Genomic DNA, 72089 nt, shown 5'->3' on the forward strand with positions numbered 1-72089 from the left:
TTGATTGTTTGGTTGTTAATCACACTTCTAGTGTGAACATTGATTTTGAGGAGAACTTTGGTTACTTGAACTTTGGGTATTCTCACATCAGATCTAGTTTTTGAACCTTTCATTCATTCTCCTCCATCTACTATTTCTTCTAAGGATACTTATGTTCATTCATTCATGGCTACTTGTGATTCAATACATCAGGATATACATCATCTTCTAGATCCAGTTCATTGGGATGACTACTTGACAGACAGTACAAGTTTATTTGTGGAGTCTCATATTTCAGACTTGGGAGACATTTTTCATGATATTCATCTTCTCTTTGATGAAGTTGATTCTTTTGCAATTGTTTCAGAGGAACCTTTGGATCCTCTAGTTCATTCTCCACATGATCATTCATCACATTTTTAAATAAGTGTGGATAATTTTTATGAACATCTGAAGGGGTCTTTATCTTTAGATGAGATACTAGAGTCTTTGGACCTTGTTCAACATACATCTATACTAGGTTATAAATTGTCATCTTCATTTGTGTGGCCTAGAATACCTGATTTGAATGTGAAAACTTTCAACATCGACATGGAGATACATGAGCAATATTTAGAGACTTCATACATTTTGCACTTTCTTCCTTCATAATCCTTTTAGGAATGGGATGACAGTCTATGCACACCTTTGGTTTTGTTTCTTCCTAAGAGGAGGAATATTATTTGACAATTGTGGTCCATCTTCTACATATAATTTTGAGCATCAACCATTTGCACAATTGACTACTTGGAGGAAGGCTACATAGTCTTTCTTATGCATTCTATTTCGGAGGGGTTGTTTTCCTTGCATGGGATTATTTCTTGTGTTGGAAAAATTATTTTATTTTCTCTCTTTTGGGGAAGAGTTTTGTCCCACTGGGTTTTCTCCCTTTCTCCATTTGTGAGATCTTTTTTTGTATATGGGTACCTAACATGGCCTTGCAACTGGGACCCATCTTTGTGTCTTTTCACCAACGTAAGCTATGCTTAGTGAGGGTGCTTTTTATTTTCTCTAATGTTAGGGAATATTAATTTTTCCTACACATCATTAAGATTGTTTAGGTTATATTATAATGGTTAGTATGAGGACATGTGGCATAATCCTACAATCGCATGTGTTATTCACACCCACATTTGGGTATTTAAATGTCACACCCTCTTTTGGATTTATTTGCCACCTTCCATAACCATATGTTTGTCTTTACTTGAGTTCGCATAACCATGTATTTGGCATTTGCCAATTAGGTAAAAAAACCCTCCTATTTTGGGCTATTAGGCATTATTATTCCTCTTAGATTTTTCTATATAAATAGTCCTCACCTCTCCCTATGTTGAAGAAGATCACTGGCTCAGTTGATTATGAGTCTAGTTCAGTTCTAAGGGAGTGTTGGATTTTGTTCATTTTTGGATTCTTGTCTTGTTTTCCTTGGGTCATTTTGATTTTGGGTGGCTTCATAGCTAAATCCAATAGTTTTATGTTTAGTTGTAGCATGGGTTAACATCAAAAGTTATCTTGGGGTAGAATATAACTTATCCAACAACTTTCCCCAATTCAAACGAAAGTTGACAAACTATTTCTTTATTACTTTTGTGGATGAATCCCTCACTTAATAAATTTACATTAAAACAAATTAAACAATCGTGATGAAAATGTAGTGTCATAAATTGTATCATCAATATAAATTCATACTCACTTTGGCATTTTTGCCCTCTATGCCCTGCTTATGCCTGATTGTGCTCACACTAGTACCAAATCTGTGATATTCATACACTGCTTTGACTCATAGACTTTGTTTCAACCTAGATGTACTAGACTATGACACTAGCCACCATAGTCTAGGATAAAAGAGCCAAAATTTGAACCCTCTAATAGTCCAAAAAAGTTGAGAAGGGAATGATTTTTGATGCCAACCTTGTTTGTAATTTTCAACATGTTTCATGAGGATAAGCATAAAGGCAAGTCTTATCCCCTCATTTAACACATCTCACATAAAATAAATTCACTTCATATTTAGCATTAACGTGGGCAAGAAATCAAGCATCATTAGAATGGTGAAGGAGAGATCAAGTATTCAGATTCCAGGCATTCAAGATAGCATCCATGATCAAGTTCTTATGAATACATCCATGAGTTCTTGCATAGCGATATCAACCTTTTAATAAAGGCTTAAAGGAAAAAGGAGATTCATAAAGAAGGTATATTATTTCAATTTATAATTCATTTTTTGATCTACCCTCTACCCTACAAGGGTAAGCTCACTTTTTCATTTCATTCATCATAGGTTTAATTCCAAACCCAAGGTTTGACCTAGGAAAACCCTATCAATCCAACAACATTTTTCTTCTTTTATGTTTGAAGGTTATAGGTTCAAAAGATAAGGAATATGGATACAAAAAGTAAAAACTAAGACAAATTGAACCAAATTTTGAAGAACGAGAAATCCTTGGATAGCGACAATCACTAAATAGTGTTCGACACTTTTATGACAAAATTTTAGGGAAATATTTTGAATGGAATTCTAATCTTGAAACTTTTTTGGGTAGCCACATCTGACGCCTTTAGGACTAGGTCACCTAGCCACATAGTCTAACACTTTCAAGCTCAAATTTTAGACACAATTTCCTCATTGACTCCCATTTCTAGATTTGTACTTATACTCTACATATATGTTATGAAACTTTGTGTTTGTGTTAATTACTCTCCATTTTGTCATCATTAGCCCTAGTTATTACATTCAATCATTCTATCTTATCTGATTCCAATAATTCAACAAAACATTGAGTGAATCCCATTTGTGCCCAGCTCTTTACAATAGGACTGAAGTTCTATTGGATTTATTTACCTTAATATGAGGTTATTGTGAATAGGTTTGATTCTTAGTTTGCATGTTTAAACTAGTGAACCCTATTCCACCACTTTACAAAAAATACCTCTCATTCATTATTTCTTAACAACTAACTCTCACACCCATTAGTATGTAGTTTTCAACTCAACACACTTCTATTAATAGTTCCTTGATATTTTTAATTGTTGTTCTTTTTCCTTGAGGATTATGCATTGCATGGATGCATTTTAATTATTGCTACATCATTCTAATCTACCATTTACTGAAGATAAAGGATACAATAGTCAAGTGCACCAAGTTATATCTTTTTGAGGGGATTTTTAAAAGTGAGAACAACTAAATTTCCTTTTTGATGTCCTTATACTAAATTTAGGCTACATGTATTGTGTAGCAATGCAACTAGAAGTATTTTACATGTGGCATACTTGTGTTATTTGTAGGTCTACCTAAAGAGTGAGATTAAAATCCACAATGAGATGGAAATTTATTTTCAAGAAGTCTTCAAGTTTACTTCAGCCAACTATGTTAAACATGTTGGCATTATGGGTGAATTGATTATGTGTGGCATTGATGTTTTGTCATTGATGTCAACACTAGCTGTTACTGACAGACAGATTTACATTGGCTGATATGGATGGTGTAGTCACATAAATCTGTCCATTTTAATTAAATGAATATTTCGTATTTATTTGATTAAAAATCCACTAACCATCAATTAATTAAATTAATATTTAATTAATTCATCTCCAAACATTCTTCTATTAATTAAATAAATTACTCAATTTATTTTAATTAATTCATTAAATCCAATTCAAATCAATTAAATAAATAAAATCAATTTATTTAATTAAATCCCCTTTTCCTCTTTTAAATAAATTAAATAAAACATTTATTTAAATCATTATCCCCACCCCACTTGCATTTTCCTACAAATGCAACTTGCACACATTTATTGAAATAAATGAATTTTTATTTTAATAAAATCCTATTTTCCCTCACCCACCAAATCCACTTGCAAACCTAATCCCCTTCTAGATTCTTCTAACCCCTTCCTAATTAGTCTAATCCATCCCCTAATTATTGTCACATTCCTAAGCAAAATGGAGTCACTTCTCAAAGACTCCAAAGTCTTTGAAAAGCATTTAATGCTTTGTGTGTTCAACAAATTAACCTCCAAAGTCTTCCAAGACCACTAATGGCTCTTACATGACCATTTATGGCTCTTACATAACCATTTATGGTTATTTCAATCTTGTCTCCCCAAACATTTATTGTTTTGACCATATTCATCCATTTCACATTTGCACAAGAGTTTATCTATTGGATAAAAGCTTTATTCTTTGAATAAAGAGTTTATTCATTCAACCAACCTTGACTCAAAATCCCAAGGTCATATCAGGCATTTAATGCTTATTCCCTCTCCTCTCAACCTATCTCACATTGACACTTGTCATCCTGGGATTGGGTTGAAAGCCCTCACATGGATTTGAAATCATTCAATCCTGACCCTTGTTGAGATTACTCAATCTCAACCATCCATTGCTCCATTTTTCCTATAAATAGAGCCCATTCCTTCATAATCCAGATCCTGAAAACTTGTATGCATCTAAGCTATAGACATTTTAGAGAGCATTTTAGCATAAGCAATTTAACATCTTGTCTTTTTGGTTAAAATACATCATTTTAGCATAAAATAGCTTTTCATTTCATGTTTGGAGCTATACTACAATCTCAATCCTCCATAAGCATCCATAGTGCAAAAAGCTGCTGAGAGCTACACTATTTTGGAACTTGGAGAGGAGAGGAACAAGGGAGAAAGAACTAATATCATGTTAAGAGATAGTTGGAGATATCTCATTGTCTTACTTCTTTAGTTAGATTCATTAGCATGTTTTTAGTGTCTCCTTTGGAATGCCTTCATGTGTTTGATTTTTGATTGACTAACTCTAACGTCTTGTGTGTTTTGTGTTGTTTGATCAAGAACTAACATTTTGCCATTTAGGAGGCCATCATTTGGTGAACCCGACGTGAATCGAACACGCAACCTTCTGATTATTTTTTTTGAAATTAACATTTTGCTTGTTGAAATTGTCACACAGGTCGCGCTTCGGCGCTATTGAACGCGTTTTAGCGCTGTTGCAAAATTTCTTTTAGCGCTATTGACCTTAAGATAGCGCTATTGAAAAGGTTTTAGCGCTATTGACAACATTCCAACGCTATTGTCACCGTTTCAGCGCTATTGACACACTTCCAGCGCGTTTGTCTTCTCGGGTTTTGTTTTCTTTCAGCGCTACGGTTTTAATTAGCGCTTCTGCTCACGCAGACTAGCGCTATTGTATGAATAAGCGCTTCTGCAAAAACACAGAATAGCGCTATTGCGACAGAGTGTCGCCCAAATTGACTTGTAACCAAAAAATCAAAATTTAGGCTTGTGGAAGCCCCCCCTTTGAGCATTGATTTTATTAACTTGTTTTCTTGGTGCAGGTTAACAACCCAACAAAAATCACAAAAATTTTCATTTAAGTGCTTAAAAAGAACTTAAAAACACAAAAACAGTTTTTCATTGTTTTCTAGTTAGGCCTCATTTTCTTTGGTGCTTAAAATTAACAAACACAAAATTTGATTTCATTGCATCAATTGGGACCTAAAATTTACAATCCACACTTCAATTTTTGGTGCAGTAAAAAGAACAATCCACTTGTCTTGATCTTTGGCAAACAAATTTTCCTTCATGCAAACGTGTTTTTCATTAAGTTGACCAGGATTTCCAAATTCTAGATTACAGAACACATTGCCTTTGAAGTTAAAATGAACACCATGACTGTTGGAGCAACATCTCCAAATAGTTAGATCATCTTTGCAAATGTTGGATTAAAAAGAACAAGTGAATTTCGTGTTTGGCACGCTTGTGCACAAAAGTCAGTCGAGTGGTCCTACCTCTAACACACACTATCCTCTCCCTTGGCTCTCGTGGTCCTAGGTGCAAGAGAAAAGTGTTAGTAACACTCAAAATTTTATTTTTTAAGAGAGGCCTGCCAAGGGATCGATACTCTTGGGAACGACCTCGAGCGGTAAATCCTTCGAGCCGCTATAGAAATCAGGTGAGAGCGAAAGTTGTAGCCTTGGGTATAGCTGTTCCTACAGTGTAACTGGCCGAAAGGACAAATGAGCCCCACCACCAGTTACAAGGCTCTTAAGTGAGTCACTGCAGAATGAACTTATGTCCAAAGCCATCGAACATGACTAAACACCTTTAAGTAGTAGCCCACCTGTTCTATTGATTGAGGATATTTGAGATACAATTTAGTGCAAGAGCATAGATGGTTTTGCTCCCAAGATACTCACCATACATATTTCCTTGAGTAGAAACATAGCTTTTTGAAAAGTCACTTGTGGCTTGATAAAAGTGGTGACTCCCCCATCATAGGGATCATCTATTTGTTATGCTCGTGCAAGACTTAGTATATCACATCCTTACTTGCCACGGCGGGATTCATAAGGTATGTAGTACCAAAGTCGAAGAAATATCAAGATGTGGGCTAAATTTATCACAACTGGCCATTTGACCTTAGGGATAAAAAGTGTTTGAAGTGTGTTCGTTTTACAGACCTAGTGCGAATTGAGCCGACTTCAGGCTTCGGAACTACACCTTAAAATACATCTAAAGGAAGGGTCAGAAACAAGTCCAAGGATTGGGTTGATCTAGACCCATACTCATTTGTGCCTTTGAGGCTACAATCTTGTGTTTGTGTGCTTGCTTTGTTTTCTTGTCAAGGAAAAATCAGAAAATCAATCCCAAAAACATAGTATTCATCCAACATTTCTCAAAAACAACCAAAAATACCAAAAACAAAGGGCAAACAACACAGAGTCACAACTTTTATGACCATTCTTCACATCTTGCGAAAGAAGAAGTGTCATCAGAATATCAACTTGAAAAAGAGACCATTGAGCTCAAAGGCTTTAATCAAAAGGAGGAAATTCTTCTATATCAATCGACAAATCTTTGTCTCCCATAGAGTCTTTCTACATCGCATGCGTCTATACCTTCAAGGTAAAACAAACAAGTTTGATTCAGAATCATTGAACCACAGAGCTTTTATGCAATATAGAGCTCTGAGTTATCACAAAAATCAAGGAGGAAAGATTAATCCCAATTTCTTCCCAAACACCTGTATCACCTACAACACAGCTCGAGAAGTGCCACCAACGCCTGAAAGGGAAGAAGAAGAGTTTGTTCCATTTGTGACACAAAGTTTTTATTAAAAGTTGAAAAACAAAACATCCATCATCTTATTCATACATCATCACTTCATCATCAATCCGTCCCAACTCTCAAAACATTAAGAGGTTCTTGTCCCAAGATTCCTTTTTAGATATTGCTTGAAATCAAACACATCACATCACTTTTTAGATTGTTTCTACATCTAGGATAAGCTCATCCTAAGAGACACATCTACGCAGGTTAAAACTAGTTCATGAGTGAATCCTCTCATTACTAGGTAGTTAAATCTGTAACACATCTCAGATTTCTCTGCACCTTATCACATCCAAACTGATCAAACAAACAAGCAATTCAAAGAAGGGATTTCGGTTACATCTACCTTAAAGTGCTAGAGATCCACAACACAAATCACCAATCATCAATCTTTCATTTCATCACCAACTCATCATCATCTTCAAATCAACTTCAACACAAACTTGCAAACAAAATGGCTCAAACCCGATCACGATCAAGGCAACGAGAAATAGAAATTGAGGAAGAAGAGGACAACCTCAATGAATTTCAAGAGGCACTTGGAGGAAATGGGAATGATGAAAACCCAAGTACACCCACTCCTTCAACAATCGAAAGGGTTCAGCATAACCCTCATTTTAACAGATTATTTGATGAAATACTAAGGAGCAACGCAGATGCTCACTTCTTAAAACTCGCTCAAGAAGGAGCCAAACTCCCCTCAGAATTTGATCTTGCCCAATTAAGACAAGCATCAGAAAGACAAAGTCGCCATGAGGAGGAAAGGCGTAGAGATCCCATCAGATATAACATCCCTCGAGGTAACCCACCACCTCCTCCTCCTAATGAAATGGAGATGTTGCGGCAACAAGTTGAGAATCTCGCCCAACAACTTCATAGTGGTGTTAAGACCAATCAATTCTCACTTAACGACATCTGTCCCTATCCGTTTGATAGGAATCTTTATATGCCACCCTTTCCACGCGGGTTCGAAACACCAAAATTCAAAAAATATAGAGGAAAGGGAGATCCCCGTGATCATGTCCGAGAATTTCATTCCGCTTGTCTTGAAGTGGCTTATGAGGACACATACCTAATGCGCCTTTTTCCCCAAATCTTGGGAGGAACAACCACATCATGGTTTTCCCGACTTCCAGGTGGCATTAGAACATTTGAGGACCTCATCCAGAAGTTCCTATCTCATTACTCTTATAATATTGAACACGACATCACCATGGCTGATCTGTGCAACACCAAACAAAAACCAGGTGAATTATTCTCAGTATTCCTGCAACGATGGCGCCAAATGTCTAGCAGACGTTCTCTTCAGTTACCTGAACGAGAACTAGTGGAAATTTTCATTTCCAACTTAAACGAAGAAATGGAATTTCACCTGGATGTCAAAGACACCGATTCTTTTAACGATATGATCACCAAGGGTATAAAATGTGAAAGGGCACTCATCAAAAAAGGACTCATCAAAATCTTTAATGAACCAAAAGATGGTCCTCGCCCGCACTTCAACAACGATAAACCAAACTTCTGGAATAAGAATAAGAATATCGTCAACGATGGAGTTGTGGATGCTCGGACTGTCCAAAATGCACAACCTGTGGTTTGGTTTGCAGGACAAAATCCTCCACCTCAAAATAACACAAATGTTCCTCCTGATCAAGGTCGCATCACGTCTCATGATGAACCAAGACCTCGTCAGCAAAAACAAAAACGCACATACACTCCCTTAGGGGAACCCATTGAAACAGTGATGCGACAACTCATTTCTCAGAATTTGATCACTCTACCTAAGTTATCGAATTATGAGCCTCAAGTCAAACCAGCATGGTGGAGAGATACTGAACACTGTGAGTTCCATCAAGGAAGAGGACACAAGACAAGTAATTGTCACCGATTGAAAGATCTCATTCAAGATCTTATTGATCGAGGAGAAATTGAAATTGAAGGGCATGACCCAAAAACAACCAATAATGATCATCAGATGTTCAAGAATCCACTTCCATCACAAGATCAAAGGGGTCCTTCCACGTCCAGACGAGGTCCTGATACCACTGATTATACGCAAGCTGCGTATAAATACACTGTCAATCACCTGTATGATGCCAGTGAACAAATTGCAACTATCACCTTCAAAAATCCCACCTCAAATTGCAATGTTGTTACACGTCGTGGCAAGGTCACCATAAAGGCAGCTCCACAAGGCACCACCTCCATCCCAAAGTAGTACAATCTTGTGGAACAATTAGAAAAAACCCCTACACTTATATCCATTTTGGAGCTTTTGCGTCTGTCACCCTCTCATAAAACAATCTTGGATCAAGCACTCCAAGAAGCGTCAGTCCCCGCAAATTTGAATACGGACCAATTTCAAGCCATGGTTGGAAATTTAAAGTCATCACCTTGTCTCACTTTTTTTGAAAGTGACAACTCTTCTTTCCAACAACCTCATAATGCTTCGCTACACATTGAAGGCTTTATCAACCAACACAGGATCAAGCGAGTCTTGATCGATAATGGAGCAGGCCTAAACATTTGCACACTACAGTTGGTCACAGCATTGGGATATGCAATAGAATCAGTGGATCCTCGCAAGAAGATCACCATCAAGGCCTATGATGATGTAGAGCGTTCATCCAAAGGAGCTGTGGTACTACCAATCCGAGTCGGTCCTGTGGTAAAGCACATAATTTGTCAGGTTCTGGACCTTCCTCTGCCATATAATCTATTATTAGGGAGACCTTGGATACATGCCATGCAAGCTGTTCCATCTACCTACCATCAATGTATCAAGTTCCCACATAATGGTGTAGAGATCACAATCCTGGGCGATGCAAATCCCTTTGCATTTTGCCATAATATCAGCCATCAACCAGAAATTACTGTTCCTAATAATAGAGAAGCCATTTCCTCCAAATCATATATAAATCCTGCCTCTCTTGCCAGTTCTAACACCCCTATACCCAAGCAAGAAAAGCTAAAGATGAAAGTAGCAGAGGAAGGTCCTGGAGAATACAACTTGAGTCAGCTCTTTTGTGTGGGACAAATGCCCACTTCTCCTAGAACACATGGTAAACCACAGCAGTTACTCCAGCAACCACTAAACACACCAGCATGTGCCTTGACGCCTTTCATCCTTGGAAAGAGTCAAGAGGAAGAGACGCAAGATGAGGACCTAGCGGAATGGATCTATAAGGATCCCATCACCACTGATAAACCGCAAGTTACACTTCCTACAGAACAGTATGGCAAAGGCCTCCTCATTATGCAAAGAATGGGATATGATGGTCAGAGTGCTTTGGGATACTGCAAACAAGGACGACATGAACCTCTGCTACCAGAATTCAAGCCCAAAGGTAATACGGGCCTAGGTTTTGAAAGAGAGATCCTTCCTAAACTCAGATTCAAAGGAAAACCTAGCAAACCATTTTGCCCACCTACTGCAAAGAGGACACCTTTCATAATCAAAGCCCCATCAAACACTATCCCCACTGCCCCATCGAGGCTCACAAACCCACCGCAACCGTCATCAATATCATTCATCCCACCAAGCGAATCAGTAATCTCATCAATAACACCAATAGCAGCAGCAATTGTATCAGAACCCGTAGCAGTATCTATGGCACCAGCAGTTCCAGCAGAAACCACTGAGTCAATATTACCGATACTCCCCGTATCAGATTCCTTGATCCCCATCAAACTTCCTGCAGCACCGATCACTACAAAGGTACATCAACCAATCACACCTGCAGTATTTAACTCCAAAGACATCCCAGTATGGTATAGTAATCGGATGCTGGAAAGTGATTCAGAGACCGACTCACATGAGTGGGAATTTGATTCTGTACAGCTTAACACTTCAGATGAGGAAGACACATCACCACCTCTGCCCCGCAAAGACATCCCTGTTTACGGAGAAGCACAGATAAAGACCACTTGGGTACCTGAGCTGGAAACATCTTCCACAGACCCTACGTCTCATCCTACGCCTGATTCTGACAGGGAGAGTACCATCAACGACCTTCACCACACTATCTTAACCCTCACTGATACCTCTAATGAACTTAACCTAATCGATGAAGTAATGCCCATTATCCACCCTGAACTCATCGAATGGAACCAATCAAATCCCCCATGTCTTGACCTCTTCCAGAACGATGAGGCTATCATTGACTTTTTGGAATTAAGGGATAATCTACCCAGCGGGGATCACAAAGCTGGATTCGCCATTGAACTTAATAGCGCAGCATACTTCGGGGCGGATGCCAAACCTTTCAGCTGCAAAAATATAACATTAAAAAATGGATCTTCCAGTGAAAACCACACTGTGGCACTATTTGATCCAACAAAAGTAAAAAGAAAGAGCGTATCCAATGGTGAAAACCTCTCTGAGGCGCCTGAGGATGAAGGGTTTGACATCCTCCCTGCTAGTACACAATAGGAACGATCAACGATTCTTATCAAGGAAACCAAAGAATACAATGTGGGGACTCCTGAAAACCCTCATATCATACATCTGGCATCTCTTCTCACTCCAGAGGAACAACCTCAATTCATAGAGTTCTTCCAGAAGCGTCAGATCAACTTCGCATGGTCATATGCAGACATGCCTGGGCTTGATCCTGATTTAGTCATGCATCACCTCACCGTAGCAGAAGGAGCCAAACCTGTCAAGCAGAAGCTTCGTAAGATGCATCCCCAGATTGCAGTGCTAGTCAAAACAAAACTCAAGAAACTCCTGGATGTTGGTTTCATTAGACCAATTGATTATGCAGAATGGATCTCCAACATCGTGCCAGTTGGCAAACCAAAAGGGGGTATCCGCATTTGTACCGACTTCAGAGATCTAAATAAAGCTTGTCCTAAGGATGATTTCCCCCTACCAAATATCGACATCATAGTGGATTTGACAGCAGGACATGCCATGCTTTCACTCATGGATGGCTTTTCAGGATACAATCAAATAAAGATCGCACCAGAGGACCAACATAAGACAGCCTTCACATGTCCATGGAGCACATATTGCTGGAATGTAATGCCTTTTGGTCTAAAGAATGCAGGAGCGACCTATCAAAGAGCAATGACCACCATCTTCCATGACATGATGCATACTATGATGGAAGATTATGTGGATGACTTACTAGCAAAATCACTTACTAGAGAAGGACATCTCCACATCTTAGATCAAATCTTTGATAGACTGGAACAATATCATGTTCGACTCAACCCAAAGAAATGTGTCTTTGGAGTGACCTCCGGGAAGCTTCTAGGATACATTGTCTCAAGCAAAGGCATTGAGGTCGATCCAGCAAAGGTTAAGGCAATAATGGACATGCCACCTCCAAAGAATATCAGTCAGCTAAGGACATTACAAGGGCGGCTTCAATCCATCCGAAGATTCATTGCACAATTGGCTGATAAGTGTCACCCATTTACACATCTGCTACACAAGAACATCCGCTTTCAGTGGGATGCCAGATGCCAACAAGCATTTCAGACGCTTAAAGACTATCTCATGAATCCACCATTGTTGATGCCACCAGATCCAAGTAGACCATTATTACTCTATATCTCGACAACAAGTACAACATTGGGTGTACTACTGGCACAACATAATGCAGAAGGCAAAGAATGTGCTATATACTACATCTCTCGCACACTGGTTGGCTATGAACTCAATTACACACCTATTGAGCGAGCTTGCCTAGCAGTAATCTTAGCAGCCACTAAACTGAGGCACTATCTGTTAACACATAAGGTACAACTCATTGCAAAGATTGATCCACTCAAGTACTTACTCAGCAAAGCAGCATTGACAGGTCACTTAGCCAAATGGGTGATGATTCTAAGTGAATTTGACATTGAGTATGTGGACCGTAAAGCTATCAAAGGTCAGGTTATTGCAGATCAGTTGGCCGATGCACCACTCATAGGCGATCATCCTCTCATTTCCAATTTTCCAGATGAAGAGATATTCATGATCACAACAACACAACCATGGAAGCTATATTTTGATGGTTCATACACTAGGCACGGCTCGGGGGCAGGCATTCTGTTTATCACACCTCAAGGTGATAGCATCCCGAAGTCTTACAGGCTCACATTTCCATGCACAAACAATATAGCAGAGTATGAGGCTTTGATCACAGGACTCAGATTAGCCATACAATGGAAATTACAAGAACTGCAAGTATATGGCGACTCACAACTAGTCATTCGACAAGCAACTAATGAATATCAGACCAAAGATGATAAACTCATGCCATATAAGCAAATGGTGGACACTCTAAAGACATCATTTACTACTATCACTTTTGAGCAGATACCAAGAGATTAGAATCGAGCTGCTGACGCTATGGCTACCATCGCATCTCTACTAGATCTTCCACAGAATTCAACACGTTACGAGTTCTTGGTCGAATAGCTTTGGATCCCTGCTTATGATATCCCCGAATCTGAAATGATATGTCGCCTTGTTGGTTCCGAATCACCATGGTACGGTGAGTTCTACACCTATCTTCGCGATCACACCCTTCCTCCCAACCAATCAAATAACCAACGTAAAACCTTCATTCGCCAAACTGCTCGATATACCATTATTGCCAAAATCCTATACCGACGTAGTCTTGATGGTACTCTCCTTCGATGTCTGGAACAAGATGAGATAACAAAGGTTTTGGAAGAGGTACATGAAGGAATTTGCGGGACTCACTCAAGTGGTCCATCACTAGCCAAGAAGATCATGCGAGCTGGATACTATTGGCCATCTATGGAAAAGGATTCCTACTACTTTGTCAGGAAATGCAAGAAATGTCAAGTTCACGGTGACCTGATACATGCACCAGCACAGGAACTGCAACCAATCACAACACCATGGCCTTTTTGTCAATGGGGCCTCGACCTTGTGGGTAAGATTCATCCATCTTCATCCAATGGCCATAAATTCATTATTACCGCTACCGAATATTTCACAAAGTGGATCGAAGCTGTTCCACTTACCCAAGTCACCGGCAAGCAGATCGCCTCATTCATCCTCAACTACATCATCTGCCGGTATGGTGTACCCATGTCCATCGTCACAGATAACGGTCTTCCTTTCAAAAATCAGGATGTCCGTGAACTTTGTGAGAAATTTCATATCCAACACCGCTTTTCCACTCCCTATTACCCACAAGGCAATGGTCAGGCCGAAGCATCCAATAAAAACATATTAAGGATCCTCAAGAAAACAGTCAATGATGCTGGTCGTGATTGGCATGTTCAATTGAATCTAGCGCTATGGGCATATCGAACTAGCATTCGAACCCCTACAGGTGCAACTCCTTATTCATTGGTCTATGGTGCAGAAGCTATCTTACCTATTGAGGTTGAGATACCATCATTACGAGTTTCCTTGCATAATCTCATCGATGATGAAGCATACAGAGTCTCACGCCTTCAGGACTTAGAGTTACTTGATGAGAAGCGACAAGCTGCATACAATCACCTCAAAGCCTATCAGCAGTGCATGAGTAGAAGCTACAATCACCGAGTTAGATCTCGTACATTTGAGGTAGGTGATCTTGTTCTTCGAGAGAATCCTCGCAACCAACCAAACAGAGAACATCAAGGCAAGTTTGAATCAAATTGGCTTGGCCCATATGTTGTCACTACTGTATTCGGGTCCGGGGCATATTAGTTGGCTACATCAGACGGAGAACCGCTCGCAGATCCAATCAATAGCATGCACCTCAAACGGTTTTATACCTAAGATGTACAGAGCATCAGGCTCCCCTACATATCAGAAAAATACCAAAAACATTCAGAAAATGTCCTGAAGAAAATACAAAAACATTCAAAAAAGTGAAGAAAAATCATGCATCCAAATGGTGAACAAACACTCCGGTGGCACCTTGGGTAAGTACGATGGTGAAAACCTGGCAAACAGGTGCCACTCGTAAAGGCTATGGCTCCATTATCTTTCAGGCTCGTTGCGATCACATTCATGCACACACACATCCATCCATCCCAACCATGGCTTATTATTCGATCTGCAATTAAGAAAGTAGTCCATATGTCTAGCATCCCACCTTTTCATAGTCAGATCTACAAACTGGGGGCAATACCCTTACCCTCATGATGGAAGTGGATTCTGCATTGTCTTATATATCATTACGCTCTTCATTCAGGCAATCATCAGAAAATATCAAAAACATTCAAAAATGACTCTCAAAAATACCAAAAACATTCAAAAATGATTCACAAAATCCAAAAAAAACATCGACAAAACCCATTGAAAATAAACAAAAACATGGCAACACCTTGTACATACCCATCTATGCAGATACCAAACAAGCATTGACAAAATACTCACACAAATGACCACTTATCACTCGACCAAAACAATCAACATCAACAATCAAACTGTCTTCTCAACAAGGATGCATCCTTCCTTACCAAAACAAAGACAAGATGACATTTTTTCTTTGACAAGAAAATTCTGTTAGGCTATCAAATATTTGGTTGATTTGTGAGTGCAATCATTTGTGTATCTGTATCAGCATCTTTTAGCATTGTTTTGTATCGTTTGCGCATTATTTCCGATGAAGTTCTGGGGCATGTACTAATGGTGTCTACGTGGGAAGTTCACTAGGCTATGTGATCATAGACAAAAATGCAGTCATAGATCACTACGGCTTGCTGACTATAGCATATATCTCGACCATATGGACATGAACCATTACCAAGGATCCTTATTCTTTATTCTTTATGTATATATACTGTTCGGTTGCAGGTACAATGCTCATTCTTTGGTTCCTCTTCCTCCAAATTGGATAAAGGTTTTATTTTCTTAGTACGGTATGAGCTTGTCTCAGGATCTGATCAGCCTAAAGATCAAGGAGGACGATCCAAGTCATGCACGAAAGGAGATAATCCTTGTCTATTCCGCAAGCAATACTCTGGTCGACTTGACCCTTATATCAAGTCGTTTGTATTAACTTGCTATATTAAAATCCATGAAAGAAATACTCAGGTCATCTTGAATCATTGTGTCAAGATGCTTGTATTCTCTTCCAACATTTTAAAGCTCAATGATGAAAATAGAGCACTATGGATCGTCATTTCACCTCATCTGTTTATACATTTACATTCCGTTGCATATCACCCCTCCATTCATTCATTCATATGTAGGCTTTTACATGCAAAAATGACCAATAAAGCTGGTCTTGGATACAAATCACGACCGGGTACTCTGATACATCATCAATGCATCATGCAAAGTCTTAAAAAAAACCTTGCATTCCTCATGGTCATATCATCATTGCATTTAGGTGCATCTTGCATTACGATTAGTTTTCATTAACAAAATCATTTTCATCATTGCATCAATCATAAATAATTAGATTTGTTCATGAGATCAAATTGTCTTTGGTTGTTTTAAATCATTTTACTAAGCATTTCATCCAGTGTAAATTATCTATTATTATTTTATTAAAAACTTTTCATCATTTATCATTTACATTCATTTCTCTATCGTATCACATTGCATAATATCTTCTTATAAAGCTCATTTTAGGATTCATTTCACATTACATTTAAGGTACAGTTATTATATCCATTAGTTATAGTATCATCCCATTTATCATTTGTACTTACAAACATATTTAACACATTATAGATTCATAAGACCATTTATTTACAAAACATTGATTCATTTACCACATCATCATATAAACATTTGTACTTTACATTTGTTTATCCATTTACATTCATTTATCACATTATCATATAAACATTTGTACTTTACACTTGTTTATCCATTTGCATTCATTTAGGCATCATCATATAAACATTTGTACTTTACATTTGTTTATCCATTTACATTCATTTACCACATTCATCTAAACACATCTAGATGCATATCCATACATAAAATCATTCATCTAACCATTGCATTAACATCGTCACATAAATCATCTTATCATTGCATCGCAATAAGAAATACCATACACCCTATTCATGCATCAAGCATAAGCATATGTCCTCATCATGGCATTCCATACATAAAGCATTACATCAAAAATCAAAAATACATCATACATATATAAACCTGCATTCATATGTCAGCATCCAACATCATACATCATCATAAAAACATGCAGAAAAGAAACATCTCATCAAATGCATACATGTACACATATACATCCAAGCAATAAATCATCATCATGCATAAACATCCATACATCATCATATGCATAATCATCACAAATATAGGATCTCCTCATATATATCAACTCATATATCAGAGTACAATGAAGTCTACAAAATCGGCTACCAAGAGCCATCCAAGATACAGTCCACAAAATAACTGATACAAATACATATAGGCATGAATGCTCTCTCAAATGCTGCTCTGGCCAGATGCTGTACCACCACCACCCCTACCTGCTCCACCGCTGGTACCTGCCCCACCTGATCCATCTCTCCGTGGAGGCCTCATCGAACCCCCACTCCCTCCTGCATCTCCTGATCTCTCCCGCCTCAAAGGACCCATCACTCCCCCACTGCTCTGCATCCTCTGTGATCGCTCTGATCTCGTATGCCGCATCTGGGTATAATTGAGAGCTCGCTGACTGAATGGCACAACCTGCTCATATAAACCTCGCCAATACTCTATCTCAGCCTGTGCTCGCCCAAACTGCCTCATAACATCCCCTGAAGGCCCCTGTGCTCCTACTCCAGCTCGGACTCTCTCCTGCAGCTCCGCCAATCTCTCCACTGCAGTATCTCTCTCCCACAGCACCACCGTCAGCTCTGACTCACGTGCAAATAGCTGCACATCCCTAGGTGCTAACTCCTCCTCTAATCTCTCTATCTGGGTCTGCAAATAACCTATCATATGCTCCCGCAGATCCCCAATAGCTCCCTCTCCCATGTCCATCGCTACCGCACCTGTGTCACCCCCTCCACTAGGTCCCTCCCCTGCACCACCCTCCCCTGCACCTGTATCCATCGGGATCTCTCTCTCCATCCCCCTCCCACTCAGCTGCACTCCTCCCTGCATCAAAGGTCCCTGTGATATCTGCAGAGGTAGTCCACCTCTCCCTCTCCGCTACCTCGGCATCCCCAAACCTCCTCCACCTCCTCCTCCATCTCCTCCACCACCTCCATCTCCTCCTCGACCTCCTGCTCTCCGTCCTCGTCCCCGTCCCCTCTCATCCTCAAAAGCTGGGATCGGCTCAGCTGGGTCTGATATCCGTAGAATCAGGTGCGTCACCCGATACTATGTATACTCTGCTGTAACCCCTGCATCCACGACCCTTGGTCGTAAGTCCCATGGCCTCGCCTGCAGTGTTCGGAACTCTGCCAGTGCCTGATCATACGGTAGCATTGGACCCCATGCATACCGCTCTCGGATCACTCGTGCATACTCCCCTGATCTGCTAGGCAGTCCCTGCTGCCGCCCAAACTGCCTCATCACCCGTCCTGGCACCTGTCTCTCCACATGATAAGCGGTCCTCCCAATGAGGAATCGGGTCATGAAGCAATACGGTAGTGCCTCTACATCATCCTCCCATGGTTCACACTCTAAGTATGGCCGCCAGATCACTGCATCTAGGTCATCCAATGCCCGCCGCCACCACTCTAACTTCCCCAAGTGGGGCTGACTCATCATGCCACTGTACATAAACATGTATGGCTGGTCCATGGCTCGGAATCTGAGACTCACTGGTCGAGCCACTGGTAAGTGCTCCCATGCCCACACATGTAACAACGTCATGCCCACTGCTAGAGAGCCTCTCCCCCGGTACACTACCTCGTGTAACTCCTGATACATGTGCGCTAACACGCACGGCCCCCAGGCATATCGGGTCCCCTCAGTCACCATCATCTCTATCACCTGTCCCCATCCCACCGCCAATCCATGTGACCGCCTGTCGGGACACAGAAGTCCTCCGACGATCCCTGACAACACTGCTGGAAGGGGCTCATATAGTGCCGCTATATCCTCCCATGCGATCGAGCCATCATCGATGTATACATCCTCATCAAATATCCGTTGACAAGACACTGTCCCCCAGGATCTATCATATGTCACCAGCTGCCCCCGAATCGAAATCCGAAGGATACGCCACACATCCTCTAAAGTCACCGTCATCTCGCCCTGAGCTAGATGGAACGTGCACGTCTCACTGTGCCATCGCTCTGCTAATGCTGTGATCAGGCCATGATTCATCCGAATCATGGGCATATGCATCACCTCGTAGAGGCCAGTAGCTGCAATACAGTCTATCTCTATCTGTGTCAACCGATCTCGCAATCCCTGTGTCGCGGGGTGGCGCTCACGTAACTGCAACACGCGCAGATCCTCCTGCACATAGACATTCATCTAACCACCATCAGTTGTTTTGTTATCAAACTTTCTTAAGTTTAAACCTAGACTATCATCAGATACTTTGATCAAGTATCTTCGGGTCTCAACAGGTAAGCAATCATGGCCGCCTAGACTTCAACAGGCATTTATCCTAACAAATGACCTAAGTCTCATCGGGCTGCTATGGTTCAAAACAACTCCCACTTCACCTCGCCATCCATCAATCGTTCGGCATCAGGAGATTTATTTTGTCCGACACTAGGGCATCTCGTTATCTTAAGGCAAAAGCACTATTTTATCTACAATAGCGCTAGTTCAACATCAATAGCGCTACAACAACATCAATAGCGCTCAAAAAGCTCTACAATAGCGCTACAAAAACAAAAGCGCTCAATCCCCTATACAGTAGCGCTATTAGGGGTCAATAGCGCTCAATTAACCCTACGATAGCACTGATTTGTCAAAAGCGCTCAAACTTGTATACATTAGCGCTAATGCATGCAAAAGCGCTCAAACTAGCCTCCAATAGCGCTATTGCGGTACAATAGTGCTAATTCATGGAGCAAAAGTGCTAAAACCATTATTCCAGCACTTTTGCTCCGACTTGACTTTGACTCAGCTAAAAACATATTAAAAATGCCTGAAAAGTGAGTTTTCGAATTTGCGTACCACTGGTCCGTAGTCGGCTGGGCGCTGGAACCGTCGGACTCGCTCGAATCGGTGCTCGGTGATCGGAAACGGCATCGTAGCTCCTCCTTGCTCCTCCTTGCTCCTCCAAATGTCACTGTTAGAGCTCTCGTTTTCAACTGGTCACGGTCACAAATGATCCTTTTTTCACCCCTTTCACCCCATTTATACCCCCCGCCGTCACCGTAACTTTGCCCCGCTCATCGTCATGGTCCCCGTGAACTTCCCGAGCCCCCCATTTATCCATGTTTCCCCCGATTTCTTCTATTTTCCACTAGTATACCTAACTTCTTCTCTTCTACCACCCTGCCAATTTTCCTTCTTTTTCGAGAGATCGCCCGATTTTTCGAAATTTTTCGGCCCATCTCTCGAGGGGGCATACCACCCATTAAATTTACATTTTATGGGGCATTTCTTCACACCAGTTTTTCTTTGAAACGATGCGATAAACTGCACCGTCTCAAAGAGGGGCAAATGTAGTCACATAAATCTGTCCATTTTAATTAAATGAATATTTCGTATTTATTTGATTAAAAATCCACTAACCATCAATTAATTAAATTAATATTTGATTAATTCATCTCCAAACATTCTTCTATTAATTAAATAAATTACTCAATTTATTTTAATTAATTCATTAAATCCAATTCAAATCAATTAAATAAATAAAATCAATTTATTTAATTAAATCCCCTTTTCCTCTTTTAAATAAATTAAATAAAACATTTATTTAAATCATTATCCCCACCCCACTTGCATTTTCCTACAAATGCAACTTGCACACATTTATTGAAATAAATGAATTTTTATTTTAATAAAATCCTATTTTCCCTCACCCACCAAATCCACTTGCAAACCTAATCCCCTTCTAGATTCTTCTAACCCCTTCCTAATTAGTCTAATCCATCCCCTAATTATTGTCACATTCCTAAGCAAAATGGAGTCACTTCTCAAAGACTCCAAAGTCTTTGAAAAGCATTTAATGCTTTGTGTGTTCAACAAATTAACCTCCAAAGTCTTCCAAGACCACTAATGGCTCTTACATGACCATTTATGGCTCTTACATAACCATTTATGGTTATTTCAATCTTGTCTCCCCAAACATTTATTGTTTTGACCATATTCATCCATTTCACATTTGCACAAGAGTTTATCTATTGGATAAAAGCTTTATTCTTTGAATAAAGAGTTTATTCATTCAACCAACCTTGACTCAAAATTTCAAGGTCATATCAGGCATTTAATGCTTATTCCCTCTCCTCTCAACCTATCTCACATTGACACTTGTCATCCTGGGATTGGGTTGAAAGCCCTCACATGGATTTGAAATCATTCAATCCTGACCCTTGTTGAGATTACTCAATCTCAACCATCCATTGCTCCATTTTTCCTATAAATAGAGCCCATTCCTTCATAATCCAGATCCTGAAAACTTGTATGCATCTAAGCTATAGACATTTTAGAGAGCATTTTAGCATAAGCAATCTAACATCTTGTCTTTTTGGTTAAAATACATCATTTTAGCATAAAATAGCTTTTCATTTCATGTTTGGAGCTATACTACAATCTCAATCCTCCATAAGCATCCATAGTGCAAAAAGCTGCTGAGAGCTACACTATTTTGGAACTTGGAGAGGAGAGGAACAAGGGAGAAAGAACTAATATCATGTTAAGAGATAGTTGGAGATATCTCATTGTCTTACTTCTTTAGTTAGATTCATTAGCATGTTTTTAGTGTCTCCTTTGGAATGCCTTCATGTGTTTGATTTTTGATTGACTAACTCTAACGTCTTGTGTGTTTTGTGTTGTTTGATCAAGAACTAACATTTTGCCATTTAGGAGGCCATCAGATGGTTACCGGTAGACAAGTTACCGATATAAGTTCTAGTGTTACCGACAGAAGAGATTATCTGTTGGACACTTCCGACATGTTTGGATCAGTAAAGTATATTGGATTTCATGAGTTATATGCTCCATGAGCATGTTTTGGATAGTTGGTATTGGCTTGATAATTCAATGTTATCATACACTCTAGTAACCCCTTACCGACAGTGATTTATGGCTTAACCGACAGAGATTTCATTGAGAAATCATGATGGGATGCACCATTGGTGTTGGTGTAGATTCTTCGAGGATTTCAAGATTCTTAAGATGTTCGTTGATCGTTCTTTAATTGCTTGAAGATATTTCTTTGGCGTGGTGGACCCAGAATAGGTCTTGTACCTATGTAGGTTATGGAACGATATCATGCTAGCGTGTACTCTGCACGTTACCTGGATGATTCAAGATGTTTTATGGATTTGGTATTATTGTTTTGATCTTAAGCCGACATGGCATATCATTGTAATAAGGAATTATGTAATTGTAATATCTTTAGGTGTCCGACCTAACTGATGTAGAGGTATGGTCTACACAAGTTGGAAAAACCCAAATTGCTCACTTGCTCAATAGGCAACACTACCCCTTTGGGAAAAGAGGTTCTCCCAACCAGACCTCACACCTTACAAGAACAAATATAACATCTCAACACATATTTTTCCTTCCCCATAACCCCCCATTGAGACATTTCACAAAAGTCACCATTAATGGATTAACAACCCCACAGGCAAAATGCTCAAAAAGTGCTCAAATGGCTCACTCCCCTCCAAGTAAGGTTTATATGTTTCCCAAAGCCTTGTACAGGTTTGATAGGTCTAATGGATCATAAAATATCCAAATCCACCCTCTGGTTTTCTCCTCCAAGTCCCCAAGGTATCCAAGCCCAATTTGGCTCTCTAGGCCCACTAGTCTCCAAAAACAACTTTTTGGCTTACAACACAAAATCTCCAAAGGACACCTAGATTTTATTGCACACATCAAATACACTCCCCTGGGCAGCACTTTTTCCAAAAGGAAAGGGCTTGAAGGCTTCAACAAACCACATTTCTACCAAACCCTCAATGATGACAACAAGGACTAATTCAAGCACTTAATGAAGGGAGTACCATTTTTACACACCATATCAGAAAAGTATGACTTTGAGAATTTATGGGAATCCAAAATAATGCCAATTCCAAGGTTTTATACACTGGTTTACAATTCACCAATAGTTATGGGGTTTTTTTGTGTCTTTTTACTACTTTTGCATTGCCAGCCACATAGAGATGTCTGGCTTCTTTTAATTTCTGTTCTTTCCAAACACTTCCTCCAGGTTTGAAACAAAGAAAATCTTAAAATACAGTCCCAAATCTTCCATCCAACCGATTTTTAGATTTTTTTCATGGTTAAAATGGAAGAAAAGGGAAAAGAAATGTGAAACCCTAGGTTTATGCCCTTTCACGGGCTGTCTTCACTAAAACTTTGATATCTCGCTTATTTCTCCACTTCAAATGCTCTAGTTGGACTCAAATGAAAGGTATTTCACCCCTCTAACTCATCATGGAAGAATTTTTCAGTTTTCAGATCGTACAAGCCCGTACCAACCAAAATAGCAGCAAATTTGCAGGAAAATACAGAATTTTTATTGCTTCAAATTATCAACTTTCACATTATTCTTCAACCAACCTCCAAATTGGTTTGTTGAGGCATAATATAGCCATCCCAACATTTTCCAACCGAAATCAGGTGGTTGTGAATGTTAGGAATTGATTTTAACAACTTTTCAAAAAGTTGTTCACCAATATTGACAACATTTGTCAATTTTTTGACAATTTTGTATTTTACCAACAAACTATCTTCAAACATAGACCTAGGAGCCTAAACATATTATTTTGGACCTAATTAGACCAAAATACACTTGAATCACTAAATCCACACATCCTAAGTCCTTTTGACCATAGTTGACCATAGAGTTTATAAAGCACCCTAGGCCACTAGGCCTTACAAAAATGGACTATGAGGACTTTATTATCCAAAATAAACATGAAAATGGGATTCTAAGGTCCCTTACAACACCTTGAAACAAAACATGAAATTAATTGAAGAAGAAATGATTAATTTTAGTCTTGTGCCCCTGCACCACTAACTGGTTTAGGCCTTAGGGTTTGTATAAATAAGAGGTAGAAACTCTTTGTAAAGAATCGTGGTTATTGGAAAGGTCATGGTCAAAGAATGTAGTGTGTGAATATTGTAATATCATTCAAGCAGAGGAGTTGATCGATCATTGGTGATCGGATTGGTTTCAGAAGAGGATTTAGTCCTCCGACATTGAGCTTAACCGAGACTGTAATCAGGCATACTATATGCTATTTCCAGTAGTTTACTCTATTGGATTGTTGTCCATTTATATTGAGAAGGTTGTAGCCTCTTTGTAGTCAGTGAGACTCCTTTTGTAATGAGCAGTACGCTCTAGGCAATGTGCCTTCCTGCAAGTGTAGGCCTCTCATTGTAACACATATTTTCTGCAAAAGTATCATCTGACTATGGGTAGGCTTCCCACCGTGGTTTTTCCCTTTCTGGGTTTTCCACGTACAAATCACGGTGTTATGTGGTATGGTTGCTTTGCATTAATTATCTGGTTAATTGCTAAGTTGTATTGTTTACCGGTATCTATTTCTACCGGCATCTGTTTGTGCTTTACTGGTACTTAATTTGTTTAAAGTTATATTGTGGATTAAAAGTTATAATATATTAACAACTGATTCACCCCCCATCTCAGTTGTTCATTGGTTATCCTAATGATTGGTATCAGAGCTTTGGTCCTCTTTTGTAGAAGCTTAACTACTTGAGGTAGATCCTATGACAGCTAATGCTTCTAATCCAGTGGCAGCTATTTTCAGACGAGAAATCCCTAAGCTTGATGGAACAAACTATGGGATATGGAAAATTCGAATGGAGATTCATCTTAGATGTCTTGGCAAGGATATTTGGGAGATCAATGAGAAAGGATACACACCTTATGATCAAGCATCCGACAATCCTACTCCTGCAAACCTGGACAAGAATATTGAAAATGATTGCAGAACTAGAGAAGCCCTCTTGTGTGCACTTACTGATCAACAGATCATGAGATTGATTGATAAATCATCAGCTAAGGTTATACGAGACAAATTGCAAACTCTGAATGAAGGTGACCCTATTGTTAAAATTTCTAAACTTGATGGTTAACAGGTAAGGTATGAAAACTTGAAAATGGAAGAAAATGAGAGAATTGTTGTGTTTATGGAAAAAGTAAATGAGATTGTTATGGGAATTCAATGTTGTGGAGGATTTTTAAGTGAAGATGAAATAGTTTCCAAAGTCTTGAGAGCCCTTCCACCGGCTTACAAGATGAAGGCAACTGCAATAAATGAGTTAAGAACAATGGCAAACACTTCAGTCAACAGAGACATTCTGATTGGGAAATTATCTACTTTTGAGCTTGAAGAATTTGGATCTTCTGGAGCTGTGAAGTCTGAACTTGATTTTCATGCATCATCATCAACATCTATCGGTAAAAGTGATTGGAGAGCCCTATATGAAAAATAATTGGAAGACATGAGGAAAGAAGATGAAGAGCTTGAGCAACTTGAAGCCTTATTTTCTAGAAGAGTACCTAAAGGTCCAACTGGAAGTAAGTATGAAGGAAAAGCACCTTTTAAATGTTTTGCATGTAATAATATTGGTCATTTTGCATCTAGATGTCCTGAAAGGAATGTAAGGTTTGAGGAAAGAGTTAAGAAAATTTTCAAGCCTAACCCAAATAGATATAGATTCAAGAAAAACAAACACTGCTACATAGCAGATGAGGAAGGAGTAACTGATGACTCTGGAGATGAGCCAACAAAAGACTCAGCTAGTGGATCTGGAAATGGAAAGGAATGGGTGTTCTATGCTTTGAAGGAATATGAACTAGAACCAACTATCAAAAATGAAGAGAAGGCCTTGGAAGCAAAGGTTGAAGATAAGGATGAATGGGTAATTGATAGTGGATGCTCACATCATATGATTGGATATAAAAGGAAATTTATGTCCTTGCAAGAATACAATGGTGGTCAAGTCAGATTTGGAGATGACAAGGCATGTATGATCAAAGGTAGAGGTATTATTTCCTTGGATGGCAAGCATAACACTGATAATGTTTATTATGTAGAAGGTTTAAGGCATAATCCTTTAAGTGTTGGTCAATTAGTTGATAAGGGTTTTCAACTTTAGTTTAAGGATAGAAAATGCAAAATCATTAACAAAACTGGTTTGGATATTGCAACCGGTATTCAGAGAGGAAGTAATATCTTTCAAGACATGTTTGATTGCTCATATTGATGAGAGTTGGCTATGGAATAAGAGGTTGTGTCATTTTAATTTTGATTATATTGTTAAGATCAGTTCAGCTAAGGCAGTCATAGATATACCTAAGATTATGAAGCCTCATAATCTGGTATGTAAGGAATGTCAATTGGGTAAGCAAGTCAGAAGTTCTTTTAAAACCATACATGATAAATCTAATGATGTACTTGATTTGATTCACATTGACTTATTTGGTCCAACAAGGACTAGAAGCTTTCAAGGTGATAGGTATTTCATGTCGATTATTGATGACTATTCCAGAATGATGTGTGTGACTTTTCTGAGGGAGAAGTTTGAAGCTTTTGAGAAATTCAAGATCTTTAAAGCGAAGGTTGAAACAGAAACTGGATTAAAAATCAAATGTCTAAGATCAGATCATGTCGGTGAGTTCACTTCTCATGAATTTAACAGTTATTGTGAGACAAATGGAATCAGGAGACAACTATCTGCACCTAGGACTCCTCAGCAAAATGGAGTAGTTGAAAGAAAGAACATAACCAATTTGGATGCAGCTAGATCTATGATGATGGAAGACAAATTGCCTCATATCCACTGGAGAAAAGAAGTGAGTACAACAATCTACACATTCAACAGAGTTCACATTAAAGGTGAAACTGGTAAGACCCCTTATGAACTATGGTTTGGACATACACCTACTGTTAAGTATTTCTGAATTTTTGGAAGTAAATGCTATATCAAAAGAGATGATTCAATTGGAAAGTTTAATCCTAGATGTGATGAAGGGATATTTCTTAGTTATTCAATTCTGAGCAAAGCATATAGATGTTATTACAAAAGATTGCAAAGAATTATGGAAAGTGCTAATGTGAAAGTGGATGAGCAGTACATAAATCATTCTATATCATATGACAGGGAACCTACATGGAAATGCTCATAAATGAACCAGCAATGCCTCAACTGGTATAGGAAGCTGAAACAATTACACAGACACAATCTGAACATTCAACTGTGACTGATGATCAGAGTGGTGAACCTGAGGTTCAAAAGACTCCAAGGTATGTAAGATTAAATTATTCTGAAGATCAAATTATTGGAGATAGGAACAAGGGAGTAATGACAAGAAGAAAACTGGCAAATGAAGAGGTATGTCTTATTTCTCAAGTTGAACCGACAACTGTTATTGAAGCTTGTAAGGATAAAAACATTGGTTAAAAGCTATGGAAGATGAATTAGATCAAACAGAGAAGAATGAAACTTGGTCTTTAGTTTCTCGACCTAAAAATAAGAATGTTATTGGAACTAAATGGGTTTTTAGAAATAAACTGAATGCAGATGGTCAAGTTATAAGAAACAAGGCTGGATTGGTTTGTAAAGGATATTCTCAAATGGAAGGAACTGATTATGGTGAGACATTTGCACCTGTAGCTAGAATTGAAGTTGTTAGACTATTTCTTGCCTATGTAGCTTATAAGAACTATAAGGTAAATATCAAATGGATGTCAAATGTGCATTTTTGAATGGTGAGCTTGAGGAAGAAGTTTACATTGAGCAACCTGATGGATTTACACTAACAGATGACAAAGACATGGTTTGCAGATTGAAGAAAGATTTATATGATTTGAAATAGGCTCCTAGAGCTTGGTATGCAAGGTTGGATAAATATCTTTTGAAGCTTGGTTTTACTAAAGGCAGTGTTGATAGTAATCTATATTATAAGATCATTGATAATGATATTCTGATTATTGAAGTTTTTGTTGATGATATCATTTTTTGAGGAGAAGATAAATTGTGCATGGAATTTGCTAACAACATGAAAAATGAATTTGAAATGTCGATGATTGGTGAGATGAATGTTTTCTTAGGTTTGCAGATTACTCAAACTGACAAAGGCATTTTAATCTGTCAAACTAAGTATCTGAGGGAATTGTTGAAAAAGTTTGGTATGGAGAATTCCAAACCGGTAAGTACTCCTATGGCTACAAGTGAGAAATTATCTATCAAGGATACTTCTTCACCGATAAATCCGACAAGGTATAAATATATGATTGGTAGTCTGTTATATCTAACTCAGACTAGACCTGATATTATGAATGTAGTAAGTATTGTTTCAAGATATCAAAGTAATCCTAAAGAAAATGATGAATGTGCAGTAAAGAGGATATTCCGGTATTTGCAAGGAACAACAGAATATGGTTTATGGTATTCCAGATATGATGATTTCACTTTATGTGCATATACTGACTCAGATTGGGCAGGTGATACCGATGATAGGAAAAGAACTTCTGGTGGAGCTTTCTTTCTTGGAAAGAAACTGGTTTCATGGATAAGAAAAAAACAGTAATGCATTTCTTTATCTACTACAAAAGCTGAGTATGTTGCAACAACAACTAATTGCACTCAAGTTTTGTGGATGAAGAAAATGTTGAAGGATATCAGGGTAAATTGTAGTGAACCGGTAGTTATCTACTGTGATAACTCTGCAGCTATTGACATGTCCAAAAATCCCGTATTTCACTCTAAGACTAAGCATATTTCAATAAAGTATAACTTTCTGAAGGACAAGGTAGAAGCAAAGGAAGTCAAATTGGTTTATGTGAACACTAAAGAACAAATTGCAAACATATTCACTAAACCGTTGTCTAAGAAATCATTTGAATACTTGAGAGACAGGTTAGGGGTTTCTGCCCCTCCGCTAGAGACTTGATTGATGAAGTTTGTTATCAGTCTGGTATGCATTATCAGGAACATTATCCATTCTGGCACTGATGAATGGTGCTACTACTTAGAGGGAGTAGTTAACTTTGAGATTTAGAGGTTTGTATCATTGCTTTGATATTTTTGTCAAGTTTTTTGGCACTGATGTCAAAGGGGGAGAGATATTGATGTGAAAATTAAGAAAAGTTGTATACATTGGGGAGAGAGATTTGTTCAGAGCCTTATAGAGATATCATTCACTGGGGGGAGTTATTGATTGTTGGTTGTCTTCCACAGGGGGAGACTTGTTTGGTATTTCTTGGTACTTAGATGTTTTTCACATCTAGTGTTGCCATCAATGCTAAAGGGGGAGATTGTTGGCATTATGGGTGAACTGATTATGTGTGACATTGATGTTTTGTCATTGATGTCAACACTAGCTATTACCGGTAGACAGATTTACATTGGCTGATATGGATGGTTACCGATAGATAGGCTACTGGTATAAGATCTAGTGTTACCAACAGAAGAGATTATCTGTTGAACACTTCTGACATGTTTGGATTAGTAAAGTATATTGGATTTCATGAGTTATATGCTCCATGAGCATGTTTTGGTCAGTTGGTATTGGCTTGATAATTGAATGTTATCATGCACTCTGGTAAACCCATACCGACACTAGTTTATGGCTTTACCAACAGAGCTTTCATTGAGGAATCATGACATGATGCACAATTGGTGTTGGTGCAGCTTCTTTGAGGATTTCAGGATGCTGAAGATGTTCGTTGATCATGCTTTAATTGCTTGAAGACATTGCTTTGGTGTGGTGGACCCAGAATAGGTCTGGTACAACTCCTAATCTTTTCTACAAGCTAATAGCATTAGGATATCTACTACAAAAACACTTAAGTACTAAGTTATAGTTGAGTATGTTTTAAAAACCACTTAGTCTTTCTTGTACGGTAAGATCATGGTGAACCAAAGAAAATGCCTTAACTAATTTTTCAATAATAACTAGTAACTTCTAGATTTTGTCCTTCCCACAAGCCTTGATTAATAGAAGCAAGTAACTAATGTTGTATTTCAAATATGGTGTTTAATAAAATAAATGATTTACACAAGATTTTAAACAAAGGTATGAGGACTGATAGGAGAAGAAGAGAGGGAACCTAAATAGGCATCCAAAATCAACTTGGTGATTGGAAAACCCTCCAATTAGCTAACGAATGTCTCGCTTCTTCTTAGTATCATTTTACCTCCCTCACCAACACCTTTTACTCTTATCTTCTCTTTTTTAATGAATCTCTCAAATTCCATATAAATAATGTCAAGGGCCCTATTTTTGTGGCATGTTGGGTTTTGGTTAAAATCTGCAAAAACGTGCCATCCTGACAATATCCATGCTACCTAGGGAGTGCTTTCCCCTCCTCCACTTTCCCTACATCATTTCCATTTAATGTAGGTTTCTTCCCTATCATGGGAAGAGTAGGCGGTCATCAATGAATGGAATTATCTTCTTGTAGATAGCTTCCTTCCTAATCATGCCTCCTCCTTCATGTTTCTTCTTAATATTTTATTTAATCTTCCTTATCTTAGGCTCCCACACTAGGTGTATTTATTATTTGGCTATAAGTGTATATATTTGTCACAAAATCCACTTCACCTTACACCTTGAGTACCTGCAACCAACCACAATTCTCACACAAGTCCAAAAACCAATTCATCATTCTAGGTTAATCGTAACATATTATCATTGCATTAGATTAATAGATAACATGATAATATTAGTGACTACATTCATTAATAATAACATCAAAATTTATTGTCATTCCAAACACACGAATCCATTGAACATAGTTTGATCATGAAGTTCACCCCTAGTCCAAATTAAAATGGGGCTAGGGGTCATGCAAGAAAATTGACAAGGTTTCTAGAAGATATAACATTTTATTTAAAAGATTAGAAAATATTTAAGTTTATAGAACCAAAGAAAAAGTATACAAAAGAAAAATAAAAAATATATAATTGACACGTTAAAAATTATTACTAAAATCACACCACTATGATAATATAATAGTGATACTAAAATTATTAGTATTCAATTTGCACTCTAACACATAGATGCTATGATTAATTTAGATAGTTCATGCATTTAATATGCATCAAAATTATTACTAAGCTGATTGTTGAGAGGCTTAAACCGTGGCTGGGCATTGTGATCTCAAATGAGCAAGGGGTTTTGTAGCTAGAAGATAAATTTTGGATGGAGTGGTTGTTGCTTCTAAAGCCATTCACGCTATGGCAATTTCCAAGGTGAGATCTATGTTCATCAAACTGGATATGGCTAAAGCATATGATAGAGTTAAGTGGCACTTTTTGCAGAAGATTCTCCTTACCTTTGGCTTTAGCCCAGAATGGGTTAGTTGGACTATGAGTTGTGTCATGTATTCATCCTTTTCTGTTGTTCTAAATGGGGAGTCTTTTGAGTTATTTGGAGCCTTTAGGGTTCTTCATCAAGGGGATCCCCTTTCTCCCTATTTGTTTATTATTATGGCTAAGGGCCTTGGTGGATTAATTAATTCACGGGTTTCTCAAGATTAGATTCAAGGTTGGAGCTGGAGTAATGGGTTACCAAAGCTTTCTCATCTTCAATATGTGGATGATACTGCTCTTATGGGGATTGCGAGACTTCATGAAGCTAAGGCCTTCAGGAGAATGCTGGATATTTATTTGGTTTCTTCAAGTCAGAAAGTCAATGAGCATAAATCGTCAATCTATTTTTTTAATACTTCAGAGCCTATCCAGAGGAGGATTGTTATCACCCTTCAATTTCAAATTGGATCTCTCCCCCTGCGTTGTCTAGGCATTCCTATTACTTTTGGAAGACAACCTAGGATATTATGGTAGGACTTGCTAGATAAGTTGCATCAGAAGGTTAATAACTGGACCCATCGATGGCTTTCTACTATTGCTTAGGTGACCCTTCTTCAATCAGTGATTCCAAATCTTCCTATTTATAGAAACATGGTCCTCACAGCTCTTTTGTATTTTCTTAGGGAATTTGATGCTTTCTTGTTCCAGTTTCTTTGGAGTGGTACTCTGTAGAACTCCAAATGGAGCCTAATTAAGTGGGAACTTGTTTGTCAGCCTAGGAAGGAGGGGGTTCTTGGCCTCCATTCTACTATCTTTGAGTGGGTAGGCTCTTGCAACTAAGTTATATTGGCATTGATTTACCAATCAACATCAACTTTGGGCTTGTATTCTCATGCATAAGTATTTACCAAGAGTTGACTATTTGAATGTTTCTCGGTATCCTTTGGAGCGCAGTGGATCTATGGTTTGGAATACTTTGAAGACTGACGCTCAGTTGGATAATAGAGGTCTTTTTTGGATTTGCAACAGGGGCTCTGAAGCTCTCTTTTGGATAGATTCTTAGGATGGTAACCCCCCTCTTCTTTCCATGTATCCACATTTGCGAGCTCTTTGTGACTACTTTATTGCAGCTGGGTGGGATAAATTTGTGCACTATAAGATTGCCCAACATTTTGGTCTTGTTGTTGGTTACAAATGGAAGGATTCTTCTGATTGGCCATCAGGTGGGTCAAAGAGGGATCAAATCGAGTTGACTCAGAATTTGGCTTCTAAGGTATGTAGTTCCTTGGGGGGACTCGATGTCTTGGCCTAGGGTAGTGAGCCGTTTGACAGATACTCTATTTTTGCAGGGTACTTGGAGCTTAATAGATAGTTGTTTGGCGATATTGAGGTGCTTTGGTGGAAGCAGGTTTGGAATAAATTTTCCTTGCCTAAATGCAACTTCTTCTTGTGGCTTGTGGTTCACACTCGTTGTCTTACCTAGGATAATCTTTGCAAGCAGGTCTTTCAAGGCCCTTCGATGTGTGTTTTGTGTTATAATAGTGAGGAATCTGTCTCTCATATGTTCTTTCAGTGCTACTTTGCTAAGAAAATATGGCACTTTTGGTGGGGTGTTTGGGGTCAAACTTGTTGCCATGTTTCTTCTTTGTCTAAGCTTTAGGCACATTGGGGTAAGTCCCATGCCAAAACCCCTTTTCTTCATGTTGCTTGGGCTCTTAGTCCTTTTATCATCTAGCATGTTTGGCTGGAAAGGAATCAGAGAGTTTTTCAAGGTATAAGGATGGATGCTATACACTTGTGGAAAAAAATTCATTCTCTTCGTGAGACTGTTGTGGCTAAGTGTGATTTGTTTGGTGGCGGGGATCTTGGTGATGTTTCTATTTGCACTCATCTTACTTTTCCTCTTCAAGGGGGTGCTCCAGTGTTTAGAGGGTAGAGTGGTAGAGGTAGGTGCAGACATCCTTTACGGTGGGTCAATTGGGAGGGTCAATGGACACCCCCTCCCCTCGATATGTTAAAAAAAAACATTGATGGTTCATCTCGGGGAACCTTGGGCATGTTGGCATTGGTGGAGTTGGCCGAGACAATTTTGGTGATGTTTAGTTTCTTTTCTCGATCTATAAGGGTTTTAATACAAATAATTTAATGGAGGCTCTTGCTATTTTGTATGCTATTCAACATTGTTCTACTCTTGGTTAGCACAAAATTATTTGTGAGTTTGATTCTTAAGTGGTGGTGAATTTGCTAACCAGGCAGGAGCATGAAGATGTTAGTAGGCATTTGGCTTCAGTGATCAGTCAGATTCTTTAGTTGTGCAATTCCTTGGATTTAGTTACTTTCACACACATTCCTAGGGAGTGGAATGGTGTTGCAGATTGTTTGGTCAAATGGGCTTCAGATCAAATGTTGGGTTGGAATATAGTGGATAGGGGGCAATTGCCTTCTAATATGGATCTTATGCTAGATCAGTTAGTGGATAATGATAGGGTTCTCTAATTCTCTTTTCTTGACTCTCTATTTATATCTCTTTTGTGATTGAATAAATTTTTACCGCTCTTTTAATTAAAAAACAAAAAATAACCCTATATTATAATAATTAAATAAAAACATAAAATAACTTTATTATAATGCACAATGGGCATCATAAATAGACTTTGAGGCATACTAATGCATCCTTTCTTCTATCTCAAATATTATACACTAGATTGCAAAGGCCTACCCTTTAGCCTAACAATTTCAAGGCAACTTTTGCTATGATCAGAATTGTTCATGTAATATTTTGCATATTCATTTACACCAATTTCTTTGTAATGTGGGGGATTTTCAGAATTCAGCAAATGAGGGATCGGTCCAATCTTCACATGGGATTCCATTAATAGACTGAAAAATGTAGGAATAGAAACTCGTTCTGCTACATCGTTGGTCACAGCTCTGTGCTCCACACTCTTGAATCTTCCATTAGACAATATCTGCTACAAATAGACGACGAAAATTATAAGAAGAAAATCAGCAACCAGAATAAAACTGAGGATGCATATATTTGACAAAAATGAAAGAATTAAATACCTCTAATTGATCTCCAATATTAATAACAAAAGCTCCATGAATTGGATCAACACCCACCCAGTCACCATTATGTTTAACTTGGAGACCACCCACTTCATCCAACAGTAACACTGTTATACTTCCCATATCTGAATGAATTGATGTGCCAAGTGTGAGATCTGGTTGAGGACATGGTGGATAAAAATTCATCATCATAATTTGACGGTCCATACAATTAATGGTCTCTGTGAGATAATCAGGAGCCAAGTTAAGTGCTTCTGATAGCAAAGTCAGCACCAAAGCACCAAAATCCCTCATGTGTTTACAGAAATCTATGCTTTCTTCCCTGACAAAATACCCCAAATAAAAAGCTCAGAATTCAGTTCTATTGATTTCCTTTTAAGAACAAACTACCTTTGGATAAATACACCGAATGGTTAATAGTGTTATACTTTTGCATATATAATTGTATAAGATTGAAAAAATATATTAGAGAGGATTTAATAGTTGGGATCTTAATTTCGTGCTTCTCAAAATCTTATCTGATGATTTCAAATTATTCTCTATTTTTTCTTTTTTACAATGGTTCACTTAACAAGCTCTGTTGCTAATAAAAAAGGGTTTAGGTCAACATCATCAAATATGGCATCAGCATAAATCAGTCGTTGGTTTCCATAAAACTTACCGAAAAAATAAACCAACAAGTGTACATAAAATTATGTTTTATTGGTGATTGACTTATTGATGTGTCAATGTGACATCATATAATTTGTTACTTTTTAGATCTGAAAAAGCATTTCATTCAATCAATCTACACTAACTTTAAAACCACAACTATTAGTGTTATACTATTACAAATAATAGACAATAAATCAACAAATGCTATTACAACTACTGAAACATGCTCTATTACAGAAAAAAATCCTAAACAAACAATTCAGTTGTTAAAAGGTTTCAATTAAAGTGTTGACCACAACTATCAATAATTTGAGGCCTTTGATTGATAAAACGGTACGCCTTTTGTTTAAGGGGAGCAAGTTCAAATCTCATCTTGAAATTTTGAACAATTTGTTGATAAAGAAGAGCTTAAAAACTAAATATGGTAATTTTTTCTTGATAATTATATTTTATTTGGCATGAGCTTTCCACAGTCTATGTAGTATGTTCAAGTGCTTTTGGAAAAAAGAGTGTATGCTTTTTGAATCAACATTTTGGATTGCACTCACCATTACATTATGGCTTGGTGAAGATGAAAGTCCTGAAAAAATGCGAGATGGAAGGAAGGGGATAAAGGAAAAAGTAATATGGAAAAAAGCATGTATGTGTGTATCATTCTTAGAAAAGAGACAAAAAATATTTTTGCAATGATCATCTGTAAGATCAACAAATAAAAAATACATATAAAGTCAAAGTGTGACATATACAATAGTGCTTACATATCATTCAAGTCATTAATACAATTAACATTTGATTGAATGAATTAAATTCTTTATCACATCATTTTTTAAAAAGAGGAAAATTTGATTTTTGTCTTAATGTTTCTAATATGAACCAATAGAAAGAGAAATAAATGATATTTTTACAATTATTTAAAATAGAAAATTAAATATAATTATAGTAATTTTGTTTAAATTTTTCAATTAACTGAAATGATTGGTCAAATTGACAAGAGAAATTGAATGAATGAATGCATACTACCTTGGGAGGAATCAGTAATGAACAATATTATCTATAGAACTCACAAATTATATAGAATATAATTGTTAGTTGGTAATTATATAGATGCTAATAATGAACAATACTAGGGGAAGCATATCAATAGTCTTTATAGTTAACTTCGTGCAAGCACGGTACATTAGATTTTGGTAATTTTTTGTTGTTGTCTCTATGGGACTTAACTTATAGCTATTGTTGTGGCTTCTGGGTAGTAACGATGCACAGTATGGATTCCATTATGCACACAAGGGTCAAAAAGTAAACATTTTCAAGGTGTCATGGGATACCTACTTAAAATGCCCCAATACCTGTTCACTTAAAATTGTCAATATTTATGGACAAATGGCCCAGTTTTGTGCACAAATGTCAAATGAGCTAGGGGAGAGGACCCAGTAGTTGTGCACCCTAACTTCGTGCTTCTCAAAATCCTATGTGGAAATTTCAAATCACTCCGATTTTTTTACAACAGTTTACTTGGCAAGTCCCCTACTTATAACTAAGGTTTTAGGGCCACATCATCAAATATGATGCCACATCAGCATGCTTTTTGCCAAGGTGTCCAAAACAGCCCAAAAAAAAGTGAGACCAATAGGTGTGCAGCTGATGTGGCATCACATGATTGGTTACTTTTCACAACAAATGGTATATTCCATTCAATTATTGGTACTTACCTTATGTTCCCATGCGGCTGCTTAACTCTATTTTCTGCTTAAATTTAAGAAGTTAAGTGTTCCCATGCAACTTTAAAATTGTGAAAAAAAAGGATAATTTAAAACCTTTCCCTACTTTGGTGGAGCAACTATTGTTTAGGAATTAAAAATAAGCGATGGAGGAAAAGGAGGCGCTGGAAATAAGCAGTGACTGCTTATTAACAAAAAGTGTCACGTGGCTCCACAATTTGCTCTCCCTCTTTTTTTTCAGATTTTATTTCTATTTTATTTTTCAAATTTTAAGTGCACAAATTAGTATTTACTATTAATAAGTAATTAAAATGTTTTATTTAATATTTAATAGACTTTTAAGTTATCATTTTTTTAATTCTCTTACAATTAATAACTGACAAGTTAGGTGCACAGAAAGTACTCCCATATCCATAGAACTTACCAGTGCTCTTCCCCTATCTATAGAACTAACAAATTAATAGTTTACTAGATTTAGAGATTGGAGCCAAGCTGTAAGCAGATTTGTCATGAGTTTCGGAGAATGTTAATTTAGGGGAAGGAAATCAAATTAATTTGGAACTTACCTTAGAGTAGCAGGCCATTCATGGCATTGGGGAAAGCCGGGCGCATAAGTCAGACGCAGTGCATCCTTCCAGTCGACAGCTGTTTGCTTGTGGAGATTAAAGCTGGGAGCAAATTTTACAGCATTATTGTAGTCATGAGAGTAGTACTTCATCTTATCTTCAATGGGTTCTCTATTAAATCTCCCAGCAGCTTCCAGAATACTCTTCATAACACTCACAGGAACTGTATGATCCACAACCTGAAAAACCCATAAAAGAAATGTTAAAGCTACAAAGCAAACAATTCAATCACAGAATAGTGAACATGGATTCTTTCCTAACTCACCTGAAAGAAGCCCCATGTTTGGCAAGCTTGCAGAATTTGTTGGATAATCTGTGGTCGACGAGAGCCTTGGATGTCATGGAAACTGACAAGGGGAATTTGTGGGTGAGTGGGAAGTTGAAATGGGCGGGTGTGTGGAGGCTGTATAAAGAAATGGGGGACTTGTTGTATGCCTAGATCAGACAAACCTTTTACCCCTATTTTTGAGCTGTCAAATTCAACAATTGAATCCATATTATGACCTGATCTATGTGTTGCTTCCCACATATTCATTGTTAGCAGAGTATGTATAGGAGAAAGCCTTGTTGCTTCTCTTCTATAACACAGTTTATTTATTATCTCAGGGATTTTACAATCCATCTGTAATGTGGACTTATGAGCTTTGTTTATAAATTATATATTCATCACACATTCATGCACTTAAATCCAGTCAATACCAAATATGAGTATAGAGCAGAAAAAGGATAACTCTAGAGATAAGATCTTGGATAACTCTAGAGATAAGATCTTGGTTGTTTCCTACTAGATATATGCTATTTTTGTCAAAGTTGACTGTAATGTCTTTTCTTTGATCTTTTAAAATATAAAGCACCAAAACTATATGGGGCTCTATTAAATATTTACTAAGTATAACTGATCAATAGATTTTATTGATCTTTGTCATTAATGGAATTTGGTAGATTTTGATTTCTTTTCATGTGTAAGACTTTAATCTATATATAGACACCTAAAAATGTTTCATTGATCATGTACTAATTATTCATCTTATTAGTTAAATAATTCTTTAATTTTTTAATTAAGTTAATTATATCATCATTAATTATTTCAATTCTATCTTTCATCAATTAATCATTTAACCTTCTCTCTAATATTAATTAACTAGCAATCACACCTTGGGATGCAATGGGTACACCGAAGAGGTTTGGAAGGTCAATTAAGGAATTTTTTGGTCTATTTGTTTGCATACAAGTGTTTAATGTGGTCGATTGATAGGGAGATATATGGTACAAAGAGATGGATAAACAATGTGGTAGAGATAGAGGGAGATATGGACAAACAAATATGGAGAGGTGAAGAGATAGATATAGATGTATAGGAAGAGGGAGAGGGATAAAGATGAATGGCCAGAGAGAGAGAGAGACATGTCCAAAGATAGAGGGGGAGAGAGAGAGGGGGGGGGGGAGATAGAGGTAGAGATGAATATAAAGCTAGAGGGGATGAGAGAGATAAATATATAATTAGATAGAGAGACACAGAGGGAGAGATAAAGATAGAGACAAATAGGAAGTTTGAGAGAGACAAAGAGAGATATAGAGGAAGAGGGAGAAATATAAAGATGTATAAATGGTGAGATACTTGTGATAGAGATAGATGGATACATAGAGAGGAGGGCGAAGGAGAGGGAGATAGATGGATATGTAGAGAGAGAAATAGAGAGTAGACATAGAAGTATGAATGGGGCACTCGAGAGGGAGAGAAAAAAATATATGAAGAGAGAAAGGGAGATATTGGTACAACATTTGTGCAATGCATTTGTGTAGTACATGAGGTCGATTGGTACAACATTTAGAAAATTATATTGTCTGTGCAACAAAGGTCTTAATGGGGAAGTGATAGCTCCAAATCAACTACATATCTACTTAGAAGGAACCAAATGTAATTGAAACAAAACCTTTGAATGAAGAAGATAATAGGGTTCAATAACTAATAGGCTCGTGTTATCTTTGCATTGGGAAGATAGGGAGAGTGAGGGAGAGATATGAATATAAATATAGGTAGAGATAGAGGGGGAAGAGCAAGAGAGATAGGAGTAAGGAGATGGAGATAGGGGATAAGGTTAGAGAGGAAGATAGCAATATATATGTAGGTGGAGATGGATATGGATATGAAGTGAGATATGAAGAGGACAGGGGGAGATACACAGAGAGGATAAAGAGTTTTTTAAAGAACAGTGGAGGGAGAGAATGGGAGAGGGAGATATAGAAATATAAAGATAGAGATATATAGGAGTGGATAGAGATGGAGCAATAATGAGATATAGATAGAGAGAGATGGAAGAAGAAATATGGAGAGGAGAGAGAGAGAGAGAGAGAGAGAGAGAGAGAGAGAGAGAGAGAGAGAGAGAGAGAGAGATGAATATAAAAGGAGAGAGGAAGACGTAGGGAAATATAGAGAGATAGAGAAAGGAAACAAGAGAGGTAAAGATAGAGAGTTATGGAGATAGATAGGGACAGATGAAGAAAGGTAAAATGAGAGATAAAGATGGAGAGGTATGGATATAAATAGGGAGAGATAGAGAGGAATGGATACAAAAATATTGAGGAAGAGGGAGAGGGAGAGATCTATAAAGAGATATAGATGGTGAGATATAGTAGAAATAAATAGAGGTTGAGAGACAGAGACAGAGACAGAGAGAGAGAGAGAGAGAGAGAGAGAGAGAGAGAGAGAGAGAGAGAGAGAGAGAGAGAGAGTATAATGTCATCTACATTTAAGTTATTAATTTTAAATTATGGCTAATTACATTTATTCTCTTATATCAATTAATTATGCCCAAATTAATGCAAGGTTATATTTTATTGATCATGGAGTTGTAAAGGAGTTAAGTTATAGAAACTGAAGGAGTTGGAGATCTTAAAGGAGTTATAGAATAGAAATCAAAGTAGGTGGGGGGGGAGGGGGGTGGAGGGGCGGGTGTTTGTTAAGGACTAGTTATATAATAAAAATTGAAAAAGCTAGAAAAAGATTTGCATAATAGAAATGGATGATCAAATGTTGTAACAATATTATTTATTTATATTTTGTATACATTTATGTTGTATATGAAGTCAATTGGAGAGATCCAAAAGGGTAGAGAGATGGACAAATAATGAGATAGATATGGAAGGAGAGATTGAAGAATAAGTTTGAGGAGATACAAATAGAGAGGGAAAGAGATACAATCTATCCTTATCTATCTCTCTATTTGTCTCATGAACAATATAAAAGTCTCTATTAATTTTTTTTTGAAATTGTTATATTACTAAACTAAAAACAAGAACATCCTCAAGACAAAGATCATAACATCTTATAGATGGATGCATTTATATCATACCAAGATATTAGATCTCTACAATAATTATTTTTATCTCACCTTTTCTACACCTTTAGAAATAACCTCTCATGATTCATCATTTAATCCAAGTTTTCCTATTATTATGGATTTATGTGTGTTACCTCTCCCTGTGTCCACCTCCAAAGGCTTGTGAGTCCAAGGCCCTAACTCCATATTGTTTGAGGTTAGAATCATGCCTTAGTTGACTTTGGCAGAATGGATACCCTTAATCTTTGATTCTTAATGAATTTTTTTGAGCTTAAGCACATATTGAATATAAAACAATATTTTGAAAAATATAAAAGTTTTTATTAAAAAAATTAATTTTTTTTGTTATATTATTAAAATAAAAACAAGAACATCCATATTAAAAATTAATATTATTTAAATTTGACTAATACAATATCATTTTCAAACATTTTGATCATAATAAATATTTTTATCAACAAAAATAAGAACTTGAAATATTTAATAAATTTAAATAATTATAACATATTTAATTAAAAAATATAAATAACAATATTTCAAACTTAATAATATTTTATTATCAATTAGTATAATTTATATAATAATAAAGACTAAGTACTTAAAAAGCATAATTTTAAATAACATTAAGTGAAAAGTATGAAGATATTCTTTAATTAGTAATGCTTTTTCATAGGAATCCAATGTTGACATGGCAATAACATCGAACCATAGAAAGGAGCCACGGAAGGGTGCACATTCATAATAAATTTGATTAATGAAACATAGCAACCAATAGCTACGAGATTCTGACGTTATGCCTGAGTTTTCCGGTAGAGATGTACAAAACCCTATCAAAGCATAGAAGGGGGGAAATCGAGAATATAAATTGTTGGGATGAAAAACGAAAACCATCCAACATGGGAATGACACAAAAGCATTTGAAACTAGGTACAACATTAACGACACAACATGGGAATGGCGAACATCCCCGGAGTAAAATTGTTGATGAAAATGAACTGACGGAAAGATGGATGGAAAGATGGACGATTTTGATTTATTCTATCGTCTTGAATTTCGTGTAAAGAACTTTGCACCGTTGATATTTTAAGTGAGCTGCTCAACTTCATATAGGATACACCTTCGGTGTAAATATTTATTATTTAATTAATTATGATTTTAATCCTTTAATTGAATAATCTTTATTATTTAATAAAACTCAATTTCTAAATAATTAAATAGTTTCTTTAAATTATTTAATTAGTTAATTTATTCTTCTAATTCAACTTCAAATTCCAAATCCCCAAATTCTAATTTCAATTATTTCTCAATTTTAAATTCAAATTCTAAAAATCAATATTTAATTCATATGCAAAATTCAAATTGAAAATCTAAATCAAGTTCAAAAGCATGCAATATTTCATTGGTTTATTTAGAATTCTTTAATTGGAATAGAGATTCGTGATTTCCCTTTTAATTCTAGTTAAGCAATGATGAATTTCTTTGTAAAACATTTGGTGAACCCGATGTAATTTCCCTCAATTTATTTGACTAATTCTTAGAATATCATGGAATTTTATTTCAACAATTCAACTAGAGCCAGATTAAAACTCTTGCTTAACTATGATCTAGCAATTCTTTGATTGAGCTCACGAAGTAATAAATAGAGCCGAGATTTAATCAATTAGACAAATAATTAGTACATGATCAATGAGACATTTTTAGGTGTCTACATTTGTCCCTATTTGAGACAATGTTGAAACAATGTTGTTTCAAAGAAAACAAAAAAATCCTGCCCCAGTGTGCCCCAGTGACACCTAGGTTGTAAATATGCCCCCTCGGAAAATTGGTCGAAAAAATTATGGAACAAAGACCAATTTAATGATACCATGCTAGTGAGTAATAATTTCCAGTTTTGTGCGATTTCGAGTCCGTTTGACAGACCTACAAGTGCATTGAAATTCAGGGGGAACATGGTCGTTGGAGAGAGAAAAAACCCTAATTTTGAGCTATAAATAGAAAATTGACGCCTTCATTTGCTCATTTGCTTTCTTTTAAGTTCATAGATTCCTTGGCAAGTTCAAAGCTTTCTTGCGAGTATTTACAATATCATAAATCGTTTTATTAAGATTTAGTTGAGGATTAGTCCTTCATAGGTTTTAGTATCCTCATTTAGCGTTTTTAAGTGCCCGTCACAAGGTCACAAAAAGAAAAAGGTAAGATGGATCCTAACAACGACCCACTGATCAACCCTACTTGGAACATGGATATATCAAACAGTCAACCCAATCAACAATTGAACCCTTACACTATGCAAATGATACAAGAGGTTCAACAAAAATTGACATATGCAGAGATTCAAGTTTCTCAACAAGATCCACAAGTCCTCATGGTTCTAAATTCTCTTATAAATAATGACAGGAAAAGGTATCTTTCCTTGTTATTACAAAACGGTGCCAAGTTACCTCAAGATTTTGACATCACAACAATCCTACCACTAGATATACCTTGAGTCAGAATATCAGTCAAATACCTAATGTAACACAAACACAAGCTACGGCTTCAAGTTCCTCCCAAAGTGCAGCAGCGTAATCAACTCAAACAACTTTGGATTCAAGTTACATAAGTTCCCAAACTAGCATGGCATCATCAACCATAAACATTAAGACACTATTAGCACATGCTAGTGTAACATCTCAAACTACACCAGCAATATCAAGCACCTCTACACCAATAAAAACACAAACCTCACAGGTTTCAAATCCGACAAGTGCAACACAACCTGCGGTTTCCCATTCAATGGGTTCCACCTATAGTCATCAGAGCATAAATCTAGGTTCTGCTAATACATTTGGTACAACTCAACCAAATGTTAGTTCACAATTTGCTTATTCCACACCACCTAGCAGAAGCTAGAACACACAATGTTATAGTTATGGTACATATCAAAAACCTCCCATCTACATTGCCACTAATCCTTTTGTGGGAAACATGTACGCATAGAGTGCACCATTAACTCAAATGGAAATTATCGCTCAACAAGTATAGAATCTCCAACAACAGATAATAACTATACAAACCGGCAATGACAAGAAGAATTATACAATGGAGGAATTATGTCCTTATCACTTTGATCATATGCTATACATGCCTGCTTTCCCTCCTCACTTTGAAACACCAAAATTTGACAAATACCAAGGGAAAGTTGATCCTAGGGATCATATCAAAGAGTTTTTTACTTCTTGTATAGAAATTGCATATGAGGATACCTATTTGATGAGATTGTTTCCTAAGAGTCTTGGAGGTTTCGCTTTGGAATGGTTCTCACACCTTCCATTGAAGATCACATTATGGGTTGAACTAGTTGAATAGTTCATACCAAATTTCTCACATAACATTGATACCCCAGTGACTTTCATGGATCTATTTGCATCCTTTTTACAATGGTGGAGATGTCTCTATCGTAGATGTCCAAGTCATATTCCATAAATTGAACAAGTTGAGATGTTCGTAGAAAACTTAATACCACAAATTAAATACCCAATACAAATGCAGTGTTTGACCTCATTCAAACAAATAACTAAAAAAGCTTCGAAGTGTGAGAAAGGGCTTATAGACCAAGGTATCCTAAAATATGGAGGTTTGACTAACAACACAAAGAAAGATAAACCTAAGTTTTGGTCAAGAAGCAAAAACATTACCAATGACGGTGTTGTGGATTCCTATATAGTGAACATGGCTCAACCAACTATATCATTACAAGAACCAATTCAATCGTCCTTTCAAAACAAAAGTTAGTTTCAATAAAACAACACAGTGTCAACAAACACAAACTCTATACCATCTACTAATACAAGATTTCTAAGAATGAACACACCTAGAAGGAACTACACACCACTGGGAGAACCTATTGAATTAGCATTAAAGAAACTAATATAGACAAACGTGATCACTTTGTCGAAAATCAGGGTGTATAAATCATGTCCTTTCAAACCAACCTAGTGGAATGACAATGACTTCTATGAGTACCATCGTACAAAGGGCCATAAGACTGCAAGTTGTTAGAAATTGAAGAACTTGATTCAGGATCTTATCGACCAAGGGGACATCATTGTGGATACAAATAAGAGATCAACAAACACAAATCACACCATATTTAAGGATCCCTTTGTCAAACACGATAAGGGAAAGGCCTCAACCTTAGGAACACAAAACAATACTGCAAACTACACCAATGTGGCTTATGATTACATAATTAATACTCTCAATGCAAGAGATGCAGTAGATGCTACAATCACTATTAACCCAAGAAACAGAAATGACGGTATCACAAATGAGGATAAATATATAAATCCAAATTTATGGAGAGATGACTATGATAACCATGTATTTATGATGTTAGAAGCACCACAATATGATGAAGATAAGAATCTCTATCTTATACACCGAGGGAAAGAAGAATCACCACATCTAGATTGGTTTGAAAATAATAAATCTATAACAGAGTTTCTGGCTGTCAGAGATGGATCACTATATGATGACTACAAAGTAGGTTTTGAAATAGATCTTGACAGGATAGCGTACTTTGGAGAGGCAAGCTCCTCTACTTCACAAGAATAGGATGAGATCGAAAGCAATAGTAAAATTAGATTAGAGTACTTTCCTATTGAGAAAGAAGAACCACCACATTTGGATTGGTTTGAAAATGATGAAGCTATAGTAGAGTTCATGGGTGTCAGATTTCCATAGGATAATTAGAAGGCGGGTTTTGCAATAGACCTTGATAGCATAGCATACTTTGGAGAAGCGAACTCCTCTATTTCACAAGATCCTGATAAGAGTAAAAACATTGGTAAAAGCAAACTAAATGATCTTCCTATTGCGCAAGAAGGTTCTGCATCGCTGGTGGAAAGGACAAAAGAAGTAAATATAGAAGAAGTTGAAGTGGACATAACATACACTTTGTTAAGTCATATGTTGATATGTTAGAGATAGATCCAGAGTTAGTATTACATCACTTACCATTATTACCAGGAATCAAGCCATACAAACAAAAACTCAGGAAGATGAATCCACATATCTCTTTAAAAGCATAGTTACAGAAGTTGTGGGATGTCAATTTCATAAGACCCATTGATTATGGTTAGATTAGATTGCATTTATCATATCATTTCTTTAGCACTACATGTTGCATATAGTTTCTTTTCAAGCGTATCATATTCACAATTTTTATTAGCATATAGTTGCATCAATAAAACAAGGAGATTATCTTAGTTAATCACCTATTTGCACTCAGAAGGAGTGAGGGTAATCTTATTTCTTAGATACTTGTACATAAATTTTTTGAAAGCTTAAGGTCATCCATCTTCAACTTCACCCTGTGATTGAGCTTTATCTATGGTTGGGTAGAAGTTTTACTATTGAGCCTTGTTACCTGAAAGCTATCAATTTCTATATATTACACATTAATCGTTTTCTCTAAGTCATTGTAGATACCTAGTTCATCATATGACTAGTAAAAAATACAAAATTCTACTTCAACGCTGTTGTAATTGTCATACCCATGTAGGTTTCATTACTTACAAGCCAATGCAATAATATTAAAGAAAAAGAGCTATGCCTATTTACATATCAAAATATCAAGGCAAAAGAGCAAGAAAGATATTTAACTTAAATATCATGCATAAAAGTGCATTAAAAGCTCGACTATGGGAAAATGCGGGTAACTCCATTAGGGCTATGGACGTCTGCTGGAAATGGAGCAATATTCGAGAGATTACGATGAATAACCTCATTAGGGCTATAGACATATGACTGGCAGCAAGGCTTTATCCAATATGTTTTTGAAGTCAGAATAACTTACGTAGCTAGTCACATAGGATTCTAAGGGTCTTTAATGGTTACAAGGGTTGGAATAAATTCAATTGCACACACATTGGCAAAATAAGACCAAAAGTTTCAAGAATCGGTGGGGAAGTTTTCCACATCTCCATTTATAAATCCTAGTTACTTAGTGTGTTAATTTGGATTGAACTCCTATCTCTTAAATGTTTTGTACCTTTAATTCAATTGGTGCATTATAGAATGATAAGCATAGACAATCATCCTTGTCCAAATAAGAAGTTCCTTTTCATCTTGCATATTGCATTAACATAGTTTCATATCAAAAATTTCATTGCATCCATGTGTATTCCCTAGATCATCATGTCATAATAGGTTTGCATACTAGGGGCATTGCTAGAAAAAGTTCAAAAAAATTCATAGAAAGTCTTGAAAAAACCTCCAAAAATTGAAAAAATTCCTGAGAAAATACCAAAAACTTTTAAAAACGACAAAACTCAAAACATCAAAAAACACAAAAATCAACCAAAAACATTCAAATATGATCCTACAAAAATACAAAACATCGAAAAATCTCTTGGAAAAGAACTAAAAACAAATTACAATAAAATGTCTCACAAGTCATTGTCTTGTCTCAAACAGAGATGGATACACTCGAAATCAGACAGGTCAGTCTTAAACGGGGTCCACATTTTATGAGATCAGGCATTATCAACCATCACATCAAGCAATCAAGAACGAAGGCACATATCAATATGGTTGTTGGATTTTGTCCTAGTTATTCTTTGTATTTTATCATTTGGCCATAGATTATGTTCCTATGCTACTCAAGGATGTCCAGAAGTGACTAGAAGAGCTGCGATGGGCATGATATTTTTCTTTGTTTGTTGTTTGTGGTGTGGACCAATGAATTTCTGGGGAAATGGTACCCTAGGTGTCTATGTTGGTGCGTTCATTCGACAAATATCTCATGCAAAATATCATGGATAGTTATGCTTGTGACTATCGCACATACCTTGACCCTTGGTGCTATTTCTAGAATGGAGGGGTTTACTCCTTGTCTAATATGTGTTTGTTTCTTCAATGAGATATATTTACATCTTGGTTCCTTATACCCTGATGTGCAAATCTCCATTGTTACATAATAAGGTTCAGTGATGAATATATATTGCGCTATGAATAAAGGCACACAAGTTTGTGTATCCATCATCATCAATCATTTTCATTTCATTTTCTCATCTTAGTTTTGTTGATTCTGTCTCAAGATCATTCTCTCATCAATTCTCTTTTTTTCAAATCAATCCCATCAATCCAATCAATCAATCAATCTACAAATCATTGCAACCATCTCCTCTATCAAATCAAACTCATTCAAGTCAATTCCATCATTCATCTAACATATTTCATGAATTCTCTCTAATCTTACATTTCTTCTTTCTACTAACATTTCTACTAATCGTTAAATTGGTCTCAGTTCCATAATTTTTCAACCAATTTTTCGAGGGGCAACAATTATACCCTAAGCATTGTCAGGACACATCGAGGCAAATTTTTTTTTGTTTTCTTTGAAACAATATCGTTACAACATTGTCTCAAATAAGGGAAAATGTAGACACCTAAAAATGTCTCATTGATCATGTACTAATTATTCATCTTATCAGTTAAATAATTATTTAATTAAGTTAATTATTCCAATTCTATCATCATTAATTATTCCAATTCTATCTTTTCATCAATTAATCATTTAACCTTCTCTCTAATATTAATTAAATATTTATTATTTAATTAATTATGATTTTAATCTTTTAATTAAATAATCTTTAATTTTTAATTAAACTCAATTTCTAAATAATTAAATAGTTTCTTAAAATTATTTAATTACTTTATTTATTCTTCTAATTCAAATTCTAATTTTGTCTAATTTTGAATTCAAATTCTAATTTCATCTCATTTAAGTTACATGTGCATTTCAATTTCATGATTTCAAAAATAAAATTCGAGGACATGCAAAAATCAAATTGAATATCTAAATCAAGTTTGCATGAGTTCAAAGATCAAATTGAATTAGAAATATAAATCAATATTTAATTTGCATGCAAAAATTAAATTGAAAATCTAAATCAAGTTCAAAAGCATGCAATATTTCATTGGTTTATTTAGAATTCTTTAATTGGAATAGGGATTTGTGATTTCCCTTTTAATTGTAGTTAAGCAATGATGAATTTCTTTGTAAAACACTATATAATGTCATTTCCAGTGACTATAGCTTGCGTAGGCTATACAATATTGTTCGTGTAAATAATTATTCATCTTGGATATTATTACACTTAGTTAAGTTTACTTAGGAAATGCATTTCATAGTAGTTTGGGTATGAGACACTTGGGTGTTTGTGCCACATTGGGATAGTGTGTGTAGGAGAAATTCCACCTTTTATGGTGTTGATCTTGTTATTGCACTCCACATTCAGTGGGTGATCCACCTCATGTGGACTATTATATTATTTCTCCTACCTACCCACACCTATTTCCTACCTACCCTTGTTTCTTATTGAGCCACATGTCATGTTTGTGTGCTCACATATCCCTAGCCTTGCCTATATAAGCAGGCTCATCTACCTTGTATGTAATTTGATATTATTGATCATTTTCTATTGATGAGAATACAGTTTATTCTTGTCCTATATTGTGTCTCTATTTTGTACATTTCATTGAGCTCTTGATCTTGGCAAAATCTCACATGGTATCAGAGTCATTGGGGCTTCATTGATTCATCTTGAAGAGGCATTATTGCGACGTCAAGAGGCAGATTTGAGGAGCAGCATCTTTTGGAGGCATCCTAGACCAGATCTGACCCCGCCATTGCGTCCAGAAGGTCGTTTCCATGAATTTTGGTTATAAAGTTGGCCTATTTTGGTGAGAAAATTTTTTTTTGCCAATTTTGTCATTATTGTACGAATTTCAAAAAAATTTCATATTTTCCGAAAAATAAAAATAAAAAAAATTCGAAAATTTTTCGTCAAAAAATTGAAAAAAAAAAAAAATATTTCGAAAAAAAAAAAAAAAAGTTTTGGAAAAATTTATCAAAAATTAAAAAAAAAAAAATCAATTTTTGGGGGGTCCGCAGACCCCCCCAAATCCCGTGACCCCCGTACCGCAGTGTTAATTGTCTGCAGGGCCTGTACTCCTCCTGCCACTGCCATACTTTTCACCAGCATTCGTGCCATCTCTTCCGGCCCCTCGACAGCCACGTCCTACACCTGCTCCGGTCGCTGTGCCCAGCCTGCCGTTGTGCTCACGGTTCCCGTCGTCCGCGGTTTGCTGCTGCTCCGGCCTAGCTCTCCATCATCGGAAGACACCACCACCCGCTGACACCTCCACCTGCCGCTACCTCCGGCTCCTCCGATGCCACCGGCTCCTCTGGTCACGCTGCTTCTACTCGCCGACATCCGTGCCACGTCAACCCGGCCCCACGTGATCTCTGCCAGCAACCTCCCGCCACGTGGACTGTCCACCTCAGTGCTGGGCTCGCCGTCCTCCGACCATGTTAGCTAGACACATCAGATAGCCACGTCATTTTTTTGCCCAGTCACTGCCACATCATCAGCCAATTCAGCATGCCACGTCAGATTTCTGTACTGCCACATAATATTTTTCGGCCAACCAGATCACGCCATGTCATCAGTCCGTACTGTACGAACGCTGAATGGGAAGGGAGACGAATTTTCTTGACGGGAAGATGGGCATCAAATTTAACCCCACAGTTTGCTGACGTCATCATTTTTCAAAAATTTTGTAGGCCCCTCTCATTTGCATTTCTGATTTTGCAGTTCAACTTCAGACGATGACATCTTGCTCATTTTTGCTCCTTTTTTCGAGCAATTTTTTTGGAAATGGGCTAGAATTTCGTGCTATCCGCAGTGGTGAAGAAATTTTTTTATTTTGATGCACGGATTTTTTAGAAAATGCAGTTTTTGGTGACTATACCTGAATAATCCCAGTTTTTGCAACTTTAGAGGCTTCATTTAGGGTCATACGACCTCCTTTTTAGGTGTCATTTTTTTTGAAAGTGCGTATTTTTTTGTCTACTTTCACATAATGCTATCAGATTGATGCCATTGTAAGTAGAAATTGTACTTTCATATTTTGGCCATTTTTGGCTCTCTTGATACTTGTATATTTGCTTGAATCTCAGTTAGATTCATTGCACTATTGATTGAAGTCTCTTGTATCTCATTTGAGAAGTTGTAAAATTTGCATCATAAGTCCACTTTGCCTTGTTTTGCAAGTGGCTCATTGTAATCGCACTAAGTATAAAGTGCCAAAATCATCACTTTGGGGGGGGGGGTACTTTGATTGAGTGAATTTGGGGGGGTGTCTCTTGTGCTTTTGAGTTCTTGTGTTCCTTCCTTTTTGCTGCTATGGGTTCTTCTAAGTTTCCTCTCTTAACTCCTCATAATTTTGCTACTTGGAAAATTGATGCATGGAGTAAACTTATGGAAAAAGGACTCACTCATTACATTGATGGAACTATTGTTGCTCCCACTGATCCTAAGGTTGATCCAGTTGGTCACTTGGATTGGCTCACTAAAAATATCATGGCAATTGGTACCTTAAGAAAGTATGTATCAAAGGATCTCATTTTTCATATTGAGAAGTGTACTCTAATCAAGGATGCTTGGCAAAAGTTTCAAGACTTGTATGGTCAAGTTGATGAGATTAGGGGATATCAAATTGATAGTGATCTCACCATGTTAGATCCCAAGAACTTTGATACTATACAAGATTATGTCACTAAGGCAAATGAGTTGAGGGCACAACTCAAAGGTTGTGACATTGATAAGAAGGATACTCAATTGATATTCAACTTGATAGGCAAGCTTCCACAAGAATATGCAACATTTGTTTCTAGTTTCCAAACCCATAGGATGACAATGGGTTCAAGCTACAAAATGCCTACATTTGATGCTTTCAATGAAATGTTGATGATAGAACAAACTAAGTTGATAAGCATGGGCATTCTTAAGGCTTCTAAGTCTCAAGCATTAGTGGCAAATCAAGGGAACAAAGGAAATCAAGGAAAGGACAACTCAAACAAGAAAAAATGGCAATCAAAGCCCAAGGACAAAGCACCATTTTCTCCAAAATAAGGAGATTCATCCTCTTCCAAGAGAGATAATTCACCAAAGAGGGAGAGACCTACTTGTGCTTATTGTAAAAAGATTGGTCATGAGGAGCATCGTTGCCATTCTAAGAAGATTGATGAGCTCACACATATCATCAAAAAGCATAACATTGATTTGCCTAAAGTCTACAAGAAGGATGATTCATCAACTTCCACTTCCTCACATTTAAAAGGAAAAGGGCAAGCATTCATGGCTTCTACAAGTGGGAAGACTCACTCTTTTGGGACAAGAAAAGGAAAAGCTCTATGTGCTACTATCAGTCATGATTCAGAGAGATGGCTTCTAGATTCAGGGGCTTCTCACCATATGACATCTTCGCAGTCTATGTTCTCTACATTTGAGCCTTGCACCATGCCACAGATTTTAATGGGAAATCATACATACATGGATGTGATTGGGAAAGGATCTATTGACATTGGGGATAACTCCTTCAATGATGTGTTGTGTGTACCCCACTTGACAAACAATCTCCTTTCTATCTATCAAATCACACATGGCGCAACTAAGAGGGTTGTGGAGTTCACACTTGAGTTAGTTTTCATTAGAGACTTGGAGACTAGAGCTATCATTGCGACTGGGGTGGTTGATCATGCATCTCGGTTATACTCATTTTCAGATTTTGTTGATGATGATGATTTCACATTTGATGATTCTATATATGATGATCACACTTCTTGTGATCGTTCAGATTTTGAGGAGAACTTTGGGCACTTGAACATGGGGATTCTCATATGTGACCCCATTCTTGAGCCTTGTATTTTATCTCCTCATATTGATATCACATCACCTATTGCACCTGATGATGTGGATAGTGTGACAGTTTTGCCTTCATGTGATTCAGTGCAGCAGGATATTCATTGTCTTCCAGCTTCAGATTCATGGGATGATTACTTGACAGATATTGCAGGTTTGTTTGTGGAATCCTACATTGCAAATTTGAGAGACATCATTGATGACATTCATCTTCTCTTTGATGAAGGTGATCCTTCTTCGACTGTTGCGAGGGCACACTCTAACCCTCTTGTTCATTCTCTACATGACCATTCTTTCGAGGTTGACATGATTGTGGATACTTATGTACAGCAGTTGGAGGAGGTCTCTTTATTTTTTGAGGAGACATGTGAGTCTTTGGGACATGTTCTACATCCATCTCCACTAGATCATGGAGTTCCTTTTTCAGTAGTGTGGCATAGTTTACCACCTTTGGAGGGGGTATCTTTCAACATCGACCTGGGGACACTTGAGCAGTTTTTAGAGATTCCATTCATCATGAGTTTTCTTCATACATCTTCCCTTCTTGATTGGGGAGACTTCATGGATACACCTTTGGTTTTGTTTCTTCCTAAGGGGAGGAATGTTGTTTGACGTTCGTGGACCAGTTTCTTCATACATCGAGCTTCTATCATTGGTGCAAATTCCACATTGAGGGGGGGCTTCCTAGCTTCTCTTCTTCTCTCATATGGGGGGGACTTTTTCCTCACATGGGGTTTTGTCCTTCACATTCTTCTATGAGAGTTCTCTTGTATGTTTTTCATCTCTCTTTTGGGGGAGGGTTTTTTCCCATTGGGTTTTTCTCTCTTTCCCCACTTTGTGAGAGTTTTCATTGCATTGGTTTGCATGCATTTGCATTTGTACATGGGTACCTAACATGGCCTCGTAGCCGGGACCCATCTTGCATTGCTTAGTTGCATTGTAGACTTAAGTGCATTCCCCTAAGTTGCACTTAAGGGGGGGTGTTGGTGTAAATAATTATTCATCTTGGATATCATTACACTTACTTAAGTTTACTTAGGAAATGCATTTCATAGTAGTTTGGGTATGAGACACTTGGGTGTTTGTGCCACATTGGGATAGTGTGTGTAGGAGAAATTCCACCTTTTATGGTGTTGATCTTGTTATTACACTCCATATTCAGTGGGTGATCCACCTCATGTGGACTATTAGATTATTTCTCCTACCTACCCACACCTATTTCCTACCTACCCTTGTTTCTTATTGAGCCACATGTCATGTTTGTGTGCTCACATATCCCTAGCCTTGCCTATATAAGCAGACTCATCTACATTGTATGTAATTTGATATTATTGATCATTTTCTATTGATGAGAATACAATTTATTCTTGTCCTATATTGTGTCTCTATTTTGTACATTTCATTGAGCTCTTGATCTTGGCAAAATCTCACAAATATATTAACTTTGAGGCTATAGTGTCTTATTTCGCGAATTCATTCTAGAATCTTGTTCAGAAAGATTATCAGAAATATTGAACATTTTCCATCATGAAAATGGTTATCTACCTTCTAAAATGCATCAAAACATCATTATCTTTTATATATTATAAATATATTATAATAAATGTTTGATGCATTTCAAAACCTGAATAATCATTCCTATCACCATCATCCACATTAACAAATTTGAGGGTTGGAATGTGACTCAATAAAATAATTATTATCCAGTGTTAGACCACAATGTGGCGGCTCGTAGCATGTCTTGACTATATCAAACTTGCATGCAAAAAAGATGGCGACTTCACCATTCCACGTACAACACGTTGAAAATACATACAGAGGAAAGCACACATTGAAAACAGACTGCAAAAAATATTTGATATACCATTTCAACCTGAGATTCAAGCATAAATTCCTTGCCTTCATTTACAAATTCAGTTGCATACTATCTATCATCTTAGTTCCTTGTGCATAAAGTCATTTTTTGCAGTCTGTTCATTTATAAATTCAGAATGCATGTTCTTTTTTAGCAATTTTCTGTTCATTTTTTTTCAGTTTTGGGTCAATTGGTTTCCTCTGCATAAAACTACAAAACGAGCTCAAGAGAAAAGCGATGACAGAATTCAATTCATACTCAAACAATTATTTTCACAGTTTTTTGGCAATTTAGGGAATTTAAGGATGATAGTAAGCCCGGGATGATTAGAATTTTTGATACTCCTTAGTTGTGAATGGTTTACATGACTTACCTTCTCTGCAAACATAAAACCAGGCCTTGAAAACCTTTGTTGGGTACAATTCATGAAACCAGTTTCGCTTTTTGATCTCGTATTTTTTTAATAATATTGATTCCTTCATTTTGTAGTCTATTTTTTAAATTCTCATCTATCTTGAAAAGGATTGAGGCATATACAATTACATGTATAGTGACTCGAAATCAAAACAATCTTTTGGCAATTCAATTTACACACTTTTTTATTATCGCTTCTGTTAGAAAAGGTAATACTACCTTCTATTTTATGGAAATGATTATTTAGTTTCTATAATGCATCAAGATATCGTTATCTTTTATATATTATAAATACATTATAGTAAATGTTTGGTGAATTCTAAAAACTAGATAGGCATTCTCCCATTTCACTTAGTTAAATTATTTAAATTGTTTCAATTGTCTAAACTTACAAACTCGTAATCATTGCAAATGTGATGTTGATAATCATAATTGGTTGTCATTGATATCATCATAATGGTTGGTATTATTGTTTGTACATCTAAATAGTGTAAAAAGTATTAAACAATACATAAATGAGACAAGCATTGAAATAGAAAGCAAATTAAGATTTAGAAATGTAAACTTTGCCCTCTTTGTGATGTCCCATTTTTCTCTAATCTTAAGGATTTTGAAGATCAATAGATGTGGCTCTCAGCAAGCAGCATGATCATCAAAATGACTACCTAAGATATGAGTAGCTGCATGATTTATGATAAATGCAAGATTGATATGATATGATGCTAATATTATGCTAAAATGATCCTCTAAATGCTAATGATAAATGCAGACTTGAAGAGAGTAACAATACAAAATTAAGCTAAGTACCAGGTGCTGATTGATTGAAAATGAGGTGTTTTTATAGGATTTCCAAGGTGAAAGTTGAGGTGGTAGGAATCGATAGTCAAGATCCGATTTGGAGATATCAAGGGCTAGGGATGGAGAAGTTGGAAAAGAGGTTAGCAAGAGAGACACATGTCATCTCTAGGGTGACAAGTGTCCAATAATTTCTAACCAATTGCCCACAAGAAGGCAAGTGTCAAGGGGTGAAAGACATGTGGGAAAGATGCCACGTGTCTTCAAGAGAAGGTGGACACTCCAAAGAGGTTGGAAAGAGGTTAGGATGAGGAAGTTAGAAGGGATATAGGGTTAGTTAGACCCAAGATTAGACTGAATGGGTTAGGTTAGAATATGGTTAGGCTAGGTGGTTAAAATTTAGGAGCCATGTGCTTATTTGAATTAAAAATTCAAATAATTGGGAATGGATAATTAAATTCAACAAATGATTTAATTTGTTTATTTAATTATAGGAATAGTAGAAATGAATTTAATGGTGGGGAAATTAATTAATTGAGATTAATTAATCAAGGGGAATTGGAGAAATGAACTATATACATAAAGCCTTAGATTTATTTATTAGTAGAAGAATAAAAGGAGGAATTAATTAAATAACTTTATATTTAATTAATTAGGAAGGTTTATTGATTAAATCACTGCATATTTAATTAATTATCTCCATACCAATTTTGAGTGTATACATTTTGCCCCTATTTGAAGCAATGTGTGACAATGCATTGGTTCAAAGAAAAAATCTCACTTGATGATGTTGATATGGTTTTATTTGATGCCCCAAATGCTGATTGTCGGATAACGATACGAGGATGCCCCCTCGGGGGATGAATCGGATAATTTTTTGGATTTTTTGGATTTTTAGTGAAATATATATATTTGTCTGATTTATCTCCCAATAAAAAAAATTTAAATAGTGTCCTGCCAATTTGATTAATGTGATTTTTAAAATTAAATGGGAAAAAAAAATTCCCACTTAAATGCCATTTTAACCCCCTTTTATAGTAAAAAGTGAAAACACTTTTACCATTCACTTGTCATTTTCACAATTTGAGAATTTAAAAAAAAAATTGAGCTCTGAGAGAAGATGGTCGTTCCTCAATGAAACCACCGATTCAAGCACGTGCAGTGAGATCAACGACCTCCAGAGCATGGACTGCCAGTACTTATACCGCGAAACCCTATCTTTTGTATGTTTTCAAAAAAATTAGCTTATTTTTCAAAAACATTCGCACAAATTTTCTCATTTTAGGTTAGGCTTTCGACATTCTAGATTTTGATTTCAGCATTTTTAAGTTAGTGCTCTTGGTCAGTAAATTAGCACATTAGGTTTGCGATTTGGCACTTTTGGTAAATTTGCATTTTTGGGTTATGATTTAGCACCATAGGTCGAAGTTGTAGTGCATTGATTTGACTAGCACTGACAGTCTAGGTGTTAACACTTTTGATAACTGTTTTAGCACTATCACATTTTTAGTGCTTTTAGTTCATTGTTTAGCACTTTTGGTATTTCCTTTAGCATTGTGAGGTCATGATTTAGCATTTTAAATCTGATTTTTAGCATTTTGATGAGGCAGTTTAGCGTTTTGATGCTAGATTGATGAAAATTTGATTTTTTGATCGCCTGTTTGATTGATTTCAATCTATTTCGATTACCATGATGTTAATAGGTCAATAGGGTAAATAAAAAATGACCTCATGGTGAATGAGAGTCGATGATGAAAGCTCAACAAGATTGATTGAATCTCACATGAGCTGAGTAGATTGGATTGATAGATTGATAATTCAAAAATTGAGATTGATTTTTGATATGATAATAAGAGAGATTAGGTGTTCTTTAGTCTCGGGAGATATTCTCGAAGACTTGGTAGTTGATACCGCATTTGACAGAGGCTGATCTCATTATTATTGATAGATGTGGATTGTCTTCTCTGGTTGATATGCCCCAGTATACGATCAATCGGGATTTGTTGACCACGCTAGCTGAGAGGTGGTATAGCGAGCATAATACCTTCCACCTTTTGACTGGTGAGATGATAGTGACATCTACAGGATTCTACAGACTCCTGACATTGGGGATTTTTTGTACTATTATTTATACAAGCAAGTTGGGATAGTTGCCTTGAGGAGGATCTTTCATGATGATCATATCTGTGGATACGACATCCCCTAGCAAGAGATAATTGACCTAGCATACACACCACTTTCTTGTGTTCTCGCTGGTTTCATCGGAGGCTTCCTTTGTCCTGACCACGGGTCAAAGAGATTGTCAGTTGGTTTGGGTTGACTACTCGAGTAGATGATCACGCAGGACACACAGTTCTCCTGGGGCTAATGCATGATGGCCCACTTGTACCATGATCTATACAGGGTTGTCTATCTCAGAGCCACTACTCTTTTAGTTAGTGTGACACTACTTTAGATTTGGGCTTGCGAGCACCTAGCCATTACATGTCCATTAGCAGATAAGGATTGTCCCACTAGGAGACCTTATGTCTATGGTTACACAGGTCTGGTTGTCCAACGACAACTAGGAAAACTTGAGTACTTGCATCGAGCTCTTAATGATCTTGATACCATTATCTGGAGGCCATACAAATATTATGAGTCGTGGAACGAGGATGCACTTGAGATGGCCTATATTTTTACTTCCCATTATCTCATTGGATCCATGCCATATGTGATCAAGCGGTTTATCATCATGCAGGTTCTAAAGCAGTACGGCAAAGTGCAAGGACCACCACAGGGTACTTTTATATATGCATGATGATGATAGGATGTGGTTGATTGGGGTCTGACTATCTCAGCTGATATTGTATATGGCGAGTATCAAGCACTGGAGGGTAGGAATGGGACTACCTGGCAGGTGTCATTGACCTAGGGACAATCGTGGAGTATGCTCAGTATTTTATTGCTCATCTCTTCCCTAGATTATCACATGTTGATGAGTCAGTCCTAGCTTTTGATGATGGGGAGGATTGGTCTCCTTGTTGGGTTGTGAGACAGAGGAGAGATGGAGATGAGGGGGGAGCGGGAGATGGAGATGAGGGAGATGGTAATGGAGCTAGCAGCTCAACAGGGCTAGGGTGCTACCCAGTGATTGGGAGACACAGGTAGTTAGACGAAGGAGGTCTGCAAGAGGACAGGTACAATAGGCACCACCACTAGAGGGACCATAGGGTCAAGCCCAGTAGCAGACACCACAACAGGCACCTCGGGGACCTAAGCATATACAAATCAAAGTGTCATCCCATTAGAAGGAGGCATAGCTCAAAGGCCTAGAGAGGACTGTACAACAGTTACAAGGACGGGTGAGATAGCTATAGGATCATCTATCTAAAACACAATCACAAATGTAGGCCCAGATTGGTACTCTTCCTGCCAAGAGGGACACAACCTTGGATAGGTACCGACAAGTAGAGGTGCAGGTGACAGTGTCAACATGGACTAGTTCAGGGATGGCCCTTAGGATCATTTAGTGCTCGTCTTAGGAGGCCAAGTATTATAGGACCTTGTATTTTATGGTTGTTCCTACTGATTGGAGGGCTCCTAGCTTTGTGGAGGTGAGCAAAACGAGATCGGGTCGGAGCCAGTCTAAGAGACGAGGAGTGACAAGGCCACTTCAGATAGATTCCCCAGCTGGGGGCCCAAGTACATGAGCATCAAGTGGTGGCACTAGACCTACCACATCCGGACAGAGTTCCGCTCATTTTCCTACTTGACATATTGACATGGGACATTTATTTTTTGTATACACTCTTTGATGAGACATTGATGATTCTTGTCATGTATTTTTGTGATGGATCTCTAATATTGTTGTGATATCATTGTACATTTAGACATTAATTTTTTTTGATAATATGAGATGCAATTGTGATTATTGTTCTATATGCTTATGATGTCATGGATGCAATTATTTACATTATGGATGCATTCTACTTTTACATGCTCTATGTGGTATGCAGTTTATATGATAGATGTAATTATGTTCATGATTATGCCTTTACTTTCTATATGATGTATGTGGCTTATGAGTTGTATTGATGATGAGATGCAATGTTTGATGGACCGATTGATGATGCTTATGCTTATGAATGAATGATATTAAATGAATCTATATGATCATTTTATATGAATGATATAATGACTCCATATGTAATGAATATGTGATGATGATACACACTAAATTTTATGCTTATGATGTATGTAAATGGTTTGTAGTGGATGAATATGCAGTGATTCTATATGTGATGATGTATGTACTTTGTGATGTATATGTGATGAAATGATGATGTTATTTATATGATATGCTTCATACATGATACAATGTGGTGATATGATATGCCTATGGATATGACTTCTTTTTATCATTTTTATGATTACCTCCACGTATAATGGATCATTATGTGAAATGAAATGAATGCAATGAGAATGATATAACAAAATGAAATTCAATATGAAATGTATGGACTAACTAAATAAATGATTGATTTATTGTATAATGATGAAATGTGATGCAATGAAATGCCATGAATTGACCTAAAATGCAAGATGAATGAATTGTTTATTTTTGTAGTTGTCCAATGTACTCAATCATGTAATAAGAGAGATACCACCTATTAGAAGCCTTCAGGATTGGAAAAATGAGCACCCAACATATTTATGCAAAAATATAATGCAATCTACTCTATATATGAAAATGCCTATTAAATGTGTTGTTGTGATCAAACCAGTAATGTGATCATGCTTTTTATCATCATTAAGTCTTTAAAATATGGCTGCGAGTGCAAACACTGATGGTATGATTGAACCATGATGACCTAAGCAATGCTTCCCTGGGTTTTGATATTGCAAGTTAGCACAAGCATCGAGGTATAATTAAACCAAGATGACCTGAGTGTTGCTTGCGTAAAACATACAATAATTAACCATTTCTATGTGTAAATCCGATTCCTTGATGATACCTTGCAGATCATGTCTTGAGACAAACATGTAAATTATTAATGATTAATTCACAGAAAACACATAATAAAATATCTTGTTCCTTCCTTGTTCTTCTAGTCTGAAACATCCTCGAGTCACTCAAGAAACATGATAATGAAAATCAAGAATACCGCAATTGAACAATCATGCTAAAGTATTTAAACCATTATTCAGAAGATGTCATCCATTGATATTTGTTTTGCAATGTTGCATTTTTTGACAATTGACTTGTTAAGGTTTCGATCTTGTGTTAAATGTTAGATGTGTCTCAATTTTCTTTGTACAAGTGTTATATTACTAGTGTTCTGCTTGATTTGTTTTAGCTTAATATGGATTTTTCCCCTAGCTAAGTTCAAGATTTTGCCCCCAGTCTAGAAACAAATTTATTATGGATATACATAATGATCCAAGCCATGGTAAGACATCAATACAAAAGGCTCTTTATTATGAATATTTACAAATGTGATGGATGGATGTGGAAAGAAGCATGAACTCATAGAGGGAAGAGTCAACTAACAGATAGTACCTATTGCCAGGTTGTCACCATGTGTTTTATTGCACTTTTTTTCATATTTGAATTTTTTTTTTAATTTTTTGTTGTTTTCGTTGTTTTTGAATTTTATTTTTTTCACTATTTTTGTTGGAAATATGTTGGATTTGGTTAAGTGTTTTGATTGATGTCAACACTGTATCCCGGTTGGATATGGTTCTGCTATCCCAGTTAGACTTGGTGTTTGTCTTAGTTTTGGTTGTGATTCTGATCCGATATGATCAGATCCCTGGATTCAGTTCTGGATGGTTAGTCAAGATGGTTATATTCTTGTCATATTTAGCTAGTTCATGATTTGGTGCTCCAGAAGATATCACTTATGTTCCCCGTTGGTGATATTTGATGATTTGGTTAGGTGATTTTTGTCCATCTTATGTAAATGATTTCTAATGTGCTGAAGGTGATTCTTGATCATGTCCCAATTGTTTGGTGGCTTCACATTGGCTAGTGTGCCAATATGATGGTCCTATTTGGATCCGGCTAGATATTCTATGATATTGCACTGAATGTTTCTACCAGTTGGTGAAACATGTTGGATATTGGTCTTAGGGTGATTTCTGGCAGATGTAATTGTTTGGATATTTGATTTAGGTCCATGTTATGTAATGCAAATCATAATAGTGGTCTGGTAGTATCATGTGATCTAATTTTTATAATAATGGGTTTATGGGTTTAGGGTTTAGCCAACCTTATCAATAAGGTTGATGATCTGTATTTATAGGTGACTTATTCATGTAATCTTGGTATCGATGGTTATGTTTGCATTATCAGAGAAAGGTTATATACAAATAGTGATATATCATTTAGCGGAAGATTGTGAAGAATTTGTTGTTGCGGGGCAAACATTTGTACTTAACCGAAACTGTATCAAGAATTAGGAGATGCTACTTTCACGGTTCATTTTCTCTAGATTGTAGTCCAATGTTTATGTAAGTCAGTGAGACTTTCCTTTTGTGATGAGCAGTGAGCTCTAGGCGGCTAGCCTGATTGCAAGTGCAATCCCCATTGTAATTATTTCACATACTACTGCAGAAGTATTATCTAATTGTGGGTAGGGTTTTCCACATCAAAAATATTGGTGTTGTGTGTACTATGCTTTCATGCTTTATCTTTCATTGTGTTGGTTTCTTTGTGCTCTAGTATAAAGTTTATAATCTACATTAACTATTATACTTGTGAGAAAACTCACTCACCCCTCCCCCTTCTCAGTTTTCTCCCAGTATCAGAACTAGCTAACAATTTATATCAAGGCCTAGTCCTCTCTACAGAAGCCTAACCGCTTGAGGAGATCTGATGGTATCAACATCAAGTTCTACATTTAATCCCTATCGGAAGGAGAGTCCCAGATTTGATGGCACAAATTACAAATTATGGAAGGAGCAAATGAAGATTCATTTGAGATGTCTTGGAGATGAAGTTGGGAGATAGTGGAGAAGGGTATATACCTCATGATCCTAATTCTAGAACACTGACACCTACTGATGAACAAAAGAGAGCTGAAAATGATGTGAGAGTGAAAGAAGCATTGTTGAGTGCCCCATCTGATGAGAAGTTATTAAAATTCATAGAGTTGGAGAATGCAAAGTAGATCTGGCTAAATCTTGAAACTCTTTATGAAGGTGACCAAGCAGTAGAGATTGCAAAACTTGAAGGTTTTCGAGTGAGATATGAAACTTTGAAGACGGAAGAAGATGAGAAGATAAGTTCTTTCATGGATAGAGTGAATGAGATTGTCATGGGAATCAAATGTCGTGAGAGAAAAGTTAATGAGGATGAGGTTGTGTCAAATATTTTGAGAGTTCTACCTCCGGCTTACAAGATGAAGGTTGCTGCAATTAATGAACTCTAGAAAATGTCAAGTACCCTTGTTACCAAATATACATTACTTGGGAAATTGACTGCTTTTGAGCTTGAGGAACTTGGAGATCAGATTACCACTAAGACAAAAACTGCATTTAAAGCATCCACCTCCGACAAGTAGAAGATAGATTGGAAGGAGTTATATGTTAAATATTTGGAGGACATTGAGAGAGAAGACAGAGAACTTGAAGAGTTGGAAGCCCTAATTGCTAGAAGAATCCCTAAAGGACCGGTTGGAAGTAAGTATGAAATAAAAGTACCTTTTAAATGTTTTTCATGCAATAAAATTGGTCATTTTTCTTCTAAATGACATGGAAGAGCTGCTAGAAATCATGAACAATTTATGAGGAATTATAAGCCTAATCTGGAATATCAGAGAAGATCTAGGTTGAGAAGAAATAAGGATAAATCATGTTATCATGCTGGTGATGATGATTTGGGTATTACTGATGATGATGATGATGATGATGATGATGAAACTATAAGTGGATCCGGTAATGGAAGCTTAGGTAAAGATTGAGTCTTTATTTCTATCAAGGATGATTCTTCAGAACCTGTCGTTGAAGCAAATCATACTAAGGAGAAGGCTTTAGTTGATAAAGTTGAAGAGAAGGATGAATGGGTTATATACAGTGGTTGCTCACATGACATGACCAGTGACAAGAGGAAATTTCTAACTCTGCAAGAGTTTGATGGCAGACTAGTCAGATTTGGAGACAACAAGACATGCAGGATCAAAGGAAAAGGAACAATATCCTTGGATGGTAAGACTAATACTGAAAATATTTATTATGTTGAAGGATTGAAGCATAATCTTTTGAATGTAGGTCAAATGGTGGATAGAGGATTTCATTTGCAATTTAAAGATGGAAAATGCAAGATTATCAATAGATCTGGATTGGACATTGCATTCAGAACTTAGACCAAAGGAAACATCTTTCATCTGAACTCTAGTGAGAAGGCCTATTTGATTGCTCAGATTGATGAAAGCTAGTTATGGCTTAAGAGGATGTGTCATGTAAATTTTGATTGCATATTGAAGATCAGTTCAACACAGGTTATTTAGAGATTTTCCCAAGATTGTTAAACCTCATAATCTGGTATGTAGAGAATGTCAAATGGGTAAGCAAGTTAGAACTTCTCTTAGAAGAATACATGATAGATCTAATAAAATTATTGATCTTATTCATACCAATCTGTGTGGACCAACAAGAACTAAATTTTTTCAAGGTGATAAATACTTTATGTTTCTTATTGATGACTATTCTAGAATGATGTGGGTTGCATTTTTGAAAGAAAAATATGAAGCTCCTGATAAATTCAAAATTTTCAAAGCTATGGTTGAAATAGAAAAAGAATTGAAGATAAAATGTTTTCGATCATATCAAGGCGGTGAATTTACATCTGGTGAGTTCAAAAACTTTTGTGAGAAGCATGGAATCAGAAGACAATTTTCTACACCTAGAACCCCACAACAGAATATAATAGTAGAAAGGCAGAACAAAACAATCTTAGATGTTGCAAGAACAATGATGATGGAAGCCGAATTACCCAATATCTATTGGAGAGAAGTTGTTAATATTGTGGTGTACACTTTCAATAGAGTACACATAAAAGGTGATACTGGTAATACTCCTTATGAATTATGGTTTGGTCAATGTTCCTAGTATCAGATATTTCAAAAAAATTGGAAGTAAATGCTACTGTGAGAATTTACCAAGATCTAGAGGCAATAGAAAGCACAAGTAAGAGATACAAAATATAGAACAAGAATAAATTGTATTCTCATCAATGATGCAAAATATGATCAATTGGATCATTACAAGATGTTTAGTGATTGTTCGTACAAACAATGTAGATGAGCCTACTTATATAGGCAAGGCTATATGGATATGTGAGCACACAAACATGACATGTGGATCAATAAGAAACAAGGGTAGGTAGGAAATAGGTGTGGGTAGGTAGGAGAAACAATAAAATATTATACATGAGGTGGATCACCCACCGAAGGTGGAATTATCACTCCACAATAAGTGGATATGATAGAGTAGTAACAAGATCATACCATAAAAGGTGGAAATTATCCTACACACACTATCCCAATGTGGCACAAACACCCAAGTGTCTCATACCCAAACTACTATTAAATGCATGCACCTACGTAAACTTAAGTAAAGTGTAATAATATCCAAGATGAATATTTATTTACACCAATGGCTACATTAGAAGAGATGATGCATTAGGAAAATTTTATCATAGAAGTGATGAAGGTATATTTTTGGGTTATTCCACTAAGAGAAAAGCATATAGATGTTATAACAAAATATTGAATAGGATAATGGAAAGCATAAATGTCCATGTGGATGAGCAAGGTAACAATCAGATCAAATCATGTGATTATAGACCGAAAGATGAATTTGTCAGATCAGAACCGGTAGTGCAAGAATCAGTTCAGAGCATAGATCTAATTGCTCCAGTAACATCAGAAAATTCAATTGTTACTAATGAAGAGAAGAAAGAATTATAAAGTCAAGACAAGTGGAAAACTCCCAGGTATGTGAAGCTGAATCATTTTGAAGATCAAATCATTGGAGATAAAAGGAAAGTTGTGATGACTAGAAGAAGGTTATTTGTTGAATAGGTATGTTTAATTTCTCAAATTGAGCCAGAATCTTTTATTGAAGCAAGTAAATATGGAAATTGGGTGAAAGCAATGGAAGAGGAACTAGATTAGATAGAAAAGAATAAGACTTGGGAATTGGTTCCTAGGCCTAAAGATACGAATTTTATTGGAACTAAATGGGTTTTTTAGGAATAAATTAAATGAGGAAGGTCACATGAAGAAGGAGTTGATTATTATGAAACTTATGCTCTGGTTTCAAGAATTGTTCAGTAGTAAGACTATTTCTTGCCTATGTTGCACACAAGAAATACAAGGTATATTAGATGGATGTCAAATGTGCATTTCTGAATGGAGATCTTGAAGAGGAAGTCTGCATTGAACAACTTGATGGATTTTCTTTATTTGAGGACAAAGATATGGTTTATAGATTGAAGAAAGCTTTATATGGATTGAAACAAGCCCCTAGAGCATGATATGCTAGTTTAGATAAATATCCTTCAAAGCTCAGTTTTAACAAAGTTAATGTTGATAGCAACTTATATTATAAGATTGAGCATGATGACATACTGATCATTGAAGTCTTTGTGGATGATATCATTGTTGGTGGAGAAGAAGGTTTATGCATGAAATTTGCTGATGATATGAAGAATGAATTTGAAATGTCTATGATTGGTGAGATGAAATTTTTCTTAGGTTTGTAGATTACTCAGACTTCAATAAAGGTGTTTTCATTTGTCAAACCAAATATGTGAAGGGATTTCTTAATAAATTTGGACTAGAAAATTCTAAACCTAGTGGTACTCCTATGATAACCGGTTGTAAATTGTCAAAGGATGATGAATCTCCTCGGATAAATCTAGGTAGATATAAATCAATGATTGGTGGATTGTTGTACTTAACTCAGACCAAACCTGATATAATGAATGTTGTTTGTATTTCTTCTAGATTTCAATTAGATCCTAGAGAAACTCATGATATTGTTGTTAAAAGGGTATTCATATATTTAGTAGGTACAACAAATTATGGGTTATGCTATCCAAAGGATGATGATTTTAGAGTATGTGCCTACACAGACTCTGATTGGGTAGGAGATGTAGATGACCGGAAGAGCACTATAGATTGTGCATTCTTTCTTGGGAAGAAATCGGTTTCATGGCTTAGCAAGAAACAATCATGCACTTCATTATCTACTGTTGAAGCTGAATATGTAGTTGCTGCAACTAACTGTGCTCAGATTTTATGGATGAAATAGATGTTGAAAGATATAACGGTAAGTTATGATGAGACTATTGTCATTCACTGTGATAATACTGTTGCTATTGATATGTCAAAGAATCTAGTATTTCATTCCAAATCAAAACACATTTTCATAAGGTATAATTTTTTGAAGGAAAAGGTTGAAGCAAAGGAAGTCAGATTGGTTTATGTGCCTACTAAGGAACATATTGCAAATATTCTAACAAAACCATTGCTTGAAGATACTTTTGAATATATCATAGATCAGCTGGGGGTCACCACCCCTCTAGAAAATAATTAGAGATGCAAGAATGCATCAATTCAGTGAGCCTTTCAGACATTATTTCTGATCCGGGTTGATGAGATGATGTTGTTGCTCGGGGGGAGTAGTCAGTTGTTTGGTTCATATTTTTTTGTGTTGTTATCCGTCCTTTGTCATTGATGTAAAGGGGGAGATGTTGTTCATGTAAAAAATAATTAATCTAAATGGGGAGATAGTGTTCATGTGTTCATCAGTTAATCAAAGGGGGAGATATATTTCACATCAGTCTTTGGGAGATTGTTGGCATTCCTTGGCACTTGGATGTTTTTCACATTTAATGTTGCCATCAATGCCAAAGGGGGAGATTATTGGAAATATGTTGGATTTGGTTAAGTGTTTTCATTGATGTCAACATTGTATCCCAGTTGAATATGGTTATGCTATCTCGGTTGGACCTATCCTGATTACACTTGGTGTTTGTCTTGGTTTTGGTTGTGATTCTGATCTGGTATGATCAGATCCTTGGATTCAGTTTTGGACATGGTTAGTCAGGATGGTTATATGCTTGTCATATTCAGTTGGTTCATGATTTGGTGCTCTAGAATCTATCGCTTATGTTCTCGGTTGATATTTCTTGGTACTAGTTAGCTTTACTAGTTGGCGATATTTGATGATTTGGTTAGGTGATTTTGGTCCGGCTTATGGAAATGATTTATAATGTGATGAAGGTGCTTCTTTATCATGTCCCAATTGTTTGGTGGCTTTGCATTGGTTGGCATGTCGATATAATGGTCTTGTAATCACATAAATCTGTCCACTTAATTAAATGAATATTTAATATTTATTTGATTATTTAACCATCAATTAATATTTAATTAATTCATCTTAACCCTCTTCTCCTATTAATTAAATAAATTATTCAATTTATTTGATTTAATTCACTTAACCAAATTCAGACCATTAATTAAATAAATAAATCATATTTATTTAATTAAAATTTTCTCTCACATTTAAATAAATTAATATTTATTTAAATTCCCCCAAAATCCCACCTCTCACATTTAAATAAATTAACATTTATTTAAATCACATTTATCCTCTACCCACTTTCATTTTCCTACAAATGCAAGTTGCACAACTATTTTAAATAAATAATTTATTTAAATCACCTTTATCCTCTACCCACTTGCATTTTCCTACAAATGCAAGTTGCACAATTATTTTAAATAAATAATTTATTTAAATCACCTTTATCCTCCACCCACTTGTATTTTCCTACAAAAGCAAGTTGCACAACTATTTTAAATAAATTATTTATTTAAAATCCTATTTATCCTCACCCACTTGAAACCTTTAATGGTTTCCCTTAAAGTCTTCAAACTTAATGGTTTTCTTCTAGAGTCTTCTCAAACCTTTAATGGTTTCCCTTAAAGTCTTCAAACTTAATGGTTTTAAAGTCTTCAAACTTGATGGCTCTCTTCTATAGTCTTCTTAAGCCTTTAATGGTTTCCCTTAAAGTCTTCAAACTTAATGGCTTCCCTTAAAGTCTTCTTAAGACTTTAATGGTTTTCCTTAAAGTCTTCAAGCCTTTAATGGTTTCCCTCAAAGTCTTCAAGCATTTTAATGCTTTATCTTCCTTTTTCTCATTTAAATAAATTTATATTTATTTGAATATTTATCCAAATGCAAATTACACCATTTAATTGAAATAAATGATTTTATTTTAATTGAAAATACCAAAATTCCTCCCACTTGCATTTTCCTACAAAATCCACTTGCATGCCTAAACCCCTTCTAGATTCTTCTAAACCCTTCCTAATTAACCTAATCCATCCCCTAAATATTGTCACATTCCTAAGCAAATTGGAGTCACTTCTCAAAGACTCCAAAGTCTTTGAAAAGCAATTAATGCTTTGTGTGTTCAACAAATTAACCTCTAAAGTCTTCCAAACCACTTATGGCTCTTACATGACCATTAATGGTTAATTCCACTTGCACCCATGGTTAAGGACTTTGACCCCTAACTTAACCCTCATGTAACCCATGTGTCTCTTCAAAGCATTTATTTCTTTGACTAGGGTAACCATCATGTCCCCTCAAGCATTTAATGATCCTTATCTCTCCTCTCAAGCCTCCTCATGGTGACACTTGTCAACATGGGATTGGGTTGAAAGTCTCACATGGATTGAATATCTTTCAATCCTAACCCTTGTTAAGATTGCTCAATCTTAACCCTTCATTTCCCCATTTTTTCTATAAATAGAACCCTTCTCCTCAAGCAAAGAAAGGAAGCATTAGAGTATTGTTGTTATACTGGCATTAGCATAGAGCTTTCTCATAGCATCACTATCTACACTTGCATAGCATTTGCTTATCATATTCAACCATCTTGAATCTCCATATGGCATCCATGGCTAGTGCTAAAAGCTGAGAGCTACACTCATTTGGGACTTGGAGAGGAGAGGAACAAGGGAGGAGCAACTATGAGCATCTTGATTAGCTATTTTATTCTATGTTTATATGCTTTCTATTTCATGCTTAATATCTCTCTTGATATGCCTGTTTAGGATAATCTTTTGTTGCTAACACTAACGTTTGTTTCTTGTGCTCTAGTGTGTGTTGCCATCAAACAGATTTTCTAATCTTTTTTGTAGAGCATCAGGTCCTATTTGGATCCGGTTAGATATTTTGTAATATTGCACTGAGGGTTTCTATCGGTTGGTGAAACGTGTTGGATATTGGTCTTAGCATGATTTCTGGCAGATGTAATTGTTTGGGTATTTGATTTAGTTCCATGCTATGTAATATAAATCATAATACTTGTTCGGTAATATCATGTGATGTAATTTTTATAATTATGGGTTTATGGGTTGAGGGTTTAGCCGACCTTATCAATAAGGTTGATGATTTGTATTTATACGTGACTTATTCATGTAATCTTGGTATCGATGGTTATGTCTGCATTATAAGAGAAAGGTTGCGTTGGAACAATGATATATCATTCAATGAAAGATTGAGAAGGATTTGGTGTTGTAGGGTAGACATCTATGCTTAATCAAAATTGTATCAAGCATTAGGAGATGCTACTTTCACAGTTCATTTTCTTTGGATTGTAGTCTAATGTTTATGTAAGTCAGTGAGACTTCCCTTTTGTGATGAGAAGTGAGCTCTAGGCGGTTGGCCTGATTGTAAGTCCAATCCCCATAGTAATTATTTCACATACAGCTACAAAAGTATTATCTAATTGTGGATAAGGTTTCTCACCGTGGTTTTTCTGTTTACCGGGTTTTCCATGTCAAAAATATTGGTGTTGTGTGTACCGTGCTTTCATGCTTTATCTTTCATTGTGTTGGTTTTTTAATGCTCCGGTATAAAGTTTATAATCTGCATTAACTATTATACTTGTGATAAAACTATTTCACTCCACGCCCCCTCTCAGTTTTCTCCCAGTATCAGAACTATCTAACAGCTTTTGGATTTTTTGCTTTTTCACTGTTTTTGGATTTTCTGCTTTTTCATTTTTTTTGGATTTTCTACTTTTTCAACCATAGAACTTCTTCAGATGCATAGTATTGATGAGTTCATCAAACCAATCACCTTCTGGAGTTAATAATTTATATGCGTCAGACCCATATGTAACAACCACAACAAGTACTTTATAAGAAGTTGGTTGATGGCTAACTAATGCCTTATAAGAATCTTTATAGATATGGAGCTATAGAATGGAACATCACAGAGCTCCATATCTATGAAGATTCTTAGTTAGTGATCTCAAAAAGGTACTTGTTGAAGTCATTTATTTGATTGATCACTAACTAAGAATTTCATAGATATAGAGCTCTGTGATGTTCCATTATATAGCCATCTTGATTCCAGTGACTAATGCTTCATACTCTATCATGTTATTGGCACATGGAAAGCTTGGTATGACCTTGAGGTGTTATGAATAGTATCCCTATGCCTGATCTATGTTGTGTGTAGGAGCCATCAAAATATAGTTCCTCAGTTTTCTTAGTGATGGTGAGAACATCCGCATCAGGAAATTCAATATGCAATGGATTATCATCTTGTAGAGGTGGTGCTGCTAGTTGATCCACGATCACTTGTCATTTGATAGCCTTTCTATCAACATACTCAATATCAAACTCACTCAGTACCATGACCCATTTCACTAATCTGCCTGTCAATATTGCCTTGTTGAAGAGATATTTCAAAGGGTCTATTTTTGCTATCAATTTGACTAAATGAGTAAGCATATAGTGTCACAACTTTTAGGATGTGAATACTACTACTAAACATGTTTTCTCAACTGATGTGTAGTTAAGCTTATAGCAAACCATGGTTCAACTAATATAATATATTGCTCTCTCTTTTCCTTCTTGATCTTGTTGTGCTAGAAGTGCTTCCTATAATACTTATGTGGTAGAAATGTAGAGTAACAAAAGCTTGCCTTTGATTGGCAATGCCAAGACCAGTGGATTTACGAGATATTTTTTTATTTTGTCAAAGGCTTATTCATATTTATTATCCCATTGGAATGAAACATTTTGTGCAGTAATTGCGTGAATGGATGAAACTTGTCGGCCAACTGAGCTATGAATCTTCTTATAGACTACAATCTTCCTTGGATAGATCACAACTGATTGATGTTCTTAGGTGATTTCATTTCCATTATAGCCTTTACCTTAGCCGGATCCACTTCTATTCCTTGAGCTGAAATGATGTATCCCAGAAGTTTACCTGATGTGACCCCAAAAGCGTACTTTTGGGGATTTAGCCTCAACTTGTATTGCTCCAGTCTTTGAAATATCTTATCTGGGATCTCCAGATGTCCTTCTCATGTGTGCAATTTTTCCAGTATCTCTTCTACATAATCTTCCATGTATGTACAT

General features: G+C 36.5%; 1 protein-coding gene across 1 annotated transcript; it reads right to left on the bottom strand.

Moving 5' to 3' along the window:
* Positions 1-34035: 34035 nt before the first annotated feature.
* Positions 34036-38152, bottom strand: LOC131067283 (1-aminocyclopropane-1-carboxylate oxidase homolog 12). The gene is made up of 4 exons (XM_058002235.2): positions 37758-38152; positions 37433-37671; positions 34492-34816; positions 34036-34394 (listed from the first exon to the last, which is right to left on the bottom strand). Exons 1-4 carry the CDS (start codon positions 38112-38114, stop codon positions 34119-34121), a joined length of 1197 nt encoding a protein of 398 aa, XP_057858218.2. The 5' UTR covers positions 38115-38152; the 3' UTR covers positions 34036-34118.
* Positions 38153-72089: the final 33937 nt, after the last annotated feature.

This window comes from Cryptomeria japonica, chromosome 7 (assembly GCF_030272615.1).
Source record: "Cryptomeria japonica chromosome 7, Sugi_1.0, whole genome shotgun sequence".
Lineage (NCBI taxonomy): Eukaryota > Viridiplantae > Streptophyta > Pinopsida > Cupressales > Cupressaceae > Cryptomeria > Cryptomeria japonica.

What these genes read in the sequence shown, in the direction of transcription:
- LOC131067283 (XM_058002235.2), bottom strand. Translation starts at nt 38,114, where the DNA reads ATGGATTGTAAAATCCCTGAGATAATAAATAAACTGTGTTATAGAAGA. An exon ending in GAATGGCCTGCTACTCTAAG is followed by an intron (nt 34,817 to 37,432) that starts GTAAGTTCCAAA and finishes GTATTTTGTCAG; the next exon opens with GGAAGAAAGCATAGATTTCT. An exon ending in ATATTGGAGATCAATTAGAG is followed by an intron (nt 34,395 to 34,491) that starts GTATTTAATTCT and finishes TATTTGTAGCAG; the next exon opens with ATATTGTCTAATGGAAGATT.